The following is a 72,089-nucleotide window of genomic DNA, read 5'->3' as shown; positions in this document are numbered from 1 at the left end:
ATCATCTGTATAAAAGACACCTGTCCACAGCCTCAAACAGTCAGACTCCAAACTCCACCATGGCCAAGACCAAAGAGCTTTTGAAGGACACCAGGAAAAGTATTGTAGACCTGCACCAGACTGGGAAGAGTGAATCTACAATAGGCAAGCAGCTTGGTGTGAAAAAATCAACTGTGGGAGCAATCATCAGAAAATGGAAGACATACAAGACCACTGATAATCTCCCACGATCTGGGGCTCCACGCAAGATCTCATCCGGTGGTGTCAAAATGATCATGAGAACGGTGAGCAAAGATCCCAGAACCACACGGGGGGACCTGGTGAATGACCTGCAGAGAGCTGGGACCAAAGTAACAAAGGTCACCATCAGTAACACACTACAACGGCAGGGAATCAAATCCCGCAGTGCCAGACGTGTTCCGCTGCTGAAGCCAGTGCATGTCCAGGCCCGTCTGAAGTTTGCCAGAGAGCACATGGATGATACAGCAGAGGATTGGGAGAATGTCATGTGGTCAGACGAAACCAAAGTAGAACTTTTTGGTATAAACTCAACTCGTCGTGTTTGGAGGAAGAAGAATACTGAGTTGCATCCCAAGAACACCATACCTACTGTGAAGCATGGGGGTGGAAACATCATGCTATGGGGCTGTTTTTCTGCCAAGGGGACAGGACGACTGATCCGTGTTAAGGACAGAATGAATGGGGCCATGTATCGTGAGATTTTGAGCCAAAACCTCCTTCCATCAGTGAGAACTTTGAAGATGAAACGAGGCTGGGTCTTCCAACATGACAATGATCCAAAACACACCGCCCGGGCAACAAAGGAGTGGCTCCGTAAGAAGCATTTGAAAGTCCTGGAGTGGCCTATCCAGTCTCCAGACCTCAACCCCATAGAAAATCTGTGGTGGGAGTTGAAAGTCCGTGTTGCTCGGCGACAGCCCCAAAACATCACTGCTCTCGAGAAGATCTGCATGGAGGAATGGGCCAAAATACCAGCTACTGTGTGTGCAAACCTGGTAAAGACCTATAGTAAACGTTTGACCTCTGTTATTGCCAACAAAGGTTATGTTACAAAGTATTGAGTTGTATTTTTGTTATTGACCAAATACTTATTTTCCACCCTGATTTACGAATAAATTCTTTACAAATCCTACCATGTGGATTCATGGATTTTTTTTTCACATTCTGTCTCTCACAGTTGAAGTGTACCTCTGTTTATTCTGAGTATGTATTCTGTTATGATTTGCCATTTGTTAGGTTTTGTTCTGTGCCTCACCTGGTCCCACTTCTGTGTTCTGTCTGTCTTTGGTGTCACACTGTCTGTTTGTGAATCTGTCTGTTTAGTTCAGTGCCTTGTCTGGTTCTCTGTGTCTGAGTTTCCTGTTTTATTCTGAAGGTCCCCGTCTCATGTGAGTGTGTTCTATTTACGTTTCCCCTGTCCCGTCGGCTCTGATTTCTCCCAGGTGTGTTGCCCTCCTGTCTCTCATCCCCTGATTACTGCTGTGTGTAATTAAGCCCTGTGTGTTCTTCTGCTTGTTGCTGGTTCGTCTGTGTTCCACGGTGTCCTGTTCCTTGTCTGCGGCGCTCTGCCGCTCACCCTGTCATCTCAGGTTGGTTATTTAGTTTTCCCAGTTTAGGTTTCTTTAGTTTTGTTATCCCTCTTTGCCTGTTTTGCCACTACGCCACTGTGCAAATAAACATCACAGGCATTATCATCTACTACCTGCGTTTTGGGTCCTTTCTCCCTCCAACACCACACAGCTCGCCTCGGCAGCCGTGACAATGGCTGTATCCCAATTCAGGGTCTGCAGCCTTAAAGGCTGCATTTCAAGGCCAATTATGTCACAGTGGTGCGCCGAAGGCTGTCCCAATTCAAAGGCTGCTCGAAATGCGGCCCTCAAATGCGTCCTTCATTTCCCTGAATTTTAAGGCTGTGGCAGTGTAGACTTCGTGGTCCCATATATCCCACAATTCATAGCGCGGCAGTCGGTGTGGATAATTCTGCCGCAGACGGCAGAAGCGGAGCGGCCGAAGAGTAAACTGTGAAAAGTAAGTACTGAATATTATGTCACTTATTTATGTGCAAATGTTTAATAATGAGGAACATGAAAACATTACTGTTGGCCACATGTCGGCAAAGTTATTTGCCATTAGCGATGTTTGTACGTTCAGCTTTTACTTGCTTTTAAAGCCTTTAAAATATAATAATACAATAGTCGACCTTAATTTTACAGAGAATGTGATGATTTTGTGGATAATTAAAGTCAGTCATATATCCACAAACACAACAAGCTGAAAGTCAGTGATGCTGCTCGGTTTGCAGTCCTGAATATCACGGCACAAGCAGGATCCACTGCACTGTTAATGTTAGCTCTGTTATTGCTGCCTCTGTTCGGTGGTGTCGAGCCAAACGGACTTTAACGTGTGTTTGAACGAGCTGACGGTTCACTCGTTAAGCTGAAAGAAAGATTCTTTAATCACAGGAGTCACACATGTGTCCACTGTACCATCTGAGAACTCTTCTTGTTTAGCACTCGTAATAACACAAACACTAAATCCTCCTTCTTTTGTGCTGTTTTGTAGCAGTGTGTACACCTGAGACTGCCACCCGTCTGTCTGTCCTGCACTCTCTCTCTGTTTCTTTCTCTCTGATTGTGGAATAAAAGTATGAACATGTATTTATAAGTTGCACTTGTGTTTGAATCCTGCAGCTTATCACACATTTGATTTCCATGTGTGACAACTGCAAGTGTCCAGAGTGAGGACAGACTGAGGGACCCACTGCTGCACATCATCTGTGAGGCTTTGCACCCCTGATGATCCACCAGGACAAACTCAGCAGTGTGTGAGGAAGAGGAGGAGGAAGAGCCAGCAGCAGCTGACAGATGGAGAGAATAAACAGACTGTTCCCTGTTTGTGAAGGACTGCTAGAAAAGTTTAAAATAACTAATTGTCTGTCCTGAATCAGTCTTATTAGGTAATGTTCAAATAATTTTATCATTCCAGTGTTTTCAGTGTGGGAGAAAGTACTCAGGGCCTTCAAGTTACACACTATGAAAGGCAGCAACAAGTTTAATATTCAGAAACCTAAAGTATGTATCTGCAGCAGAATGGACCTAAAAATAAATGTTTGTTTCATTTCTGTGAAGCTTTGAGTATTTTGGATTAGTAGTACTGCTGTGTTTGTTGCATCATTTTGCTGTAATTGTTTATATGCTTTATATATTCTGAGGTAAGTTGATCTATAGTGTTACATCATATTCTATAAGGATGTTATGTGTTTGTATACTTTCTGTCCAGTTTGACCCATTTAGCAGAAGTCAGCCTGTTTAAGGCTCTGATATCTATTCTGTATGACTTAAAACAGTTATGACATGGTCTGATTTTCTCACCCAATAAAGGAATATTTAATACATCAGTCTACTCTTCATTCTCACAGTTATCACAGCTCATACATTTGCTTTTTACACATATATATGTAAGCATTGAGCCAAACGTAATAATGCCAACATACTGAAGGAACAACATTTGTCTCTTATATATAATACATCTATATATACACTGTCAAAGATACTTGAGTGTCTTTGAGTGAAGATTTAAGGTGATAGGACATATGAATAGCTGCAACTTGAATCTTTACTGAAGCTCCGTATTTGACACAGAGTTCACTCATATGTGCTGTACCAGTGTACCTGCACATGTGATGTGACAATAGAAGTGATTTGATTTGAGAGTTCAAACTCACTGCTGTAATAACTAATGATTAGTATAATAACTATAATATTGGCCATATCATATTTACACTGACTTTAGTCTCATGAACAACATTAACTAATTGTTATTTACTAGCTAATCTTTGTTCAGTACAGCTATGAAGCCCAACAATCATGTTTCACAGTCCTGTGGTCTCAGCCACAGATACTTATTAAATCACACAAAGCTCATGTAGGAACAAACAAACGAACAAAATGTGTTCTCTTTTCTGTCAACCACACGTTTCCAGCTATCATGGTTGCTAGGCAACCTGGGCAGCACGACGGAGGCTAGACCGTCCCATTTCACAAGCCTCACACTTCCGGCCTTAGCGGTCTTTGAGTACGCGGCCCTTGAGGACCGTTGAGGCTGCGTACTTTAAGGCTGCAGACCCTGAATTGGGATACAGCCAATATCTGGCTCGATTTTGGTTTGGGTTATGTGGCCCATGCTCATAGAAAACATGTCTAGCCTGGATCTGGCATCAAGCTGGCACTTCTGACTGACCAGTGTCATGGCACAGTGTATGTCAACCAGGTGTGGTCCAGGTCTGGCAATGATGGCACTATTTATGTTCCTATTTTCCTATTTTAGTTAGAAGACCCAAATCCCATGTTGCAATACTATACTGCTATGGTAGCCAACGTTTCAAATGCAGGTTTGACAGTTTTCTGAGGTCACCTACTGATTGCAAGGTCAGTGGTTCGATCCCTGGCTCCTCCAGTTTGCATGTCAAGAGTATGAATGTAATTAGGAAGCACTCAATTTAGAGAAAGTGTGCAATTGGGTGCATTATGTATAGAGTGCTTTAAGTAAGCCGGGAAATTAGAAAAGTGGTAAATATAAGTCAGTCCATTCACTGTCTGGCACATTTTGTTATTACATGGTTTGATTAAGGTACACATTAGGGCTGACATCTGGGGCCAGAGCTGAAACTGTTCTGGGCTGCACACAACTTACACATGGCCCACATACCACGAAGTATGACGGCCCTTTGGTGGCCCAGATCAGGTTTGCCAGAGGTAGTCCACACGTGGCCCAGTACAGGACCACCAGTGTGGGCCAAATCTGGGCCACCAAAGGGCCGTCATTCTTTGCGGTATGTGGGCCATGTGTAAGCACATTGTGTGGGCCAGATCCGGGACATACCAATTTTGCTATGTGAAAGGAAGAAAACATACAGACTCAAACATGTATACCTATAAGATACTTATATACCAATAATACCTGTAAGAGATTTTAAGATATGAACCTAATTACTCAGTGTGTGATAAGGATTCTGAAACAAACATGTATTTGGCAAATGGAAACTTTCCATACCTTTTTGGAAGATTTGCATTAGATGGTTTTGTTTATTAAAACATGCACATGATCATAGTTTTGGTTTCTGTTCATCATCCAGGCATTCCTGTTGCAACCTTTCTGACCTTGCTTTATGTGTGACATAATTGTGATCTTATACTTGGGGGTTTTTTTGTTCTTTGTTTTTTTCTGTTTGTTTGTTTTTCTTTCTTTTTGTAGCACATGAGTTACATTTATTCTTCACAAAGTTTATTATACCTATTTTTTTTTTTTTTTTGGACCAACCAGCAAGTCTGTCAGTGTAAACACAGCTTTTGAAGAGGGCACTCTGATTTAGCTTTACTGTCAACTTAACAAAAATAATACGCAAAAAGATCAATATATCTTAAGAGCAACTCTGTTAGTTGGAAATTGGAAATACAAAATAATAAAAAGGTTATAAAAAAACAAACAAATCAAAATCCTGAAAACATACATTAGATTTTCTGTTTAAATGTGCTTCAACTTGATCAACAGCAACTCTTTCTGCTGTTTAAAAGACAATAATGATTCACTGGCTATAGCAGGTGAAGTTGTCTCATGCTTTCCAACGTTTTCATTGAAAGCACTTGTTTTTCCACCAGTTTATTCTTAGGGAGAGCTATTATGTTCTCTTTTAAATGTTGCGGTTGCTGGTGAATAGTAGGAGAACAGGAAATACTAACAATGACAAAGTTACCTTCCCAGAATTAGCTTTACTTAAGTAGTTACAATTCAGTTATGCACAAATAATGTTACAGTTGCGCATACCTGCATTGTAATTACATGATACACCACACGAGGGCAGAAGAAACTGCCTCTGTTTTTTATCTCAAGTTTTTTTTTTCTGGTGCCACTGCAGTATGTTGAAACTGAGTGCAAAATGCTGATGGAATTTACTAATAAAAGGAAACCAAGAGCTTACAAGTGTCGACAAGAGCAACAACATGCGTCCATAAGAAATGACTAAAAGGTTAAAATACAAATGCTAAATACATACATCAGATTTACTTATTCTAACATGGCTTTAGTTTTGCATATCGTTAGCTTCATAGCATAAGTGCCTAAGTCATTGACTTAGTCAAATGACTTAGGCAATTATGCTATGAAGCTAACGATATGTTATTACTCATGTCCATACAAAGATGATTGTCTTAAAGTAAATTTAAGCCTGAGTTCAGGTAAGCTTTACTTTCAGGAAGGTTACAATGGTTACCAGTCTTTGGAACTGCTAAAACATAAAACAATATAACATATGTATTTTGAGCTTAGCTTAACATTTGAAAATTTTCATCAGCTATCAAAGCTTCCTTTCAGTTGTAAACTCTTCAGCCTTATAATTAACACAGTCTGCTGACTTGGACATATGCAGAATAGAAATTACATAGTTTCATTAGTTTCATTCATTAGAAATTCTGTTTCTATTTCTCACAAAGGCATTTTTTCTTTGTCTTTTTGCAGCCTGTGAGCCACTCCCATCCGCCCTGCAATAAAACCAGCCCTTCCTACTTTTCTCAACACTTGATTCTCAACACATACAAATCCCCTGATCGGCCGTGACAACTCCTTTGGGCTTCATCCAAAATATACATTTCCAGTTTCTTTTTTAAAAAATTCTGCTTTTGCACTCCAGCTTGAATTTGGACTTTGCCTTATTTTTGTTTTTACTACGTGTTACTGATTGGCACCTTGCTGCTGACTTCAAAGTTATCATGGTATTCACACACTAAAAACTATGTATTATTGAAAACTATAATTTTGAAAAAATAATTTACTAGAATTTATACATTTTATACAGTTATGGATTTGAAACTGTCTCCATTTTGCTAGGAAGAACAATACACAAGTCAGGAAATGGACAGTTTTGCAACTCAAGTAAGTTCAATGCAGTTTTATTCTGATTTCATATTATCTGTAACATAGATTACACATTCAAAATCTGAACATTTTACATGGTCTTGCCCTGAAGAGTTTTTTAAAGGAAACAGGACAAGGTAAGGCATGTTCAATTTAATTTGTCAGATGAGTGTGAGATTCCCTGGTATAACTCCATGGGTGGTAAAACCAAGAATAATGACTCTGTGTCATAAGAATAATGTATTGAATATTGAAAATGAATTGGAGTTAAAAAGAAATACATCCTGAGAAATTATTTTGTCTGTATTTTTAATCTCAGTGTTTAAGTGATTACATAATGAGGAAATTAGACCGTGACCGTTTGGGTGTGGTAAAAAGAGGAACTGTCAGAAAAGAACACAACAGGAAATGTATAAATTTGATGATAGAATTTGGATTCCCTGCTCATTGTTTTCTGACCTAAACTGGAGTCGAGAAGAGGAAGTCAGGGAGCCCTGTACAGGGTTGCACAATTTCTTAAAGTTGGATTCCTTCCAGCCCAGGAGGAAGATGATTTTATCCGTGGCCAGGATGGTCTTTCTTCCTTTCCAAAACCCACTGCAAACAAAGTCGTAGATATTTAGCAACAGGATAGAGAGAGTACAGTATTGTAGGATGGTTAAGTATGAAGTGATTTTAAGTGTTGTAATTGAGCTGACCCTGCTAAAATCTTGCTTAAATAAAATTCCTATCTGCAGTTAAATTTGTGGACATTCGTTGTATGGTTCTCATCCAAGATTAAAAGGTTATACTTTGATAACAGTTTAGAGTTCTTATGGGTTATTCTAGTCAATTAATAAATAACACACCCTTGGGACCGTCTGTCCGGGTCTCTAAAATATACTTAGCAAATAACAAGTGCCATAGATCTAGATGAGAGCTGCCTTCAACATGTGGCTGTCAATTGGGTCTCACTAAGGGTTGCTGGTGGGTACCCAGAGTCAGAGGATGTGCAGGGTGGGCGCCTGGATTAAAGCAGTTAGAAGTTAAGCGAGTCCTCCTCACTGCCGTCTTAAACCAGTCTCAGTTCACCTAATAAAATACCCATAGTGATATAAAGACTCTGACCCATTAGATGGAGAGTGGGTCCAGACCTCCTGTACAGGGGTAACTGAAGTCTAACAAATTTTAATACAGTTTTTACTGAAAAGCAAAAAGCTGATTTTATAAATTGAAAATCAGAATTTTGACAATTTCATCACAGATTGGATTGAAATTTTACATTTCAGAGCATGAGGTAGGGATTTATTAAACGCCTCACAATTTTTAAAGACTAATGTGTTTTTTCTATACTGTTTAAAAGTCAAATGTTTATGTTTGTCCTCAGGTTTTCCCATCCACATCTAATAAAGGTGAGATACATGTACAGTGTTAATTAGTTTTGTTGATCTAAAATTCATCCAAGTTTTCAAGGCAGTAATATTTTTGTTTGGACTAAATAAATCTGCTGACAACACGTTTCATTACTGAAAGTTTCAATGCATTCTTCTCTTTTTTTTTGTATTTTTAATATTTATTTATTATTTGTTGTCATCGTCGTCCTCGTTGTTGTTTTAAATCCACATAGGAAAGAGGAAGTCCAATCCTCAGGGCAAATCTAGCAAGCAGCCAGCAGCTAAACAACAGCGTGTGTCTACACCAGGAAAAAACTCAGGTATTTTAGTTTTTCTCTAAACCAGGGGTCTCAAACTCACGGCCCGCGGGCTCACCTCTACTTGCATATTGATATGAAGAAATTGTTTTTTTTTAAATTATTATACGAAAAATGATTTAACACGACGGCAGAGCGTTACATGCTTGGCGCTTTAAGACTGTAGCCTCATGGGCGGTGTAGTCCTTGCTGCAGGGAGAACGTGTGGGACTGCCCCTCCCGCAGTGTGAGCTTGAGGGAGGGAGAAAAAGGAAAGTCTGATGAGTCTGATGAGTCCCAAAAAGAGTGCCTGATGAGCCCAGTAAGCTATTAAGACTCGACTGTACACTGTTTTCGTGTTTTCCTCCGAAACAATAAAGTTCTGCTGGAGCAGCCTTTCAGTGCCTCTTTCTGTCTCTCGCTAGCAAAGTTGACCCAGACAGTAAAGCTAGTTCCCAGCTACGAGCCCGACATGGAACCCAAAGTATAAGCCAGAGGTCTCCTTACCAAGGTTCGGAGCCGCGGACCTGGCCGAGGTAACAAGAGAGCGCAAACATGTTGAGAGCTGTGTTAGTTCAGTGAGAGGTTTATTTGGAAAGAAAACAATTTTCACTTGCAGTCGAAAACTAATGTGTATGCTTATACCTGCATTTTTATTTTGTTAAATACAAACAAAATTGTAGCAAAAGTGCTTCCATGTGTCTGGCCAGAAAGAGCTGTTTATTTGGTAGTTCAATGAAACTACTCTACTATACTGTACTATACTGCTGAGTGACTGTCTTCTGCTCGTCAAATACATTTCATTGCAATGTTGACCCTGTGCTAACTTGCATATGACAAATGAAACTTAAACTGAAAGGCTTCAGATAGTTAAGAGTGAGAAAAAAAATTCATTCATGTTTACAATTTTGTCTTGTTACACAATATTTGGAATTAAATAAAACAAACAAAACACTACATTTTAGGAAAATATTAGAGGGTGTTTTCGTGTTTGGTTTTTTGTACTACTTGGACACTAAAGTGGCCCTCCAATGAGATGACGGTACCAGAAGTGGCCCACGGCTCATTTGAGTTTGAGACCCCTGCTCTAAACAATGGCACCTCACATCTTCCACTGGTTTCTAATCTTTTACTTTTACATTGACAGAAGCAGTGATACTGCCTAATATTAAAGGCATTATGGAAGAGGTCACGGCAAGACTACAAGATCAAAATGAACTAAGTGCTTTCCTAAAGTGAGTATAAACTTGTGTATATTCTATGTTAGATGAATCATTCCCTAAGAGGTTGTTGTTACTTTGTTCAAAAGTTTCCCTGAAATTGGCAACAAAACAAAATAATAAAAAAACAAAACAATAGAATAGCTGTAACACTTTATGTTTTAGTGGTAATCAAGTTTTATTCAATGACACCAGCATCTAGACTTTTCCCTTATAGAATAGTGATAAAATAAAAGATTTGAATTTATGTAACTTAATAAAAGCAAAGACTAGTAAGTGGAAAAACATTTCCCAAAACCCATGAGGCAAAACTAACTGAAATAGTGTAGAAATATTTAACAATATTGTGTGCAGTATTTGAAATTAAACATTTTAATATAGGGACATTAATTTGTAACGCAATAATAAATTAACAGTGAATGTTTTTACATATACTATGATACTATTTTTTTTTTTTACAATGCTGAGCTCATACTACTGTATATCTCATTATTTTTGTAGTGTAGTGAATCTAATGTTTATTTTTGTGTGTTTGTTGTAGTTTTTCCAGTTCTCATTAAATCGAAACAGTTGAACATTGCAATAGGTGACTTACCCAGTGAGTTAAAACTGGATTTCACATGATTACGTTCTGAATAATTTTATGTAAGATATTTGTACATTAACAGTGATTTTACATTAATATGTTTTTGCATTTAAACAAAGAATGTCTATAAGTTAATTCAAGTAGAATGTTATATACTTTTTCATAAATAAAAACCAGTTTATAAGCAATTCTAACCCCAGGTCTGACACCTGCATAAGAAATATACTACACATATAGATATAAGTTATAGTATATTATATATAAATGTACCTGTCCACTGTTAATTACATTTCACGTGAAGGAAAGGGATCTCAAAGCAAAAGCATTCTCCAAACCTAATATAAAATTGTGTTGTGTTGGGTTTAACTCAACCCTGCTGGTAAACAGAAGCTGTTACTGAAAGCAGCCACACAGACACTAGTGTCCATTTCACTTGCAAGGGGAGCTTCACGGAGGGCAGTGTTGCCACTCACCTGTCCAAGCAACTCACACTCCTCTCCATCCGGCTCACTGTTTTATTGACAACAGAGGTTAAACACAATTCAATTAACCATGTGACAGTTTTAAGCAGGCATGTGTGTGTGAGCAAAGCATACACCTGTGTGCGTGCATGTGTGTGTGTGTGTGTGTGTGTGTGTGATGGACCGATCAGTGAAAGAAACTTAGGCACAGGTTAAAGTCCAAAGAAATTATTTTTTATTTAACCCAAAAAACATAATTGGTTAAATCATGCAAAAAGAATCAAAATCTTGGGCCCATAAAAGAGGTCAAAATAACAGAACTCTACTCAAAGTTGACAACTCAAACAAACTGACCTAACTTAACGAGACAAAGGGGAAACTTAAATAGTGGCTGATCAGCCCACAAAAACAGGAGAAGGGGTAAAACACACAAAACCTAACTAAACCAAACATAATGAACTCCAATTCCCCCCCATGGTCCTGAGTTATGGCGTGAACCAATTTGTAGTCTTCCTTTAAAGCTCGCTCCGCCCCTTTTCCACCTCTTGGCTCCTTAATCAAGGGACTGGAACAGCTGCAACTAAGGTAACTCAGAAAACAAAAAATTAATCATACATAACAGTGTAAACTAAAATGTGCGCACTTATTTTAGAATGCAGTGTTATGTGGATATGTGAATTAACTCTAAACCAAAACCAGTTATTTATTGTCCTGTAAATTAATTCCTATATTTAAAGAAAGACATGTGAATGCAATGTTACTTATAAGCCTCTACACTAACATGGTGGGTATTACCACTGTGTGGCTGTAAGTGCAGCCATCACAGTGTGTGTGTGTGTGTGTGTGTGTGTGTGTGTGTGTGTGTGTGTGTGTGTGTGTGTGTGTGTGTGTGTGTGAGACATCCTGACACCATACAAAGCATGATATTAATCTCTCCAGTTGCCCTCTTACAGAGTGTGTCATGCAGGAACAGCAGAAGTGAGCATCTCGCTAAACTATAAAAACAGGAACTTGCAACAGGTCATATCTCAAATGAACATTTAAAGGTGTGAAATCTTGCACTTTAATAGAAGAGAACACTCTGGTTTCTAAAGCTATAATGGAAAATTATAGCATTGAGACTGATCCTCAGTCTGCACAAAGCTACATTAGTATTTTAATCAGCACACATACAAGCAATGGAACTAAAGCTGATCTAGCTCTTTTTACATAATGACAACCATATTAAGACACATAAAAGTATGGTTGTATATATCTTAGCACAAATGACAATCTTAAATTATTAATTCTGACAGTTGTATAATATATATAGTGTATTCTTTTATCTATAGATAAAAAAAACATCAAGAAAAAACATGAAGAAGTCACAAGAAAAAGTTTAAACAAGGAACGTTTGTCCATCAAAATTATTTATTAATCAAATAGACAAAACACACCTTTAAAGTGGGAGTCACAAGTTTGTTTCCCACCTGGTATCCAGTAAGGGTCCTGGCTAGACCCCCTATGCTAAAAAACCAAGCCCCGGAATGGCGCGGCTACATTCGCAGCCTGTCCGCAGTTCGGACGTGAGCATTTAACTACATGTTGTACTCTCTACAATTATGTGACAAATAAAGTTTGTTTGTGTGTGTTTAAGTCCTGTTCTAACAAAAAAGACCACAAGTTGGTGGATACATTTTATTTCAGTCTAATGCCTCTATGGTTAAACCTGAAGCTATCATCAGTAAAACTGACAATGTTTTTTTTAATTTTAAAAACTGTTACATAGAAACAGTTTCATTTCATATTTGAAGCCCTGTTTTATGGGCAAGAAACTACTACAGACAAACCACAGCACATAATATTTACATCACAGGTGTCGAACTCCAGGCCTCGAGGGCTGGTGTCCTGCAGGTTAGAGATCCTGCCCTTGGTCCAACACAAGTCTCCAGAGGCCTGAACTAATCATGTGATTCAGGTGTGTTGACCCAGGTTGAGATCTAAAACCTGCAGGACACCGGCCCTCGAGGCCTGGAGTTTGAAACCCCTGATTTACATCATTACAGTTAATTACTATTTTATTGCCATTATTACCAAATACAAATGAATTATTAATGATTATTTCAGCATTATAATGTGCTTATAGTATCCAAATAAAAAATTAAACATATAAATTTAATTACCTTATTGTTAACAGGCTACTAAGGCACTACTCCAAATTCCAAATACTGCACAGCTAATGCAATTTTACTTGTAGCAGTTTTTCATACTGTTACCAAAATATTTCTATACTATTACAAATTGTTTTTTTTCTCATGAACGTTTTTGCAATTGTTTTCACATTATAAGCATAGCTATTATTCTACTATATACATTTTAAAATTAGTTATTACATTGATATTTACATTTTTGATGTATTTATTTGATTTGATTAACCCATGTTTATTCTTGTTCTTTAGGAAAAAAATAACAGAATTGGACAAAGACAAGAGGGTACAAATCGGTGTTTTTGGTGAAACCGGGGCAGGAAAATCCTCTTTGATAAATGCAATCATTGATGAGGAAAATCTTTTGCCCTCTTCTGATGAATGTACCAGTGCATGCACCTCAGTCATCATAAAGGTGGAGGCCTCAGTGGACGACAAGTATCAGGCACTCATTGAGTTCCTTAAAACAGAGGTAAAGTCATATGTTTATTGTTACTTGGAGCTAATTAATATGCTAATCCAAGAGCCTCATTACGACTGCAAAAAGACAGTTTGTAGTTGCAATAAATTCTATTTAATAAAACCAGTGTTATTATTATTGTTGTTGTATTTTAGGAGTGGAACGATGAGTTGTGGTATTTGCTTCAGTCAGCTGGAGATAAAAACAATGAAGAAACAGCTGATGATGATGATGATGATGATGATGATGATGATGATGACAGTAATGATTACATTGAGAACAAACTGTCAGCACTGTACGGAGAAGAATGGAAAAAAAATTCATTTAAAGACCTAACGGAGAAAAAATGTTTCAGTGACATTCATGAACTTCTTAAGTCTGGGACGAAGACTTTCACATGTAAAACTGTAAGTCAAAAATTCTCTCTGTCTCTCTCTTTCTCTCTCTATCTATCTCTCTCCCTATAGTCAGATAACTGGAGGAATCACAGATAAAAATCATTTATAACATAGAACTCAGTTAGGAGGCTAATAAGCTAATAATCAGGTGAAGAACTGCCCCACGGACTACCTCTTAGGTATGCTGTCTTATTGAGGGGGATCCAATGCAACTGGGTGTATACCTCACCTCTGCCCTGAGAGCACACAGAGAAAATAAACCAGCAAACAAAAAATCCAAAAACAAACAAAAAACAACAGAGCCAGTTTCTATCTGCCCAAACCCTCAAAGTTAGTTATTAGATAATATGTATATATTTACTGTTCTTAAAGTAATTATTTTACCTTGTGCTTTAACTTGATTTTGTTTGGCTAGTACTAGCAATTTCATTTTCTGTTTTATTTTCTGTGACTTTTCATATATCTAATTTATTTTACTCCATTAATGTTCAGTGTTTTTTGACAGCTTTTTTTAAAATCACTTTTAAACATCACTTAATTTTACTTTGCTTTTGACTTCTAGAGTCTTGTGGATTAAACGGTTTAGAAATTATACTAAAAGTGTATATGCACATAAGAACCTATTTTTAAATCTCTACTGTAATCAGACTGGTCAACCTCCCACAATAATCATGATATACCACACTGGCATTTGTTGAGTCTGTGTTTCCACAGGCCCCACTAGTTTAGAGACTTATTCCTCATGAAGAACGAAAACAACACAATACATCTTCAACCAGTCCTTTACTCGCTAACGAGGGAAGCTTGGTCAGTCCTTCTTGGTCCAAGTCCTTCAAAGAGCAGCCCTCCTCGTAGCCTTTTTATTTCCATTACAATTTACACAACATAACACAACACAAGCACCTCCCACTGTAAAACCTCCCTTGGTTACAAAGATAAGGCACTATGTGTGTGTGTGTATGTGTAAGCACGTGTGTGTGTGTCCTCCTGATCACAACTGTTTTTAACAACATCCTTGGTCATAAAGAGGGTAATCTCCCCCACACCCAATTTAAGGCTCAATTCCTGTATTGGTTCACCATACACAACACAGGTGAAGCCATAAAAGGGCAGGAAGCTTACCAAACATCAAACAGAACCTTCACATGGGATGTATCTGTGATAAAACACTACAGCTTCCCCCCCCCCCCCCCCCCCCCAACCCTTAACAGGCTGGGGAGGGGGACAAAGGAATGTCGTTGATCACACAGTTTAAACTAAGACTTTACAAATTTAAGAAACACAATGACAACATTCAACAATTTGACTCTAACAGCATTAGAAAAGGAATGTTTATTAAGTGAAGATTTTTGTTTGACTGTTTTATTATTGGAAATTATCACTATGACGTTATCTTGACGATAGCATTGGCTGTGCAAAATCTGGTTTACTTCCTAGACAGGATATTTAAACAATTCAAGGTGATAAGTGTTGGGTTAAGTTACAGTGGTGCTCTGCATTTGGAAACTCATACTCAATTTCAGAAACTAAATCTTCATTACAATTAGTGCAGTACTTGATTATTGACATAGTTTCAGGACCTGTTGTTGAAAAATACTAACACTCTGACATTCTCTGGGATTTCTACAGGATTTCTAACCAGTTAGCCTGGTTATTGTGATGTTGAAGGGGCACTATACATTCATGTCTTTTTTTATTGCAGGCTATGGACTTATCTGGCAAACTTACCCCATACACAATGAATAGCCCTTTACCTTCTCAGAGCAAAAAAGGAAAGAGGTACTATTGGCCAATAGTGAAGTGTGTGACTGTCAAGGTGCCAAACAAGGATCTTCTCCAGCATGTCACACTTGTGGACCTTCCTGGAAGTGGTGACTGTAACAAGAGCAGAGATGAAATGTGGAAAAGGGTCATTTATTCACTTTTACTGCTTTGTTATCTTGAACCAGAAATGACATCTTGTCAAGAATTGATGATTAACGATTAATTGTTAATATGACTATTATTCCATTTCAGATTGTTGGTGATTGTTGCGTTGTGTGGATTGTGACTGAGATTAAAAGAGCAGCATCTCAAGAGACAGCCTGGAAAATCTTGAGCCGTGTCAGTAGGTTCATTGGAAATGGTGGCGAGTGCCAGCGTATTTGCTTTATTTGCTCCAAGTCTGATGTAACTGGAATTTCACATGGCCGGTAAGTAAATTAAGATGTCAAGAATTTAAAAAAAAAAAAAAGAAGAAGAAGAAAAGAAATTAGATAGTAAAGCATGTTGTATCTAGGTGCAGGGTAATTCCTTAAAGATGAGACAAATCTCAAAAACATGAATATTAATACTGAGCAGACTCAGAGGCAGGTACAAGTTTAGCACGTTTATTGAACCAGTGGGTGGAGAATTCCTTGGCAAGAAGAGAGTTAAGTTAGCAATGGCAGTGCAGGGAAACATTTCCTTAAAAAAATCTCAGAGAATGGATTACAAAGGGAAAGTTTGATTCAAAGAGAGTGACAGAGATATGCAACAGACTGTCTGGCTAACTGAGGGGAGCCCAGGACATAGAAAACAGAGATTTTTTGAGTTTGACTAACTGCAACAGACAGTCCACAGTACATAGATTGGAGGCAGGTGTACCAGCCAAGAGCTGACTGGGGTCATGCCACCAAAACCTCATAGTGGCCTTCCCATTACACTCAGTGAGAGAAAGAAAGACAAGGGTGAGGAACAGCTGGAGAGCAATGAGCGGTAAAAGAGAAAAAAGTGAAGAAAGAGGCATGGAGGCAGACAGTGGCATGATAGCCTTTGTACAGGGTCTATAAAGTTTTAGGAAAAATAGTATATCAATGACCAACAAGAATGTGCTGGCATTTCTCTCAGTGATTTAATGCTGGGTAACACACATGTATTCTTATAGTTTGCCAGGTGAAGTCCATAAACTCATAGTTAAAAGAAACACACAAGCCAAGGAACAAGTAAAGCAAAAAATAAAAAATAAGAAGGTGAGTTTTATAGGTAGAGTGAAAATCTAACCCAAAAACAATAGCAAGAAAGCTTTAAAATGTATTCAATTTTCTCCAGAAACCCTTCAGTGATAACTGTTTCGAAGTGTTCACAGTGAGCTCCCGTGAGTTCCTACAAAAAGAGCATCTAGATCCAGAAGAAACTGGTAGGTGAAGTTCCCTGATATGAGCATGTACTAGACATAAAGCAGATATCAAATGCTGCTGTTGTAGTCTAGTTTAATTTCAAATAATGGCTATTTTTATTACAATTAATGTTAAAATGAATTATTCAATTATTATCAACAGAAATACCCAAACTTCAAAAACTTCTGAAAGAGCTCAACAACCTTCACTCAGAGACAAAAAATTATGTGTCTGGATCTTTTACGATTCTGTCTCTGATTCAAGATGCCAAACACAAAAAAGCAGTAAGATACTCAAGTAATAAAATTCTTCTATTTGTATTACCTATCAAAAGCAAAGGTTAATAAGTGATATATATATATATATATATATATATATATATATATATATATATATATATATATATATATATATAAATTTTCACTGAAAGCTTTTGTATTTTTTATTTACTTTTTTCTAAAAGAACAAAACAAAAAAACCTTAAAATAAGTTTACTGACACTGAATCTAGAACTGCATTTTCCATCAGGTATTGGCATTTATAATTTTGTTTTTCTATTATGTTTTTATTTTCAGGGTGATAAAAACGAAAATGTGTGTGCAGAACTTAAAAACACCCTGGGATGCAAATATGAACAAATCAAGAAAGAAATAGAAGAGGTCTACAAGACCTTTGAAAAATGCCTTAGCAAGGGGGTTGAAAACTCCAAAAAAGAAGATGAAAAAAAATTGACGAAGTTATTGGACGTATGTATTTATTTTAAAGACTGCATTAAAACTACTTATTTTGCCTTTCAAATGGCCTTATGTTCAGGAATTTGTTTTCTGTTTTGTTTCAGAAAGAGGATGGCCGTGGTTTTCACAAGACATTAAAGTCTGTTGTTTTGGGAGGTGGCGTCCACAAAACAAGGAAAGAAATAAACTTCAACGTGGAATTAGCTTCATGCCTGACTAACAGCATTGATGAAAAATTCAGCAAGATCTTCCCGTAAGAATCCTGTATATTTATACCTTCTTCAATTTCTTTTTATTAATGGAAAAGATGATCATAGTGTTAACAATGGTACTATAAATGGTAGATAATAATATGGTTTATTAAACTGTTACCCCTAATCCTAATTTTGAAGGGATCAACCCTTTTGAGGAAGCTCCCTACAGGGATCGTGACAAGACTCATAAAGAAACCAAAATTAAACAAAGGAAAATATCTACAGACAATAAGAATTAAGACAACAACTCAAAATTTGGTTTAAAACTGGGCACAAAATTTATACCTACGTGATGTACATTTATTCTTGATTCAAAGAAAATTAAAAAAATATATACATATCCATATTTATATATTGTTCAAGTGCCATGACTAACCTTGCCACCCATCCAACATGTGTTCTCTCCTCACTATACTGTTGTGCGTGACAGTACTTTTCCTGCCTGATTTATTTGGAGTTGTGATGATGATGATGGAAAGAATAATGCCTGTAACAACAATATGATTATTTTGGCACTTTTTTAAAATTTTCCCCTTGTTTTCTCTCCCATCAGGTGTGCCTCCTGGTCTGACACTATACGAATCAATCCTGCAGTTACATACAAGTAAATATACACTACACGCAAACACACATTTTAAGTTAAATTATTCTTATTTATCTAGTCTTATTTGCATTTAGTTTTGTTTAACCTCAAAGTCTTTGTCCATTTCTTTGGTGTTTAGCATACAAGTACAATACAAAAAACAGAAAAAAGAAGGACCTAATATGGGCTTAAAACTTGTCCATCTTTCAAGCATGGAGAAAAAACAAAATACTTACTAGTACTATTACACAAAAATATACATATACATTTGTTTTTTTTGTTTTTTGTGTCCCGTTTGGATCTTTAGCCATCAGAATTGTTGTCTTAAGGCCAAGAAAGATGCCAAGCGGATTTATTTTACCAAGTGGATCATCATGGCCTTGGCATATTGGTCCATTTGATTGACCTTTATTATAAGTATGAATTTATTTTATTTTCAGTTGCTACAAACGGGACAGACATGACTGGGGGATAGGACAGGGAGAAAGAATGAAAGAAAGAGAGGGAGAGAAAGAAAACCAAAGGGGAGAAGAGACGGTGAGAAGGGGGGGAAGAGAGAAAAAAAACAAAAAACAAACAAAACACCTGGATCACCTGTATGGAGAAAAAAAACAGAAGAGAAAGCAAACAACAAAGAGCAACATAATAAAAAAAACAGCACCATCACAATAAACTAGCTAGCAGTAGATAACAGTAGATACTAAATAATAAACGATATTGTGCAGCAACCAAGATAGACAGCGCACAATGTGCTTTGAGGCAGCAGCCAAGAAAGGTGTAGTCCGCGTCTGTGAACACCCGTGTGTACACCTGTGTGCACACCTGTGTGGATCAGCATGCTTGTATTCCGAAGGTTTCTCCATGTAACGATCTGCTAGGCAGTGTGGGGAGCCATAGCCCCGTCCACCAGGGTATGAAGCGGGTATGGAGGAGATCCAGGCCCCAGATATCCAGAGGCCCCAGCGTACAAGGACCCGAGGAGGACCACCAAAGGGGGGGGAACCGTGCCACCCTCCTGGGAAGAGCTGAGTAGAGCCCCAAAGGAGAGGTCACCCAGCAGCTACGAAGCAGAGGCCAGAGGGGGTTGTAGTGGCGTGCCCGCGGGCTCTGCCGGCAGCCAGCTGTGCCAGAGAGGACCGAGCTTCAGGCCCAGAGGCCTGAGGGCATCCCACCCCCCGGAAGGAGCCCAGACGGGCCACAGGCGCCAGGCCCCGCCAATTGGCCACCAGGAGTGAGCCGGTACATACATGAGCGCCCAGCCCCAGACGACAAGGACCACCAACACACCAACGTCTGAGGGCATCAGCCACCGGCAGGGAGTGTGGTGAGGGGAGATAGGCCTCCGTACTTTAGAGGGCCTGAGATGTACCCAGAGAGGTTGAGTCTAAGACACAACCTGACATATAGACACAGACGAACAGGCACACGCGGACACAGACGTGCATTCCCACCCCATATGCACAACCAAATACTCGGCACTCACCCAACGTGTAGACAGACACAAATAGACACTGCACAGACAGTCGCACTCCCCAAACATACTCTATATCCCAGGTCCAGGTACCCCCGCCCTCAGAGGGGCAAGCCGCACCTAGACCCAGGAGATGTAACCCTTCTCTCTGGGGTGGAGGCAAGCGGACCACCTCCTTATCTGCAGTAGTAGGGAGGCCCCGCATCCCAGACCCCAGTCTGACAGCCAGCACCTCCTCCCAGCCCCCCAGCCCTGACGGCTAACAGAACCGGGGTGAGTGAAGACCTCAAACCTCCCTACGCCCGCTCATATGTAGTGTTGCTGTGTGCTTTTCTAAAGTGCATTTAAAACTCAGGAGAGCATGGTACTAGCTTCCTCTCAGAGAGCAGCACGGCTCTTCCCGAAAACCTTTAGTGTCTAAATGCATTTAAAATTGAGGGTAGGGCACCAGCGCCAGAGGTGGGTTGGAGTACACCGACCATCCTCTGGATGCTGTAAAACGTGCCCACCCCCAAGGCCCTATATGTATGTGTTATGTGAGAGTGTGAGTAATGTGGATGTCTAGGTTGCAGGATAAAATTGAGGCACAGGCGGTCAGAAGGGGACAGAGGGGGAGTGCCTCCCCTGCACCCTGGTGAGATACCTGCACCCCAAGCCCTGCGTGTGTGGGTGGGTGTGGTAGAGCGGGAATAGGGAGGCAGCTGAGGATGGGGAGGGAAGAAAGGGAGGGGCAAGTGGCCCCTCCCTGGGGCCAGCTCCCCCGCTGACCCCAGTAGGCACCCCCACACTCTGGAACCCACCAGGGCAAGGGGGCCCAGGCCCATCCGGACCAGGGCCCGCAGCTGCAGCACCGCCCAGCCCCACAGAGTCCGGGGCAGCCCACCCGACTCCACCCCAGAGAAAACTGCACCCACCCCGTCATCCAATCAACTCCCAAACTACACAAGACAATAGACACCCAGGTTGAGTTCATTCTCCACCTCTCCTATATCTCTCCCCCCACCTGCAGAGTGAGCTCCTGTAGTGAGGAGACCACCTGCAAGATATAACAACCTCCCCACCAGTTAGAGAGCCCCCTAGTAGGGCCGATGCACCAGAGGTTCCCTGCACTGGGGCTGAGCCCCTCTGCACCCACCCGCCCACTGCTCCGGCGACACAACAGCCAGGACCCAAGCTCCCAAGGCCCGGCCAGCACCCCAGACCGGGGGGTATACATTTGTATAAGTTACATCTTTTTTTTAATAAACATCTCAATACTGTCATTCTGAAGTGATTTAACATATTTCAGACCATTCAATGGATCCATTAGTGCATTTTCGCTTGGAACCGATTTACTGACTACTGAGTGCAAAGATCTAAAACTACAACTGGATTTTCTCAAGATGGAGGTAAAAGTCTAAACTCTCCTTTTAAACAGAATAGTCAACAGATGAACCTAAATACTCCCAAAATAGCCTTGATTTGTTTTTTGTTTGTTTTTTTTATTTTAATGATTTTTTAAACTCATTTTAATCCATTTTTATGTTTTTAAGGAAGAAAAAATTAAGGAGAAACTCAACGAAACCATCCGGATAGAAAAGAAAATGATCTACAACAGTCTGTTGGAGACAATTGAGACAAAGATGAAAGAATGCTATGAAGGTAAGAAAGGAGGTCAATGTATCACTACTTAAACATTTCATAATATACTCTCGGAAGTAATTATTTGACTTTTTACTTGTAAGTTTTTTTTTAATTACAATAAAATGAACTACCTATATTTTATATCAGTTTCATTATAATGTAGAGAGACAGAATATCAACCACAAATCCATGAAAAAATAAAATAACATAAAATTTGTAAATTGATTTGCATGTCATTCAATGAAATATGTGTTTAATCCCCAAGCCAAACATCACTTATTAAGGAACCTTTGTTGGCAAGCACAGCGGTAAGACATCTTCTCAACTCACCTTTAATGAAACTCCTTAAATCCTCTACATTTCTTGACTGCAGCTTGGGAACTCCAAGCTTCAGGTTTTAGTCCAAGAGTTTTCTGTACATTATCCCATCTGTTCATTGCCTTCTTAGTGTAGTGAAGCTGTACTGTACCCTTAGCAGAAAAACAGCCCCAAAGTACAATGTTTCTACTGCCATGCCTGACTGTGGGTCATACTCAACGCTTCTCTTCCTCCAAACATGATAGGTTGAATTTAATGCCAACGAGCTCTATTTTGGTTTTATCTGACCACAGCATATTCTCCCAAGTATTCTCTGATTCATTTAGATGTTCACTGGCAAATTTGAGATGGGCCTGTGCATATGTCTTCTAGAGCTGGAGGGCCTTGTGAGCACTGCAAGACTTCAGTCCATTACACCTTAGTGTGTTACTAATGCTGTTCTTGGTGACTATGGTTCCAAAGCTTCCATCAACATGTGCCTCTGCAGTTTTGGGCTGGTGCACCAGGCAAGATTTTGCATGGAGCTTCAGAGTGAGCGTGGTTAATGGCCGTTTTATATTTCTTTCATTTCTGAAAAACTTCAGCAGGGCAGCCAGGATCCAAGTGGTCCCAAATGCAGATACAGACAGAGGCACTGAGTTAGACTTAATGACAAAGCTTTAATAACAATCAGAACATTTTTACTTAGAGTTCTGGACATGAACCACGAACTATGGTGGGAGTCAGGTGCTTGATGTTGTGAACATGAAGTGGGAGCTATAGAGGGCTCGTTTGGTACCGGGCCGCAAGACTTGAGGCTCAGGTGTGAAATGTATGGTTTTCAGGGTTTTTATCGGTTTTCAGCGTTATTTTGTTATCGTTTTGATCGGTTACTCGGTTTTCCTGGGTCTTTTCACGTGTGTTATGAATAAATCTTCTTTTTTTCGGTACCGGTACTAGTTTTATTTTGTTGTATTTATCCGCGACACCTTAAAGGCCGGTCCGTGAAAATATTGTCGGGCATAAACCGGTCCGTGGCGCTAAAAAGGTTGGGGACCGCTGATCTAAATCACTGCAACAGAGGGACAATGAGTTTTCCAGAAACATTACCAGCCCAACACTAATGCAGGTTGGCAGCCGATCTGGCAAAGACTTGTTGAGTGCGCTGGTCTTAAGTAAAGGCAACTAATTCACCATCAGGTGTGGACAATAGGCAGGATGATGAGGTGGAGACTAGAGATGGCACGATACCAGTATCATAAATTTGGATATCTACCGATATGAATCCGATGTAGTGTATTTTATAATCAATAAAACTGTACTTTTAAATATCTTGCTGCAAGTTCATACTTAAGTTTTAAAAAACAAAACACTTAAGCTATTCTGTTATACCTGTATGCGAAAAATACACGCAAAATATTTCATAGTCCAGCGATACTGATCAATCTAATAAACTTAAACCTACACCATCCTCCCTATTGTGGTATTCTAAAGAGTACTTAGCAGAAATATTAACCAACCCAACTAACAGGGTTGCCAACTCCCATAGGGGAAAACATAAGGAACCACCCCCCACCTCATGATGTTTAATCAACGTAATCAATTTTAATTTAATGCATGTGCATTATTTTTCTACAATAATTAAATAGATTCAACATCTTTCTTCAACAGAATTGCAGACTGCACAGATGGTACCTTCCCAAGGGAAAAAGTATTATAGCTTACTAGGGTGTACATTAGATTTAATAGTTATTACGTTACTATATACTATAATGGACTTATATACATTTTACATCAGATTAAAACTTTGGTTGTAAGATTCATGTAATTATTTATGAAAAGCTAGACATATTAAAGAGAATAAGAAAGAAAAGTATGTCTTTGTGCCCCCCTTTCCCTGTTAATACCCTACCTGGCCCCCTGGCAAAACTTTGCTATATCCGCCCCTGCACAGTTACCAGCCATAAGCTACGTAGAAAATTATCCTGGTGTAGAAAGTAGTATTAAATAAATTCTAACAACAGTTTATCAAGCTTAAACATGCTGCTGTTGTTTATCCGCTGGTTTCCTCTTTCTGGGGCAAAGTGGGCGATATACAAACAAGAAAGACAGGACTTGCGACAGAATTGCCAATCAGCTGATCATTGATCAGTTTCATGATTGAAGTAGCAGCAGGAGAGGGGAGGGGGAGAGAAAAAAAAGACAGTCGCTCTTGATATTGGCTGTTAAGCTTAACATGGCTTTACAAACATTCAGAGATAAACTTACACACTTGCTTTACTTCTCCAGGATAGTTTTCTCTGAGATGAAATGCCATGATTTGGAATCGCATAGCGAGGCTCCAAATGCTCCACCAGACCGCCGACAGGTCTCGCACGCCACAGGTGCTCTGTAATGTGATGCATACTGCTCCGACGTGCTAAGGTCATGAGCTGGGTTACGCCATGTCGCAAGTTTTGTGAGATGTTTCTGTGATTGTTAATGGATCGGATTAAATTTTTTATCTCTGTCCGATATTCAATCCAGTAATTTAAGTTCGTATCGGGCCAATACTGATACGTAATATCGGATCGGTCCATCCATAGTGGAGACCACAGCTTAGTGAAAAAACACATCCTCTCACCCGAACCATGATAGTCACCTTCCCACCGAGCTTCTCGCTGACCTCCTTGTAGCTCGTTCCAGCTGTGTGCAGGCCTACAATCTTGTCCCAGATGTCCTTTGACCGCTCTTTGGTCTTGTCCATAGTAACGGAGAAAGTGGAATAGAAAAAATTGATTCTGTGGACAGGTGTGCTTAACAGAGGTGGAAAGAGTACTAAAATATTTTACTCAAGTAAAAGTACTATTACTTTGCTGAAATTTTACTCAAGTACAAGTAAAATTATCTGTCTAAAAATTTACTCAAGTAGAAGTAAAAAGTAGCTCATTTAAAATGTACTCAGAGTAAAAGTTACATAGTTACTTTTTTGTCAGCAGGAGGACAGCCTCTTCTGAGTAGGGATGGGTATTGATAAGATTTTCACGATTGATTCTGTTTAACGATTCGATTCTTTATCGATTCTCTTATCGATTCTTTTTAAAAAAGGAGAACACTAAGGTCGATTAGCTTAGAACTTTGTTTTATATCTTCTCTTTGAACAAGATAGAAATGTAGGCGTAACATGGCCTTACAAACCCAGCAGTGAGATCTTAAGAGATCCAGCCTATGGCTCTTCAATGTGGTGTCACAGGGACCCCGGGGAAAAAAATTGTAAATGTAAAATAATAAAATAAATATTCTTCTGTAGCAATAACAAAGTATAACATAAATTATTCTGTAGCAATTACACAAGAATATCCAGTAATGTCCCTGCCTACAATTAAACACATTCACTTACCGAAAATCGGGGGCATCTGCTGTGGCAAACGGGTGCAAGCCTTTGACCACAAACTTAGTCACTGCTTGGTAACATTAGTCTATCCTGGCTTGAAAGGAGATGCTACCGGTAGACTGCAGCGAGAACTGCCAGCGAGCGCCAGCCAGACTCTGTCTCTCTCATCATGGTCACCTAAACGCGCAGTAATGGCAGATAAGGCAGATCGCGCTAACATAATATGCACTGTTAGTTGATTATTTACCTGCCGCATTAACGGGAGAGGACGTGCAAACGTTACCGCTGCTGCTGGGTTGAGATTCACGAGTCCGGAGCGGAATTAAAAACACGACATTCATTTAAGGTTATCACGTGTTTTGTGAGCAAATTCTTTTGCATATTTGTAGTGTTTCCTCCCTTAAATGAAGTATCTACTTTGCAAGTATTGCAAGTTGCCCTGTTGTCATCCATTCTTGTAAAGTATAACCAAACTTTTTAGCGTTTGAGCCGCCATGTTTCCTGCCAGGTAAATGACGCTCCGCAACGTGGTGACATCATTCAGGGCGACTGGAATCGATAAGGGAATCGTTTGCAAAAATGGCAAACAATTCCAAGGAATTGAAACAGTGGGAACCGGTTCTCAACAAGAACCGGTTTTCGATACCCATCCCTACTTCTGAGTAGTGCAAAAAAGACAATGGGATAAATCTCAAAGTAGTTGTTTTTTAATTAAAAGAAAAACTTTACAAATTAAAGTGCACTGGCAGTTAAACTGCAAGTCTATACATCAAAATGGATAATGGTCACCAAACCAACCAACCTGTCAAAACCATATAATTCTTTTACATGAGAATGTGTTCTAAACTGTCAAATAAGAGAACAAGTACTGAATTGAGCTGTACGGCCGCTGCTATAAAAATGTGTTTTAATTTTTTAAACTTGGCCCTGCTCTGTTAATTTTGAGGAGCAATTCAATTCAATTCAATAAAACTTTATTGATCCTGAAGGTTGACCCCGAAGGAAATTGGGTTAAGGCTGCTGACCTTTGCCAGCGCAATCTTACTCTTCTGACCATACATACATTACACAAACATCACATGGGGAAGACAGATCAGAGAGGTATAACAATGGAAAATGCACAACATGAGGAAAGATAAGGAGAAAAAAATAAGTCCCCCCAGACTGAGCTCCAACAGGGAGATCAGTTTGAGAACAGAAAAAAACACCTCTGCACATAGCACGTTATTCTTTTGCCTGCAGTGTGAACATGTGTGGGTTGAGTAAGAAAGTAGCCGCTTCTGTCTTCTGTCTAATTTAACTATTTTTTAAAAATAAATTATTATTATTAACAAACAGGAAAAATGTAAGTAAACACATTTTCTTTTGGCAATTTACCAATCCAGTAAAAAAAATTTAAGTTGCGTGGACAACAACGTGCCCAATAACAGCTTATGTCTTAACTTAATGTGATTAACTTGAGGACAGCCTTTTTGCTAAAATAAATGTACAAGTTTCATTTAACTTACCTCTACATGCTTGCGCAGGTTTGATGTGGAATTTTTAAAAGCTGCTAACTCAGTCTCTCTGGGCAAACACAGCTTACACTGCATAATAAAGCTGTTGCCTTTCTTGCACTTGAAGCTGAAATGGTCCCTTAAATACGGCCAGGGGTTCACATCGGTTTCTTCGAGTTCAGGGTCAGCAGAATTCGACAGGGTTTCTTTTTTCGCTGGATCCGTACCACCGATGTCAGACTCCATCTTTATCGTGACCCAACGCCAGTTTGTTCTATTACCCATCATTCCCTGCAGTATTTCCGAAGCGCAATGTTGGGGGGTTTTTTTTGTTCTTTTAATTTACTCAGTAACAGGTGTGATTGAAAATGTAGCGAAGTACAATACTTTTTAAAAAAATATACTTAAGTAAAAGTAAAATTACCGACTTGAAAAATGACTTTAAAAAGTATAAATACACAAAAAAACTACTCAATTACAGTAACGCAAGTAAATGTAATTCGTTACTCTCCACCTTTGGTGCTTAATATACATAATGAGTTAAGATCAAAAGTATTTGCAATTGATTAATTATAATCTGTATGCAACATGCACCAGATCTGGCTGGGTTTTAGGGAATCAAATACCCATTTCACTCGATGGCATCCAAATCAATTTAGATGTTTTATATAATGTGGGTTTTTTTTCTAGATTTGTGATTGATATTCTGTCTTTCCACTAAAATTAGACAATTAGAGACTGTTAATTTCTTTTATTCATTCAGCAGAGAATGAAATAATTATTTCTTCTTAATGTATTCACCTTGATTGTGTATAGACATTTTACTTGATTTTTTCTCTCATTGTAGAAGCATCGAGATTTAGCAAAAAAGACAATGAATATTTACAATAAACAAATAAATAAATAAACAATCATGATGATTCCTATAGTTATTCTGGCCCAATTTTATATCGTTGTAGAGGCAGCAAAATGTGGTGGAAATGGCCAATTACACAATATGAAGACCATTATCAAGAGCCATGTACGCTCAAATAAGGAAATGTATGAGGAAGCAAAAAATGCCATGTTGGAGAAGGTGGATGCTTTAAAGGTTTGTCACATTTTAAAATGTATGTTATGTAGTCGTTGCTATTTTTTCCTGTTCTATTTTTGTCTTGTTTTATTTTCTTTCTGGCTGTTTTTGACCTGTTAGTCTCTGCTGAAAGCAATAAATTTTTGATGTTCAATTAGAGCACCATCCTGGAGGAGCTGGAGAAAGCCATGACAGAATCCATTGAATTTTCTCTCAGGACTGACAACAACTCACTCCCAGGTAAACAGAATATGTTAAAGTAAATAATTATTACTGAGCATTAAGTATCTCCACATCGTTAACGATAAATATATATACAGAATGATAATGCTTTATTTTGTTTTAACCTTTATCTATTTATTTTTTTAGATGTTTCAGAAGAGCTAGAGAAAGTGACAAAACATCATGATGAACTTTTAAGCAGTCAACATTAAAAAATGTAACTGGGTAAATACTGATAAAATGTTTTTGTGCTAAATAATGTGAACTGATCCACCCAGCAGTTGCTCTAAATCCATGGTGTATATACGGCTCCATTTTAGTGAAGCTGACTTTTTGTGAAGAACACAAAAACAACACTAGTGTGAACATTTTTTATGAACACTTCTTAGGCAAATTTTAGGGGGATTTTACTGTTTGTCCTCAATGGCTGAGCATTTATCTCTCTGATTATTTCAAAAAATTATTTCTGATATTTCAGGTCACCCGTGATATCTTCAGTCACATTTTTCAAGTTGTTTTGTGTTCTCTCTTTGAATGTTATGCTGATGCTTACTTTTGACTTTCAATCAAGTCTTTACATCTGAAGTCATTAGCCGTTTCCTGATACAAACTGTGCTTCAGGTCCAATTCATTAAGGCACTTGTGTTTTAACATGTTTTCATGCTTTGTATCTTGTTCTATTTAATCTGAACAAACCCCTGAAAAAAGTCGATGGTCATTGTTGCCGTCTCTGGGTTTTATTAGCCCTATTCATCGGCAGCACTTTTTAAAACCTTATGATATAACTACAGCCCAACCCATGCAGCAGTGCATTAATGACTAACCTCGTATTGTGGATGGATTATCTCAGCTGTTCTCCTGACTGAAGTTTGGTCGGTTTACAACATCCTGCCATGCAATTGCATTTGTCCCGAACCATCGGGAACCCTCGCGTTAATTTTTAGCGAGTGGAAGAAGGTTAGTGTTCATCCTCCAGCTTCACTGTGCTAATGTTTTTATAGTATGCTAACCATAGCTGTGTAGCTAGCCACCACGTAGCACAGGGGTGTCAAACTCAAATACACAGTGGGCCAAAATTCAAAACTGGAACAAGGTCGCGGGCTAACATTAATATTTATTGTAAAAAAAAATCTTCCTCCAGATTTAAGAATGAATCTCTTCTTATGGACTCAAACAAGTTTTGCTGAAAAACTTAATATGGAACAAGCAAAGCTTAATACTAAACAATATATATATTAGCTGTATAATACCAGTAGGCCAGCTTTAATAATAATTTGGTATGGCTTCACGGGCCAAATGTAACTAGGCTGCGGGCCAAATTTGGCCCGCGGGCCAGAGTTTGACACCTATGACGTAGCACATCATCATATACCAGCTATCCCAACTTCAGTAACGCTATAAAGGTCACTAATGTTTAGTTTTCTGTCTTGATTTATGTCGGAAGTGGTAGCAGAGCTCTACGTTTTAATTTTTCAGAAATCCCTCAGTCAGAATATGGTATAACTTCTTTAGGTTGAAACTAGTGAGCTAACTTCGAACTTCCTGTTATCTTCAAACTCTGTTAAACTTCATAAATGCTGTTTTCATGGATGTCTGGATGTTAAACTGCTTTGTCATACTTAGTAGAGCAGCCACACTGATAATTTTAGTAAAGATGAAAGAATATAGACAGTTTTAACTCTCAGTATTGCCGCAGTGTTTGTTTGGACCCAGAAACAGGGTTCATATGCCATCGCTTAACAACACAGTTTCATATAAAGACATATTTAGATAGTAATTCAAACCAGCAGTGGCAAGGTTTTAATCATAAAGAACTAAAACAAAATGGAAATACTGTATCTAAAATCTGATTGCTTTTTTGCTTTTGTAGTGGTAGTAGCTTTTTAATTAGTTGTGGACTTGAGGTAGATAGAAAATTAAAGAGAAATGAAAAGGTAAAAGGATTACGATGCAAACATTCTTGGTTCATGTCAACCAGGGATATTTGCATTGTATTTCTGTTGTGGTTTTAATTTTAAGGGTCTAAACCAAAAGAAGATCCAGAGCTTCATGATTTTAATTATTTCATTTACTTCCTATACTGTGTTTAAATATGTTATGTTTAGTTTTGCTTCATTAGGTGGGTACTTTTTTTTTTTTAGGTATTTGGATTTAACCTTGTGAACAAGAATGACAATTTCAATTTGTAATACAAATATATCTTTTCTGCAATACAGACTTTGAGTATCATATGATTAATAAAACGGTAGCAAATAACTACTATCAACTTTTACTTAAGCTACAATATCATTTTGAATTTTGTTGTTACTAATCTATACTAATTCTAAATGTATGCATGTGCTTCGTTTTTGTATTGCTGTTATAATAAAATATAACTTGAGTTTAAAAGCATGTGTAGTCACAAGAACCGTTTTTTCTAATCCCATGAACATGAAAAAGGCATGTTTTATATTCATGCAAAAACATCCTTGTTGTAATGTAGTGGAAAGTGGCATGGTGGAATAATAGAGAGAATCTCCCAACAAACATTGGATGCATTATTTTCTATTTTAATTATTGCAAGCTTTTGTTTTTTGTGTGAGATATAGGCTACACCCATGTGGGAGTGGACATTTCACTCTAGTCTAGCTGCCAGCTATTTGAAGATGAATACAGGGAGTAGTTGATTGGTGATGATTTCAGCTCTTCTATTTAAAGGGGAGAGAAAAGAAGATTCAAGAGAGAGAAAATGGGAAGAAAGGAGGATGCGGGACACAGTTGCAGTAGGTTGAAGCCGGTTAAAATTCGAGAAAATGGCCTTTAAAATGTCCTGGACTGGTTTTACATTTAAAATAATCAGATAATACCACAAGGACAATTTGTTTTAATTAGGATTTATGTGGATTTGTTTTGATAAAAGACTGGATTACAAACTGATGGGTATGCTGGAACTTATTCATTTCTTGTCCTGGGGCCTTCTTGTTGGTCACTTATCAGTAGCTGGGGTTTGAGATTCCATGGAAACATCTTTGGGATTCTCCTTGATAAAGGAAAGGATAAGCCAAACCTTAACCTGATCACCTTCTTAACCTAAGGAGATCCTATTGGTTTTTATTGTGCCACTGAAGCATACAACTTAATCTTATTTGTTTAATTCAAGAGCACAGATGAACCTGTCTTGATGCTGACTTATCAGACTAAAGCTAGCTAACTCATTATAATTCGGAGAAAGGCTGAGCTTTAGGAACAAGCTAAAGAAAGCCTAAACTTTTAAACATCCCAGAGATATTTTCTCACCTTAACAGTTTAATATGAGAGATTGTGTGTTTGTACTGTGAAATATTCCCTATTGATTTGTGATAACCTTATTCATATTTATTTTAAATGAAAAAGCTTAGAGATAGGATGAGGAATTCAGCCATCAGGGAGGGGCTATAGTAGAGCCACTTAGTGGGAAGTTCAGCTCTTTTCAGAGAGCTGGCTCTTTTGTCACGGCTCCCAAAAAAGAGCTGGCTCTTTTGGCTCCCAAATGGCTCCTAATTTATTATCATCCACAGCCTCATATTTTAGCTTTACTTGGCAAATGTGAAAGCTTTGTGTTTTACATTTAGTGTTTTTATGAGAAGCCTTATTATTGCCTAATTTTGTGTATTTGTTTTGTTACAAAAGCAGGCATTCTTACTTTTGTTTAATATTTTAATCAAACTTTTCATTTTAATTTAACACAAAAACAAAACACTGCAAACAAATTCAGAGAACTGAAACAGAATCAAGCTCATTAGCCAAACAGCACGTCCTCAGTGCAGGTTGATATTCAGAAAAATCAAATGCCTCAGCTTGGATGGGCTTATCCGTTTTTTCCTCTTAGCTAGTATCTGCTTCTTTTTTAAAACTGCAGCCAGACGCTGCTTCGTGTACGGGTAACATATGTTTTTGCAATGCACTCACACTCTCCTCCTCACGGCTATCTATCGTCTCACTCACAGACTGAGGGGTAGTGATGTGCAGTAGCGGTGACAAATCTTAAATAAAAAGTGCATGCAAACCAGTAAACAAATTAAAACAAGTACTGTTGAGAAACAATAATACAAAAATTACAATTAAAATTCTCAGCAACAAAAATAATTGCTTTAAAATATACACCGTCCATTAGTTGACCTTAATCCTACAGAGAATGTGATGATTTTGTGGATAATTAAAGTCAGTCATATATCCACAAACACAACAAGCTGAAAGTCAGTGATGCTGCTCGGTTTGCAGTCCTGAATATCACGGCACAAGCAGGATTCACTGCACTGTTAATGTTAGCTATGTTATATTGCTGCCTCTGTTCGGTGGTGTCGAGTAGTGGTGCAACGGATCAAAAATCTCACGGTTCGGATCGGATCACGGTTTTAAGTCACGGATTGGATCAGCAAAAATAGAAAAAAAAGACAAAACTTCGACTCGCCATTTACTTATTTAAGTATTTTTTGCCTATTAAAAAACATTCAACTGAAGACTCATTTCACGCACTTATATAAAAACAAATTAAGGTGCAATATGGACATTATGGACCATGCTGGACATCCTCTGCACATGGCCATAAACAACCAGAGGAGTCTGTTCGGTGACAGGTTGCTTCTCCCAAAGACAAGAACCAACAGACTTAAAAAGTCCTTTGTCCCACACGCCATCAAACTGTTAAACTCCTCGCTGGAGGGGAGAGGGAGGGGAAATGGGGACAACGGAGGGGGGAACAAGTAAGCTGTAGTGCCTCTTCACTGTGCAATAGTTTTTGTTAATAACCAACGGTGTAATAGACTCACGATACTTGAAATGTGCCGTTCCCTTGTATATTCTTATTCCTGTTTATTCTATTTATCCCTTTTGTATTTTCTGTATTTATATATGTGTATATATGGTATATTTCTGCTCACATTCTGTCGGTGCTGTGCAACTGGAAGCTGAATTTCCCGGAGGAACCCACCCGAGGGATAAATAAAGTTTCATCTAAGCTAATGTAATCTATGAATCTATAAATAGCAGCTGGATAGCGTAGTGGTTACACTACACGCCTTTGGAGCAGAGGATCGCAAGTTCGATTCCTGCCTGGGGCATCTGTATCCAGTAAGGGTCCTAAGGCTAGACCCCCTATGCTAAGCGAGCCTACCGCAGACATGAGCGAGACAGATAAATATGAAGGCATGCCAGCTCGGACGTCGCCCGGACCAACAAGGTCCGCGTCAGGTGTTGAGGAACCAGGGCACCCTGATGACAAGTGGGCTACTGGAACAAGGAGGCATCGGTGGGCAAGAGACGAAAACAGGGCGTTGTTGAAATGCTACTACGCAAGTAACCCTAGCGGAAGGGGCTACACGAATAGGATGAGGGACCTATGGATTCTTTGATACCCAACATCCACAATGACGGCGAAACAACTAGTAGCTCAGTGTTCCAACATTCGAAAGAAGGGACAGCTAGAGATTGACGAGGTACAACATAAATGCTACGGCAAGGAGGAGTCAGGACGCCAGGTCAGGGGGGAGATATCATCACCCCTACCCGAGATTGGGTACATAGCCCCAAGTGCGATAGGAGAAGAATCGTTGAGTGCGAGAGGAATTGACCTGAAAAATAGGATCATGGCCAAGCTTGAAACCTGGATCCCCCGTAGCCGGTTACCAAGATTACGTGAAGTACCCTCAGAAGGTCTGCTAGATGATGTTAATGCAGCACTATGGACGATACCTACAACCACGATTACCGACACTAACAAGCTGATCTACAATACGGCAACAGTGATCAGTGAGATGCTTGGCTACAAGTTGAACAGCCACAAGGGGCAGTACCCTCCATGGAGAAGGAGGCTAGAGGGCAAGATCAAAGTAGCACGGAGGGAGGTTAGCCAACTAACGGAGTTGCAGAAAGGTGCGGCAAAGAAGGTGCATAAGAAATACAGCAAACTGTCCATACCTGAGACCTTGGAAACTGCCAAGCAAAGACACAGCCTTGGCCAGCCGCTTGAGGAGGTACACCAGAGAGATAGAAGGGAGAATAAACCAGCTGTTCTCCACAGAACCAGCAAAGGTGTACTCTCAGTGGCAAGGGAACAATAAGAGAACAGCACCAGACGGAGACGGAGCAATACTGGAAGAGCATATGGGAGAAGGACGCAACCCATAACGGCAATGCTCAGTGGCTAGTGGATCTGAGGGCAGACCATAGCGACCTCCCTGAACAGGGTCCAGTAACCATCACAGTGGCAGATATCCAAGAAAGGGTCTCCAGTATGAAGAGTTGGACAGCACCAGGGCCCGACATGGTTCACGCCTACTGGCTGAAGAAGCTGACTGCACTCCACGAGCTTCTGGCAGCAAGATCCGGGCCATCAACACCTACGCCCTGCCCGTGATCAGGTACCCTGCTGGGGTAATAGGCTGGCCAAAGGAGGAGATAGAAGCCACTGACATAAAGACAAGAAAGCTCCTTACCATGCATGTAGGGTTTCACCCCAAGTCCAGCACCCTGAGGCTGTACGCTTAGCGGAAGGAAGGGGGCCGGGGACTGGTGAGTGTCAGCACCACAGTCCAGGATGAGACAACGAACATCCAAGAATGCATTGGGAAGATGGCCCCAACTGACCGAGTGCTCAGTGAATACCTCAGGCAGCAGAAACCCAAGAAAGAGGAGGGAGGCGAGGAACCATCATGGAAGGACAGGGCCCTGCACGGTATGTACCACCGGCAGATAGAGGAGGTGGCTGATATCCAGAAATCCTACCAGTGGCTGGACAAAGCTGGACTGAAAGACAGCACAGAGGCACTAATCATGGCAGCACAAGAACAAGCTCTGAGCACAAGATCCATAGAGGCTGGGGTCTATCACACCAGGCAAGACCCCAGGTGCAGGCTGTGTAAAGATGCCCCAGAGACAATTCAGCACATAACAGCAGGGTGCAAGATGCTAGCAGGCAAGGCATACATGGAACGCCATAACCAAGTGGGCAGCATAGTGTACAGGAACATCTGTGCCGAGTATAACCTGGAAGTCCCAAGGTCAAAATGGGAGATGCCCCCAAGGGTGGTGGAGAATGACCGAGCTAAGATCCTGTGGGACTTCCAGATACAGACGGACAAAATGGTGGTGGCTAACCAACCGGACATAGTGGTGGTAGACAAACAGAAGAAGACGGCCGTAGTGATCGATGTAGCGGTTCCGAATGACAGCAACATCAGGAAGAAGGAACACGAGAAGCTGGAGAAATACCAAGGGCTCAGAGAAGAGCTCGAGAGGATGTGGAGGGTGAAGGTAACGGTGGTCCCCGTGGTAATCGGAGCACTAGGTGCGGTGACTCCCAAGCTAGGCGAGTGGCTCCAGCAGATCCCGGGAACAACATCGGAGATCTCTGTCCAGAAGAGCGCAGTCCTGGAACAGCTAAGATACTGCACAGGACCCTCAAGCTCCCAGGCCTCTGGTAGAGGACCCGAGCTTGAAGGATAAACCGCCCGCAGGGGCATGCTGGGTGTTAAGTTATATATATATATATATATATATATATATATATATATTGTGTAGCAGTATTTCAGTAAGTGTCATTGTAATCCAGAAGTTAATAAATGTGCAAATCATAGGGTATTAAAATAAGTTTTTTGCTTGTAACTGCATATGGTAAAGTTGGTACAGGATGTGCTCAGGATGTGAAACTCAAGATCATAACGAGAAAAACAGGAAACAGCTCAGGGTGTAAGTGAGATGTATAGGTACATATATACATACACACACACACACACAACCGGTAAAGAAATATACTTGTTTCAATGGCAATAACCCACCAACAGACTAATGAGGTACCACCGATTGTAATTTAACAAACAAGAGATACAAATCTTGTCAAAAATTATCTTGTCATAAATACACTAGTATTTATAAATATATATATATATATATATAAATACACTACATAAATACAAGTAGAACAAGACAAAAAAAACCAAGATCCAACACTGACAACCAACCACCATTCAAAAAAGTAAAAAAACAAAACATATATCAAGTAAAATATAATTAATCTGATGGCCTTGGTAATCTTCAAATCACAGGTTGCAGTTTGTAGTTTGCTTATTCAAACTGATCCAAAACTAGCCAGTAAGTGACTCCTTTTCTGCAACAAACATCAAATAACGGTTAATATGTTGACCTTTCAACATGACAAGTAAAAGCTTTTCTTGTACTGACCTTTCACATGCACTTGAGTCTAAAGACCTTGAAATGGCTTCTTGGAGCTCGGGGTCATCTGACTGGTATTCTTCCTCAAACAGGCAAAGATATTTACTGCAAAGCCAGAATGTTTTGTAAATTATTTAGTTAAATTACATATAAATGATGATGACATAATTACATTATCACAATGCATAGATTGGCCTCAGCATTATTAAAGTTGTGTGGGATCATCTTGACAGAGAACAGAACAAAAAGCCTGGCGAACTATTCCTGAACCATGCTTAAAGAAATTCAATAAAAAGAAGACATCACCATCCAGAAAGCTTGGTTAAGAGAGTTCAATCTGTGTTGAAGACTAAAGTAGCTCATATGACATTTTTAATTTTAAGCTCATTAAAATTCTGTTATATCTTTGCAGGAGGTCTCCTCTCTACAGGGGCTCACTCTGCAGGTGGAGGAGAGATATAGGAGAGGTAGAGAATGAACTCAACCTGGGTGTCTATTGTCTTGTGTAGTTTGGGAGATGATTGGATGATGGGGTGGGTGCAGTTTTCTCTGCGATGGAGTCGGGTGGGCTGCCCCAGACTCTGTGGGGCTGGGTGGTGCTACTGCTGTGGGCCCCGGTCCGGATGGGCCTGGGCCCCCTTGCCCTGGTGGGTTCCAGACTGTGGGGGTGCCTACTGGGGTCAGCGGGGGAGCTGGCCCCAGGGAGGGGCCGCTTGCCCCTCCCTTTCTCCCCTCCCCCTCTTCAGCTGCCTCCCTCTTCCTTTTTCGGAAGGAGCCGTGCTGCTCTCTGGCAGGAAGCACCATGCCCTCCTGTGTTTTAAATGCACTTTAGAACAGCACACAGCAACACTACATATCAGCGGGCGGAGGGGGATTTGGGGTCTTCACTCACCCCGGTTCTGTTGACCGTCAGGGCTGGGGGGTTGGGAGGAGGTGCTGGCCATCAGATTGGGGTCTGGGATGTGGGGCCTTCCTGCTACTGCAGATAAGGAGGCGGTCCGCTTGCCTCCACCCCAGAGAGAAGGGTTACATCTCCTGGGTCTAGGTGCGGCTTGCCCCTCTGGGGGCGGGGGTACCTGGACCTGGGATATAGAGTATGTTTAGGGAGTGTGGCTGTCTGTGCAGTGTCTATTTGTGTCTGTCTACACGTTGGGTGAGTGCCGAGTATTTGGTTGTGTATATGGGGGTGGGAATGCACGTTTGTGTCTGTGTGCGCCTGTTCGTCTGTGTCTATATGTCAGGTTGTGTCTTAGACTCGACCTCTCTGGGAACATCTCAGGCCCTCCAAAGTACGGAGGCCTATCTCCCCTCACCACACTCCCTGCCGGTGGCTGATGCCCTCAGACGTTGGTGTGTTGGTGGTTCTTGTCGACTGGGGCTGGGCGCTCATGTATGTACCGGCTCACTCCTGGTGGCCGATTGGCGGGGCCTGGCGCCTGTGGCCTGGCAGAGCCTGCGGGCACGCCACTGCAACCCCCTCTGGCCTCTGCAACGTGGCTGCTGGGTGACCTCTCATTTGGGTCTCCACTCAGGTCTTCCCAGGAGGGTGGCACGGTTGCCCCCTTTGGTGGTCCTCCTTGGGTCCTCGTACTCTGGGGCCTCTGGATGTCTGGGGCCTGGATCTCCTCCATACTTGCTTCATGCCCTGGTGGACGGGGCTATGGCTCCCCACACTCCCTAGCAGATTGTTACATGGAGAAACCTTTGGAATACAAGCGTGCTGATTAGGGCTGGGTATCGTCATTGATTTCTAGAATCGATTCAATTCTGATTCACAAGGTCCCGAATCGATTCGATCCACGATTCGATTTAATTCGATTCGATTCGATTTAAATCTGGGAAATTTTGACAGTCAGAAATATAATTCAGATCAGTACATTTACATATTTTTGTATCAATAAAAAGGAAGCTGACACACGCAAGACTTTATCACAGGTGTAAGCGTCACAGCAGATGCCTTTGTGTCAAAGTAGCTGAGGATAAAACACAGAAAAACATGAAGGTGATTTTCCTGGCCTGGGATTTTATAAAAATATTCTGCAGTACATCAAAAACGAAAGAAAACCATTAATCAACATATGAACATTACCTCTGACATTACAGCGGTTTTATTAGAGACACGGTTAAGCGTTTTGCATTTTGAATAATTTTAAAAAGTTTAAATTTGTTCAGTATTGAACAGCAGAAATGAGGTTTTCTTTTCGGAAGAATGTAAAAGGGAAAAAAACAGCGGCCGACAGCGCTGTAAGCAACAGTAGACTTGTGCGTAACAAGCAAGCGAATAATGAAGAAAGGGAAACTGTTCTTGAAGTACAGAGAGAGAGAGAGAGAGAGAGAGAGAGAGAGAGAGCGAGCTGCACATCGTGATGGAAGCAAAACAGTAAAAGTAAGAGTGAATTCATGACGATGTTTATGTGAAGTGTTTGGATCTTCTTTTGCTGCTGGTTCGGTCAATATTGTTTGGAGAGACATCAAACTAACAGCTTTAGAATCAGCGCATAAAGGGCGTGAACACAAAGCGCGGACCCGCCGACAGATCAGAATCAGCGAGCTGTCGGCTTTCAGCCCCGACTGTGAGAAAGGCGACATCTAACTGATTCTGATCCGCGGGTCGCGCTGTGTGTTTAAGTCTATGTGCAGAATCCCTGTACCTGCTCTCATTTACTGTCTTAACTGTTTGGTGGTTCTTGAAATTTTGTGAGATGTCACCTGAGATTCTGGCATTTCGGGCAAAATAAATTTATATTAAAAAATCGATTCAGGATTTTAATGAATCGATTTTACGTTATCCAAGCCAGAATCGATTTTAATCGATGAATCGATTATAAAAACCCACCCCTAGTGCTGATCCACACAGGTATGCACTGTTGAGATCTCCCAATTCTTTGAATCTTTGGGCTGAAGGAAGGACAGTACTCAGTGTATAAATGCTCAGTCAACAATCATTTATTTTCATACAATTCATCACTTAAGAGCATTAAAACGTCTAGACGGGAGAGCTGCTTGCTGAGGGTTCGCAACAGGTCTCAAAATGGTGATGGATTTCACAGCCTCTTATAGCTCCTAGTGGCCCCCACCTAGTCGTAAAAGCCTAAACATTCACATTCTTTCTCTCTTACGGCGCCTAAGTTATGGCCTCGACTCCTTACTCCTCTGCTCTCTGTAAGGTGGGGGGCATGGAATGTGGTCTATCTCTTCTGCCCTAGACACAAAGTCTCCGCTTACAACCTTCTTTTTATGATTCAACAGTAAAGCATGTCAAGAAAACAGTGTAACACATTCACCGCAGATCAAGGATACAGAGTGATGCATACTTATCTAATGAACTACAAAAATGATTATATTCTTTTAACCCAAAAGTATAATGAGGACTAAACTACATACACAGCACACCATCTAAACTAAAGGATAATATATGTCCTACAGCTGTTATCATAATTCAACTACTTTGATTACATATATAAGGTACCATATGATAACAGAATAATATCACAGCACACAGGTGTACACACGGGTGTTCACAGACACAAACTACACCTTTCTTGGCTGCTGCCTCAAAGCACATTGTGCGCTGTCTATCTTGTGTGCTGCACAATAACATTTATATTTAGTATCTACTGCTAGCTAGTTTATTGTGATGGTGGTGTATTTATTATGTTGCTCTTTTTTGTTTGTTTTCTCTTCTGTTTTTTTTTTCCATACAGGTGATCCAGGTGTTTTGTTTGTTTTTCTTTCTTTCTTCTCCCCTTTCTCACCATCTCTTCTCCCCTCTATTTTTCTTTCTCTCCCTCTCTTTCTTTCATTCTTTCTCCCTGTCCTATCCCCCAGTCATGTCTGTCCTGTCTGTAACAACTGAAAATAAAATAAAATAAATGCATAATTATAATGAAGGTCAATCAAATGGACCAATATGGCAAGGCCATGATGATCCACTTGGTAAAGTAAATCCGCTTGGCATCTTTCTTGGCAATTCTGATGGCTAAAGATCCAAACGGGACAAAAAAAAAAAGCTCATTAAAATTCTGCAAGTTTTGTTCTACGCTAATATACTGCGCTTCCATGTCTGTTTGTAGACATCATTTTATAGACTTCAGTAAATCACTGCGCTTATTTCCTATTTTTCCAGCAAAAAGCAATGAAAGGAGGAGTGGCTCATGACTTTTGCACAATACAGCTCAAAAGATTAAAGGATACAAACATGTACAAAACATAATTTTAGGATGTGCTGGATAAACTTGGCTGGGGAGGTCCATTGGACACACTGGAGGTGTTACTAGGGAAGAGACATGTGTCACCAGTAATACTGGCAGAAGAACCCACTGATAAGCCAGGTGTGTTGTCACTGACAGTGGCAGATGTTCCACTGGAGTAAGGCTCATACTCATCAGTAGCAATGACAGAAGGATTGGTGGACATTGTGAGGGTGTCAGCAGAGATGGAAGATTCAACAGTACAAAGGCACCAGATGAACTCATCATCAACAGACATGGACTGTGTGTTAACAATGGGAATGGCTGAGGTAACTTTTTAGAAATTTCAGCTGTAAGAATACAAAGAACAGGAGTTTAACTTTTGAATAACATCTAACCACATATATAGCTTTTACTTTTCATGTATTTAGGGGTACATTTCTTTCCGCTCAAAATGTTAAACTAAATTTAAATATAATTTTCACAAAGACTTGACACTTAACCAAAGACACAATGCCTAAGATGACAAAGTAACAGACACTGAACCAACTTCTTTTCCATTTCATTTGGAGTGACTTTTAGATAGGAATATTTACCACATTTGTCAGAATTTAAAGTTTCTGTGAAATCTTGCCTGCTTGTATGACTACTTTCTCCATCAGAATATGTCTGTAAATTAAAACATTTGTATTATGTTTATGTATTATGTATTAAAACATAATACAAGTGACAATGTTTAAGGGAATTTAAAATCCATCTTTGCCTTTTTCACTCTCATTTTATGAACATTCATACATTTTTTCTGAAATGCTCAGGATTACTTACTGATTCATTGTCCTCACATAAGATGACCTTGTCAGGTCTGACATAAATTGACTTCTGATGAAACAGTTTTTTCACAAGGTCTCCATTCGAAGTCTGTTTAGAAGTGAGTGATGGCTCAACAAGTTTGGTGTGGCATGCCAGCAAATCTGTAGCCTAGGGGAGGAAGAAAACATAGTGTATTTAAAATTTTTGTTAAGGCTAACAGACTACAATACAATACAGTACATTAAAAGGTTTCTAAAAGATATCAATCCAGTCATCCGACCAGTGCTCCCAGATCCTTTTTGGAAATACCCAAAGTTGACCTTTAATAGTATAATAATCTAAGTAACAAAAAAATATATTTTTATGAAAAAGGATCTAAAGCTTGCCTGCATCCTACAACAACTGGCTGAAAGGCAGTCCTTATTGCCTGCATTAATTTTTCTGAGTCACAGTCACAGCTAAACTCCAGTGCAGATTTTAAATTTCCATTTTCAAAAAGCCAAGTTTTTTTGTTACGCCTTGGCACATGTGCAGTTAGATGGTCCTGCAAGAGAATCACTTCTTTGGTGAAAGAATGTGACCTGTTTAGCTGTGCTGGAAACCTAATAGAGGATAAAGGCAAAGTAAACATTTCTGCATGTAATATACTCACACTCCTCCGATCAATGAAGTATATTTGATTTAAAAAAAAATACACCATGCTGTACACATGTCCAATTTGCATTAATAAACACCCTCTAGCCCCATGGTAGCTAGGATAGGCTCTTGGAATCCTGAATTGGATAAGTGCAAGAGAATGGATGGATGAATGGATGGATAGATGATGGAAGATAGTGGGATGGGTGGGTGGAGAAATTTAACAATCACATAAAAAAAAGTTCTTGAATTCACGGAGTCCTTTTGTTGCTTTAAAAAAGTTTCATTAAACTAAATACTGCCAAAAACTGTGTATTGTAACAACTGAATGATGTGCTTTGCTTTTACACAATGTTTGCAGATTAAGCTTACGGGATGTGAAATATTATAGAAATTGCTTGTTTCTACAATTAAACAACTGTTGTGCACCAATGACTTGGATATACCAAATATAACGCCTCAGAACACTCCAGCTCACATGTTAGTCTGCTCCAAGCATTCCCACAAAGGTCAGAGTTTTGTAGTAGTTAATACGTCATTTTTCTTAACATAATTGGTGATATAGGTTACAAGCAAGTCTGGCGCTGAACAGAAATTGTCGCGCTATGCTCCTTTGTTTATTATGTCATGGTCCTGGGTCATGTGACCCAGTGTGTTATGTTTAGTCTATTTTGATGTTTATTGATTGTTTAGGTTCAATTAGTTATTCCAGCTCATTTGTAATTATGTTACCCTTGCATTACGTCTCCCTTGCCCTTCGTGTGTTTATGTCTGTGTGTCTTGTACTGTCAAGTTCATGCTGTCAGTTATGTCACCTCCCCCTGTACTACGTCTCCCCGGTTCATGTCTCATGTTTCCTGTTTTACTTTGAAGGCCTGCATTCACTGTCTGTGTATTCAGTTTCACTCCTCCTGTCCTGTCGTTAAGTTCATGTGTGTCAGCTGCGTTCCCATGTGTGGCCACTTCCCCTGATCATCCCTCATGTGTATTTAGTCTCTGTGTTTCTTACAGTCTGTGTCGCGTCGTCTGTGTTCCCACCCTCCGTATCTCCATGCCCGGTCTGTTGTCCACGCCATGTTTCCCATGCCATGCTTCCAAGTTTCTTGTCTAGGTTTTTCTTATTATTTGTTTAGATTCCCCAGTTTAGGTTTGTGTTAATGTTTGCTTCAGTTTGCCTTGCCCTTTGTTTGTACCTTTTCTACCAGCCATATTAAACGGCTCGCTTTCTGTTACGCTCACTCCCGTCTGCTCACTTGTATACGCACCTGGGTCCATTACACACACCACCGCACGGCCTGTCTCTGCAGACCGTGACATATTGTGCATAAATAGTGAATTGTCCTGACACAATATTGTGTTTCGCTTCTGTTATTACCATGGTACATTGACAAAAACATATACTTTTATTCACAGGATAAAACAGTTGTTTTGTATCACTAATTGTCCAGTGCGATTACAACATACAATATTATTGTCACTGCTACATTTCTGTAATGCTACCAGAGATTATTTCCACTACTAATTAATTACCGTTGAGCTCAAAGGTTATATTAATAAACGGTTAACGAATGTGTATTTATGACGACGATTTGTGAGACTGGTAAACTTACCTTTGTTCGTACGATGGTCTTTCGTTCTACACGGTGCATTTCAAGGTCCTGTACCCATCCGTCGGTAAACTATACCTGGGCTTGTTGCAGTGACCTTAAGTTACTAAACTTCATGAGTGTATGCACTCACTCCAAGAACCGTATAATTATAAATATGAGCGTGGTGAAAGTTGGGCAGCACGCTAACGTATTTTGTCCACTCGGTGTGCTCGTAAGGGTCTGACCCTGTCACTCCTTTGATTTTTTCCTCGTATCTTTTCTTTGTCTTTTCGTCGAGTCTGTCTTTGTACGGACCGGCATTGTTCTCCTTTTGTTTTGTACATTCCTTTTTTGTGCGGCAAAGAAAAAACAAGAAGGTATTCGAACCGGAGAATGAACGTTTTGCGGTGCTGCAAATGCTTGCATTTGATGCGGTACTTGGTTTGTTTCGCCACGATTTCCCGGCATGCAATGCCCGTTATGCCCGATGGCCAGTCCAGCTATGTTCCACGATGAAAAAGTGAATAAATTTCTTCATAAGTAGTACGGTGCAGCATACTAGTACAAATATTAGGTTGTCCAGAACATGCATTTGCCAGGTTGTTAATTAGCTCCTCATTACTTAGAATTTGAGCCACAAGATTCCGTGCGGACTGGCTCATAGTGCCATTCCTCACAGGTACAAACAAGGAAAACACTAGATGGCGCAAGCGCCTCCTTGACATCAAGTTTCATTCCATACATTCAGAAGATCATTCTACATGTATATATTCAGAATTTGATATATATATATATATATATATATATATATATATATATATATATATATATATATATATATATATATATATATATGTCCAGAAGAGCGCAGTCCTGGGAACAGCTAAGATACTGCGCAGGACCCTCAAGCTCCCAGGCCTCTGGTAGAGGACCTGAGCTTAAAGGATAAACCGCCCGCAGGGGTGTGCTGGGTGTTTTTATATATATATATATATATATATAGATAGATAGATAGATATATATAGCTATATAGTACATAGTAATATAATACATACATAGTAATCCAGAAGTTAATAAATGTGCAAATCATAGGGTATTAAAAGAAGTTTTCTGCTTGTAACTGCATATGGTAAATTTGGTACAGGATGTGCTCAGGATGTGAAACTCATGATCATGGGCCTTATAACGAAAACAACAGGAAACAGCTCAGGGTGTAAGTGAGATGTATACATACACCCTGAGCTGTTTCCTGTTGTTTTCATTATGAGGCCCATGATCATGAGTTTCACATCCTGAGCACATCCTGTACCAAATTTACCATATGCAGTTACAAGCAGAAAACTTCTTTTAATACCCTATGATTTGCACATTTATTAACTTCTGGATTACTATGTATGTATTATATTACTATGTACTATATAGCTATATATATCTATCTATCTATCTATATATATATATATATATATATATATATATATATAAAAACACCCAGCACACCCCTGCGGGCGGTTTATCCTTTAAGCTCAGGTCCTCTACCAGAGGCCTGGGAGCTTGAGGGTCCTGCGCAGTATCTTAGCTGTTCCCAGGACTGCGCTCTTCTGGACATATATATATATATATATATATATATATATATATATATATATATATATATATATATATATATACATACATACATAGTGGTAGTATTATTTTTACAAAGTACTAACTTGCAAATACATCTATCTGAATAGTGGGTGGACGTCCATCCCCTTAAAGCAACTGGGGTGCACCTGCCTTGACATAATAGTTCCACCTGAGGTGTTGCTCCATTTTTCTGTCCTTCAGTACAGTCCATGTGACAAAATAATATACTGCATAAATTGGTCATGTTTCCAAAGTCATTGTGAATATTCATAGTCACAGAAAATCACAAATAAACAAATTAAATAAATTACATTAAATGATTAACACAAAACTGGCCATGTATTTTGGGTGTGCCACATTTATCATTATTCACCAAGAGAAATCTGATTGGAGCTTTATGTGTTAATGTAGATGTTGCTGTATTTAGTGGAGAAGGTGTGCTGGACAACATGAGGGAGACTATTGAATTCCATGTGCACTCAAAGAAGGACATGTTTGAAGAGGCAAAAAAACACCATGTTGGCAGAGTTGCCTGATTTGATGGTTTGTCATGTTTTATAAAGAAATATTATCATTATTTTGTTACACATGTTCTTTTTAGTCACAATTTCATTTAAACCCATTTTACTCTGTGTTAGTGGAATAGGTCTATACAAAACTGTACGTTACCCCTGTGTATTAGTGGCATTGACCTGTGAGTATATTTGATACTTTGCTAAAGCCTTATAATACTCGTGTTACTTCTCTGTCTCTTATGTTAAGCACTTTGGTATACCGCTGGTTTTTAAATGTGCTCTATAAATAAAGTTTGTTGTTGTTGTTATCATCATGCTTTGTTCCTATCATTGCTTTGTATTTTTTAGATTTTACATGCGTTACTGGGGTTATAAAAGCAAATACATGTAACAAATTGTAAGGAAGAATTTATGATCGATCAACAGGAAGAAAAAGTGCTGACTGTTAGTAACCAATGTGGTGGCAGATTTCTTTTCTCATATATTAATCACATATTTAATCATAGTACATCAGTTATAGTAATATCACTTTCTCACTTTACTATAGTAAGAGCACTCCTGTCACTAGTTTACATGCATGTGGAAAGTTAACACAGTGAGGCCGTTGTAATGGGAGACATTAAACAGATAGTGAGACTCCTTCTGCTTATCAGGGATGTAAATCTTTAGGTGATGGCCAAGCAGAAAACAAGGTCATAATTCTCTCTGTGAGGGAGAAGGTATAGCCCCCCGTGAGAGGGGGGGCTATACCAACGTGTACGAGTTTGTGGAATGTTCTTTGTCTGTGTGTCTGTATATAAGATGTAAGGGCGGTGGCCACAATTCAGAGATGGTCCTGGTGTTTCACTGGGATGCTCTCTCCACATTGCAATGTGTTTATTAAACCCACTTCAAATCAAGCTCACTGGGTGTGTTGCAGGTTATTGTTAAATTTTGCACGATACCAACTAGTGGAAAGAGGGTGGGATTAAAAAAGCTTATGCTTATGCTATGCTTTTTGTTAGGTATTTTAGTACCATGGGAGCATTTACTGGATATTGTTTTATAGTGACATTATACAGGAAAACTCTGTCATTCAATAAGGCCCCTTTGTTTTAGTTATTTTTCTCTTTGACCCAAGAATTGATGTGTGAGAATCACAGGCTGGTACAAGGTTGAAATACCACAGAGATCACTCCCTCAGCTACATTAGTTTCTAAATCTCTTAGGAGACGCCTGTTGAAGGCCAGATGGTTTGTTTCAGAATTCACTAATGAAAGAACTCTTTATTTCGTCCCTTGAAAATATGTCGCTGAGATAATCATAATTGTAGCTGAACTGATAAACTATACAAAGGGTGCTTCTTCACCCAAGGGCAGGAAGACGCTCCCTTATCTTGGTCTGTACTGGTTTAAACTGAGAATCTGCTGACTCATGAATTTTTCCCTCTATATAAACTGTTGTACTTGAGAATAAAGTTGAGTCGATTTGGGAAGACAACCTGAAGCAGTCTCTGTTTTCTTGTTCTCCCAAGCTGCTCCCGAGCTCGTACTAACACGCTGAATGGCATGCTTGAATGTTACTTGAGAATATATTTGACTGTGTTACAGATTAAGGGACAATCTCTGCTGATAGGTGAAGGTACAATCTCTGCTGATAGACGCCCACGCCTCGGAGGAAGCCGATCCACGGATTAGGCCCTGGAAGCCGTTTCCTTCACTTTTTTCCCCTTTTTTTTAATAATCATTATTGTTTGGTTTTCCTTTTGTTTTGGAAAACCAAAATAAACCGACAATACAACACATTACAAATACCAGGAATGTCGAGCAGTTTCATTCATATGGACTTCGCTATCTTCTTATTATTTCCATCGCTCTCTCTCTCTCTCTCACTCTTATGAAACACCGGATCCGTTAGTGCTCTGGCGCACTGGACCGAACCAAATCATGAAATAAGGAGGGGGGGCATTAGACGCTGACTCGATTTCATTATTTGCTGCCAGAACAAAACGAAATTGACTCCTGTAACGCCCCCAACACGTACCTTATGAAACAAACATGCCTTTATTCTAATAGGTTAATAATATTTTTTAAAACTAAAAGTAATTGACGGTTTACTATTTTTCTAGCGCTCATGTTATCACTTTTCTCATCCTTATGACGCCTCTGTTTGTTAGTACGGAATGAAGCTTAGAAAACGGGACATAATTGTGCGATTTTATCACTATTTTTGCTATATACGTATATAAGACAGTGTTCTTATTTCTTGTCTTTTGTTTTTAATCTGTAATAATCTGTAAACTTTAATCCATTCGATTTGTTTGTCACCAAACAAAACCGCTTTCTACATGCATCAACACCACTTCTTCATCTCCCCCACCCCCTTTTTTGTTTTCTCAGCTCTGCTTTTCCCTGCACACACACTTTACTCTGTCTAGGTTTAGCGTTGTGAGTAGTTTCAACTTTTAATCTGAATTGAATAAAAGTTTATCTGAATATAGAATCAGAGTCACTGCATTTAAGGAGCAGTTGATTACAAAGACCTCATTTTCAAGCAGTACTTTTAAAATTAAATATTACAGTTTATCTTTTAGTTTTAGTTTCTTGCATATGGATAATTTTGTGTGAAAAAATTGGGCCTAAGTAAGTGGCTGGAGAGATTTGAAGGTAAACTATTGAAATGCGTCCCTGATGGGTACAGATATTGATACTGATGTGATATGTTAACTGTGAAACATAAAGTGCTGCAACATTGTTCTGCAGTCCAATGTAAACATTTTGTACATTCTCCAGAGCCGTGGGTTGTGCCAGGAAGTTGGGGGTGGGGAGGTTTAGGGTGTAAGAGATAAAATGTACATTGCATTCCTCTTGTCATGATCTAATACGCTCTATAAAGTCTGTGAACTAGCAAACCCAGCTGCACACAGAGCACAAGAATAAACAGTATAAACTGAAACTGATTGGTCCGCACAGCCAAGAAATCATATCAGATCAAAAATAACTTTTTCATCCACAAAATGGGTGGAGGTCTTAGAACGGAAGAAAAAAGGATTGAACCAAAAGTGTCATATTAGCTGAACTGTTTATATTTGGTTTTTAAACTGTAAGTATTTTTCTATCAAACTCAGCTTAAGTCTGAGAAAAAGTACTCTCCTCTCCCTCCGTTCTTAAAGTGCAAAAGTCTTTAAGTATTTTGTCAGAAAATTTTTTATTCTTTTTCCAGTGACATTATGTTCAGTTGAGGTGTTGCTGCCCATCTTAAATTGGGGTTTAGACAACTTGCCTCATTCACCCATTTACGCCCATTCATACAACCACTTTTTCTGTGCTCTTTACTTTAGACTTTCTGAATGCAGGATATTTTATTAAAGCTATTTAGCAGGAGCAAAGCAAAGGATGACTTAAATAATAATAATTAATGTGTCCTGTTTGTGTCATGGTCTGGCTGGCAGACCGTGCGGATATGGGGGAATGAGGACCCAAAACGCATAGTTCTGCGATGCAAACAGTGCACTTTATTTACAGTGAAGGTAACAGATGCACAATAAATCCCCTTTGCTCCCTAGACTCCCATGTGTGTGTTCCCCTCCGACGTCCGTGCTCGTGCTCCCGGCAGTTGTGTTTCTGCACACCCTGTGCATGCTGCCCTTCTAGTCCCTCGTTCCACTTGGAGTCTTAGCTTAATGATCCCGTGCCGGTGGGAGCTCCAACACTCTCCTAAGTAGCTCCCCCGACGAGCCCTGATCACCAACAGGTGTGTGGCAGGAACTTCAGGTGTGGCCAGTCCTCCTGCAGGGCCACACCCATCAGGCCTGCATGTGGCTGTTCTCCATCCTCCAGCCACATATGTACACACCCTGCCTCTACATATGAGTGGAACACCGAACACAGCATAGTGCAGAAAAACACACATCCCCAAATAACAACAACAACACTAATAATAATAATAATAATAATAATAATAATAATAATAATAATCCATCCTGCTCACGGACCCCCAAGTTCTCCAGAGCCGGGTCCGTGACAGTTTGTGTCCCACTGCTTATTTCACATCTCCCTCAGCAGCCTTTTCCAGCATTACTTTCAACAAAAGGTGAGCAGTTTGAATTTTTAATCTGAATTTAATATCAGTGTCTCTGATTTTATATGCATTAAAGTTGGTCACAAATGTCAAATCTGTAAAGCAGCACTGTCTGGTTAAATATTTCAATTTATCCTAACAAACTTGAAGCATTTTATTATAGTTTTTTTTAGTAGACAGACAAAGTAATTTTAAGCCTCAGTTTTGTACTATATAATGGCCGTTAAGCAAACGACAGGAGCTAGAAAGGTGGCTATCATCATCCATTTTGTGAGGGAACGTGCTCAGATATATATATATAGTTAGCGCTTTATTATTTTTGGTTTATTATTTATCTTTTCCTTCCACTCTGTGACATTGAGCAGTACAGAATGTGAAATATTTATGTTGACTTTCATTGCAATAAACGACTGTTTTCAGAGGTATAACATTTAAAAGACGTAACGCCGGTACATGTATTCCGTTACTCCCCAACACTGGTAATAAAGAAAACCAGAAACAATTTGGTGAATGCATTTAGGTTTTGGGAAGTTTTGCATTAGAGAGATTTGTGTATGAAAACCTGTAAATGGAAAGATGGCAGGATTTAATCTTTAGTTCAGTTTCATTTCCTTTTTATCAGAAACTGAAAGTGAGTCTTATTGTCGTACTCTTTCATTAAGAACATGACACTTTTTGCCTCCAGCAGGCTTCCTGACCTTGCTTTACGTGTGACTTTCCATAGCAGTTATTTTTCTGTTATCTGGACAAGGCTATTTTATTACATATTTTATGTGTTTAATCTTCACAGAGTTAAATATAAGCATCTTTTGACTATGCCTATCTATCTAAACAGCTCTGGAAGAAGGATAGTCATGCATCAACACCACTTCTTCATCTCCCCCACCCCCTTTTTTGTTTTCTGAGTTCTGCTTTTCCCTTCACACCCACTTTACTCTGTCTAGGTTTAGCGTTGTGTTATATGTAGAGATCCACTTTCACTTGCCTTTTGCCAAACAGTCAACTACACCTTTTGCAAAACCGAGTCCCAGTTTGTTTTTGGACTTTTACTTTTTGCTAGATTTTTCTTTTCACCCTGTTCCAGTGTGTGCCTCCCTGCATTTTTTTTATTTACTTCTCTTATTGTCAACTGTCTTTTTCTGCATTACTTTAAACCAAAGGTAAGTAGTTTAAACTTTTAATCTGAATTGAATAAAAGTTTATCTGAATATAGAATCAGAGTCACTGCATTTAAGGAGCAGTTGATTACAAAGGCCTCATTTTCAAGCAGTACTTTTAAAATTAAATATTACAGTTTATCTTTTAGTTTTAGTTTCTTGCATATGGATAATTTTGTGCGAAAAAATTGGGCCTAAGTAAGTGGCTGGAGAGATTTGAAGGTGAAGTATTGAAATGTGTCCCTGATGGGTACAGATATTGATACTGATGTGATATGTTAACTGTGAAACATAAAATCTTTTACTAAAAGTGCTGCAACATTGTTCTGCAGTCCAATGTAAACATTTTGTACATTCTCCAGAGCCGTGGGTTGCGCCAGGAAGTTGGGGGTGGGGAGGTTTAGGGTGTAAGAGATAAAGTGTACATTGCATTCCTCTTGTCACGATCTAATACGCTCTATAAAGTCTCTGAACTAGCAAACCCAGCTGCACACAGAGCACAAGAATAAACAGTATAAACTGAAACTGATTGGTCCGCACAGCCAAGAAAATCATATCAGATGTTCTGTGGCTAAAATAACTTTTTCATCCACAAAATGGGTGGAGGTCTTAGAACGGAGAACTTAAGACCGTTAGAACTTTTCTATCAAACTCAGCTTAAGTCTGAGAAAAAGTACTCTCCTCTCCTTCCGTTCTTAAAGTGCAAAAGTCTTTAAGTATTTTGTCAGAAATATTTTTTATTCTGTTTCCAGTGACATTATGTTCAGTTGAGGTACTGTTGCTGCCCATCTTAAATTGGGGTTTAGACAACTTGCCTCATTCACCCATTCACGCCCATTCATACAACCACTTTTTCTGTGCTCTTTACTTTAGACTTTCTGAATGCAGGATATTTTATTAAAGCTATTTAGCAGGAGCAAAGCAAAGGATGACTTAAATAATAATAATTAATGTGTCCTGTTTGTGTCCCACTGCTTACTTCACATCTCCCTCAGCAGCCTTTTCCAGCATTACTTTCAACAAAAGGTGAGCAGTTTGAATTTTTAATCTGAATTTAATATCAGTGTCTCTGATTTTATATGCATTAAAGTTGGTCACAAATGTCAAATCTGTAAAGCAGCACTGTCTGGTTAAATATTTCAATTTATCCTAACAAACTTGAAGCATTTTATTATAGTTTTTTTTAGTAGACAGACAAAGTAATTTTAAGCCTCAGTTTTGTACTATATAATGGCCGTTAAGCAAACGACAGGAGCTAGAAAGGTGGCTATCATCATCCATTTTGTGAGGAAACGTGCTCAGATATATATATATAGTTAGCGCTTTATTATTTTGGTTTATTATTTATCTTTTCCTTCCACTCTGTGACATTGAGCAGTACAGAATGTGAAATATTTATGTTCACTTTCATTGCAATAAACGACTGTTTTCAGAGGTATAACATTTAAAAGACGTAACGCCGGTACATGTATTCCGTTACTCCCCAACACTGGTAATAAAGAAAACCAGAAACAATTTGGTGAATGCATTTAGGTTTTGGGAAGTTTTGCATTAGAGAGATTTGTGTATGAAAACCTGTAAATGGAAAGATGGCAGGATTTAATCTTTAGTTCAGTTTCATTTCCTTTTTATCAGAAACTGAAAGTGAGTCTTATTGTCGTACTCTTTCATTAAGAACATGACACTTTTTGCCTCCCGCAGGCTTCCTGACCTTGCTTTACGTGTGACTTTCCATAGCAGTTATTTTTCTGTTATCTGGACAAGGCTATTTTATTACATATTTTATGTGTTTAATCGTCACAGAGTTAAATATAAGCATCTTTTGACTATGCCTATCTATCTAAACAGCTCTGGAAGAAGGATAGTCATGCATCAACACCACTTCTTCATCTCCCCCACCCCTTTTTTGTTTTCTGAGTTCTGCTTTTCCCTGCACACCCACTTTACTCTGTCTAGGTTTAGCGTTGTGTTATATGTAGAGATCCACTTTCACTTGCCTTTTGCCAAACAGTCAACTACACCTTTTGCAAAACCGAGTCTCAGTTTTGTTTTTGGTCTTTTGCTTTTAGCTAGATTTTTCTTTTCACCCTGTTCCAGTGTGTGCCTCCCTGCATTTTGTTGTTGTTGTTTTTTTACTTCTCTTATTGTCAGAAGAAGAAGGAAGAAGGATAGTCAGATCCTGTTGTTCTGCTTTGTCAACAATGTGTGTTTCTGATGAAATAGTACATGAGAATAATCTGAATAAGTTGAAACAGCACCTCTGTTTGTCACCAAACTCATTGTTGCTGTTGTAAGTGATGTAACTTTTTCTTCTTTGTTATTTTTATTTAATTTATTATTATTCATTTTTGCAAAGTTTTTTTTGTTTTTCTTTCTTTTTCTACTTGACCCCTTTAACTCATTTGAACTTTGACATACAGACAACAATGAACCAAGACAGTTTCTACATTTGACAAACATCCAGCCACTCTCGTCAGCCCTTCCTGCTTTTCTCATTCCCTGATCGGCAGATCAGGTTTTACTTTGTTTCTGACCATAGCTGGACTGGCCATTGGGCATACCGGGCATTTGCCCAGTAGGCGGTGATTTTTCGTTTTTTGATGGGCAGATGGTTTTTTTGTTTGTTTGTTTTGTTTTGTTCTGTAACGGTATAAACAATGAAAGTTCATGGATTGGCCAAAGTGTCATGATAAACTCTGGGCTGGACCAATTACAGCCGAGGAGGTTGGATGCACCCTCGATCAATGATCAGCTGATCGTCTTTTCTGTCCCGTCTCTCTCGCTTGCCCACTTTGCGCCAGAAAGAGGAAACCAGCGGATGTCGAGCTAAACAATAGCAGCACGTTTAAGCTTGATCAGCTGTTGTTAGAATTGATTTAATATTACTTTCTAGTATCAGCTGATGTTTGCTGGAGCCACAGCTGTAAAAGCTGCTGGTCATGATATCAGTTTGGATATGTGGTCAGAGGGAAACATGAAGATGAAACCAGGAAATGTCCTTACTGAATCATCAGAGCTGAACAGGTGATGGAGAAACAGGTTTACCTTTTAGGTGACATGAATGAGTTGAAGGGAAGTTATGAACTGTTTCTGAGAGATAAATAACACCAGGATGCTTTGTAGCTGACAGCTGGTAACTGTGCAGGGGCGGATCTAGCTAAGTTTTGCCAGGGGGCCAGGTAGGGCATTAACAGGGAAATTCTCATTTAAAATGTCTGGTTTTTAATAAATAATTATCAGAATCTTACAAACAAAGTTTTCATCTGATGTAAAATGTATAAAAATCCATTATTGTATCTAGTAAATATTAAGTCTAATATATACTCTAAGCTATGGTAGTTTTTCCTTTCTGAAGGTATCATCTGTGCAGTCTACAATTATGTTGAAGAAATTATTATTTAATTATTGTAGTGTGTTAATAATTGATTTCTGTGCATTTGTTTTTACATGTGCATTAAATTAAAGACGATTATGTCAATTAAGCATCACGAGGCGGAGGGTGGGGGGTGGTTCCCTATTTTTGTTTGTTTTTTTTTTGGGGGGGGGGGGGGGGGGGGTAGGATTTGTCAACCCTATTAGTTAGGTTGTTTAATATTTCCGTTAAGTACTGTTTCGAATACCAGAATAGGGAGGATGGTGTAGGTTTAAGTTTATTAGATTGATACATATATACCAACAAGACAGTGTACATCACTGTGACAACAGTGTTTGTTTTCATTCAAAGGCTTTGTGGTTTTTCCTATATAACCTGGTGGGCCGGTCTCTAGTCAAAATGCCCGGGCGGATTTTTTGTCCCAGTCCATGCCTGGCTGGACCCAGAGTGAAATTAATTTGTTATTTCTTATCTTTCATCTGAAAAGTGTCACTTACGTTAATACATACAGGTGAGTTTGTTTTAGAACTTTTATGGTGCGCTAATTACATTAAATTTCAACATATCATTTTGTGGCAGGTTGTGGTTTAGCATCAGGTGAGGGGTAGAGCGAGTTCAGGTGACAGCGGCAGGGGAGGCTGGGAGAAAGAGCTGATGCCTGCCACGGTGTGAAACGAGTGGCTTCGAGTTGTGAACTAAATAAAAACTATTAGTGAAACGTGACGCAGAACTGTCTCCTTGTGTGTGTCATAACAGAGATCAGTAACAGAGTGATACAGTGGTGCCCAGCTTGCCGCTACGACATGTCAAACCCACAGAATCTACAGCCAGCTCAGGCACTGGCTCACATGTTGGCCGACATGGCAGACTTGCAGCAGCAGCAGGCAGTACTGCACCAGCGGCAGACGCAGATGCTACTAAACCTTTTGCCTCAGTCTGGGGCCGCTGCGAATCCGCTCCACCTGGAACTCTCTCCAGAAGACCATCGTCGCCGCTTCCGTGGTTGCCGCATGGGACCACAAGAAGGGCCTTCGGCTTTTGCCCAGCAGCTCCTGTACGACGCGGGGAGGTGGCTGCATCCTGGCCCGACACAAGGGGAGGTGCAGCTGCTGGAGGCTGTCGTTCTGGAGCAGTTTGTGGAGGGGCTCCCAAGGGAAATGGCGGACTGGGTCAAGTGTCGCAAGCCACCCAATCTGGAGGCGGCAGTGAGGCTGGCTGAAGAACACCTGGCGGCGCGGACGGAAAACCCCAGAAGATCGCAGCCAGGGGAGGTGAGCATCTGCAAAAGAGTGATTTTTGATGTTTTGGTTTTTTAAGTCTAATATCTTTACTTATGTTAGTAAATACACTTTAGTCAACAGGGTTTATGAAGGGGTTGTATATAAAATAAAGAAATGATCTGTCTTCCAAGTATCTTTATGACTTTATGCATATTTGTACCCATATTGTCATCAATCCAGTTCTTTTTGATTATAGAACTGTGATGTTATATTTGTTATTTCTGATGCCCTCTTGGCTAGCTCTCTCTTGAAAAAAACATTGTTATTGTCAGTTACGTTTTACCCTGATTTGATAGAAATGTTCTCTAAGTTACTTGATATTCGTCATGAGCGATATTTTTTGACAGATTTTAAGTCAACAAGTAATTTATAACAGCTTAAATTCCTGCAGTAAATTTTTTGGCAAATGCTGGAAACCCCTTTTTGGCAGATGATCACTTTTTGGTACCCTACTGGCCCCAAGGAGCAAACTTTCCGTGCCTGTGCCAGTGACACTGACCATCGAGGACCACTGGCTACGCTCCAACAACCATTTCCTCTCTGCTTTCTATCCCCAGGTCCTGGCAGCGACAGGCGCTGTACCTGGCTCATTGGTGGCTGCACAGACACAGGGACAGGTGCGTGAGCAGTGTGGGGACCTGGGACATTTTCAACAGGAATGCCAGGAGGACGCCATGGAGGTGCAGCAGGTGTACAGTGTTACTGGGATGTCTACACCCAACTTTGGTCGAGGAGGGCTGTACAGCGTTCTGGTAAGGTGCCAAGGGATTGTACGCAGTGGCGTGTCTAGAAAATCTTTGTTGGGGGGGCCAGGTAGGGGCACAGATTTGGAGAAGGGTGGCAGATGTAATTGGCAGATAATGTTTAAAAAAATTCTACCAACCATTAACCATAATTCAATAACCCTATAAACCTAATAACCGAATGTGCTTTTAACTCTTATTACAATGAGATTTTAACCACTACGGTGCAAAGTTTTTAGATACTGCGTTGATAAAGTACAAGAGATACAATCAGTGCTTTGTCAGTGTTTACTCAGCATTCAAGGACAGCAATATTTGCATAGTATTTTTACTGACATATACTGCACATATGTTTTGGGCAAAAACATTTTTGAATATTAAAATACGAACATTTGTAACAAACAATTGACAAATTAGCCAATTCCAATGTAAAACTTTATCTGCCTGTTAAAAAAAGAAGATAATCTTCTCACAAACTGGTGTTTGATTTTGAAACAGGAAAAAAGTGGAGAAACAACTGAAAAGATTAACATTTGAATAAAACCTGAAAGCAAGTAAATACTTTGTATGCTGCCTTATGGTAAACTTTGGTAATATTGATAAAGAGCAACACTGGCTGATGATAAAATACAATCAGCTGGCATGGTGACACTGCCAGTATTAACCTGCAGGGCTGGACTGGGACAGAAAATTGGGCATTTTGACTAGAGACCGGCCCACCAGGTATTAAAGCCATAAAGACTTTGAATGAAAACAAATGCTGTTGTGACAGTCCCATATGGAAAAGAAATAGTAAAAACTTACATGATTTACTCATGAAAGTGGCCACTTTCTCATTACTTTCATATATTGTTTTAGTATCCAAAACATACAAGATTCATTATATAATCTTTCAAGGGATCTTATATCTGTTTTTACTCTTGTATGCTTTTCATACAAGTTTCACACAAGACAGATACAAACTTTATAAGATTTATATATATCTTTTCCATATGTACACTGTCTTGTTGATATATGTATGATTTCTATACATTTTACGTCAGATTAAAACTTTGGTTGTAAAATTTAGATAATTATTTAATAAAAGCTAGATATTTTAAATGAGAATAAGAAAGAAAAGTATTTCTTTGTGCCCCCCTTTCCCTGTTAATGCCCTACATGCCCCCCTGGCAACACTTTGCTAGATCCGCCCCTGCACAGTTACCAGCTGTCAGCTACCTAAAAAAGGATCCTGGGGTTATTTGTCTCTCAGAAACAGTTCATAACTTCCCTTCAACTCATTCATGTCACCTAAAAGGTAAACCTGTTTCTCCATCACAGCTCTGATGATTCAGTAAGGACATCTCCTGGTTTCATCTTCATGTTTCCCTCTCACCACATATCCAAACCGACATCATGACCAGCAGCTTTGCAGCTGTTGCTCCAGCCAACATCAGCTGATACTAGAAATTAATATTAAATAAATTCTAACAACAGCTGATCAAGCTTAAACGTGCTGCTGTTGTTTAGCGCGACATCTGCTGGTTTCCTCTTTCTGGCGCAAAGTGGGCAATAAACAAACAAGAGAGAAAAGCTGATCATTGATCAGTTTCATGATTGAAGTAGCAACAGGAGAGGCAGGGGAGAGAACGAGAGAAGAAGAGGCAGCTGTGCAGCATAAAGACAGAATAAATCCAGCTTTGTGTCTTTTTCCATTCTAGCTAAAGGAAGCTTTAAAGCTTTAAGGAGCCATTGGCAACTCTACTAACTAATCTTATGAATAAAATAAAGTTCACTATCAGTAACATCATAGCACCCACCCAGCTGTATAAAAACTCCGTCAAGCTGGCTAGAACGCAGTACAAGTTATTGCAACTGAGGGTAAAAAGTCAGCACAACGAAAATAAACTCCACCTAAACTTGGTTTATATCTGACCCAGATAGACTGCAGGTCATAACTTCTTACCTGAAGTTCAGTTCACCTGACACTCAGACCAGCGGCTGCCTCGGGGCTCTCCTCCTGCCTCCCCTTCCCTCATCCACCTGCTGGCCTCTGTGGAAGCTCCGCCATAGCCACCACCAAACAACTGAGTTATTTTTACACATCGACCTGCATCTGGCCAATCCACCACCTCTCATTGTTCATGCCATTACAAAAATAAAAAATAAAAAATAAGTCACCGGGCATATGCCCGGTATGCCCGATGGCCAGTCCAGCTATGTTAACCTGCAACCAAATCTGCAGCTCCATACAGCAATGTTACGACTTAGATTATATCTTATAACTCATAACTCTTATGTTAGCTGCCCTCAGTAGCCTACTGTCTGAAATATTCCACGGCTGCAATAATTCTTTAAGTGTTATTTTTTCCTTGGTATTCTAATTTCACCGAAGTTTACTAAACCCAACAAACTTAATATTACTTACCGGGACATTTATTCTGTCCTCATTTTCTTTCACCGAAAAATTGTTTCCTGCAGTGCCGTCTTTCGTGCTTGGCTCTCCTACCTTTGCTAACAGGCATAGCACAGAAGCCGATGCTGCATTCACTTACACTCGGATATCTGAGCTTCACCGTGAAAACATAATCGGACATTTGATATTTGATTGAATTTTATTGTTTTGCCTTTGGGGTGGCACCTGGGGTGGCCAGTCTGGTTGGGGGGGGGGCTGTGCCCCCCCAGGCCACCCCGCTGGACACGCCACTGATTGTACGATAGGGAATTGGGGTTGCACGCAGACTACTCATTGTTGGAGGAGTTGGTGAAGGTTAGATGTGTGTATTAGTGGTGGGCAGGCACGTGCGAGGGGGGGGGGCTTGAGCACCTGCCCCTTTCCTGATGGATTCCCCAAGTGCCCTTTTCTTGAGTATAATTTTTATTTATTTTTTATTTTTATTACTGTTTTTTGTTTATTTTTGTGTGCGTGTGGAGTCCTGTCTGTTCCCCTCAACAATAATATTTAACTATTAATCATAGTTTTGCTAAGTAACAGGATGTGGTTTCCATCAGTCACATGACTACCATTAACCAATGATCGCCCTTGATGGCAGAGCGCGCTGGTTACGAACCGGGAACGAACTCGCAAAGAGCACGAGCATTTTTTGCCGTCTGAGCGGTGCAGAGCTGTAGGAGACTGATGCAACAAAAGCCAGTAAGTAGGTGTACAGCGTACTCTTTAGTCTACAGTACACAGCAGTATTAGCTTATTTTATACACGTTGGTAAACTGTCTTGTGACAACTGACGAATTGAAACAAATGAGCGTGCTGTGTGTGTAACAGCGGGACAAACATTACCTGTCCTTTTATTAACTGCACAAGCAGTGCTGGTTTTAGCCACCAGCTAACTGGGTAACGCTGTCATGGGTCTGTAGCTCTGTCCACCGTTTTAGGGAACGTGTTTTGTATTAAAGTAAGTTACAGGGCGTTTTCCTGCCTTTCTGGAGGGCTTATATTTCACTAAAAACTATCTAATATACATGTCCACATAATTATGGTTCATTATAATTACAGTATTATGGAAAAACACTGTTTTAAAGAAAAGATATTAAACGGAATATATTAGATTTATATTTCAAATATGACAAAATGCTGATTTTACAGCAGCAACATTATTGTATCTCTACAGTTTAAGCATTTAATAGGCTTTCTGCCTGCACAGAGTAGATAGTCAAACAAACTGAATCATCATAAATACTTTATTATATATTTATTACTTTTTTTATTTTATTTTAATTACTTTATTATTAGAGCGCTAGGAATAAACAATAAGGATTCTTGATCAGGACCATGATGCAAACATGTGGCCATAGTAGGATATATGCAGTATTCTGGAGACGGTATAAAATATCACTGTATGTGCCTGTGTACCTGTATGTATGTGTGCATATTTTATGTATATAGATTTTTTTTTATCATTTTTACTCATGATATGACATTGTCCAGACATGCCCTGTAAGGAAACAGTGACAAAGGGAGCTTTTTGAGGCTAAATGCAGTGGATCCCTCTCTGGCTGGAATAAAAAAAAAACAGCACAGGTCACAAGAACACATGTACCAGTTGTTGCATTGCAGAGGTATTCCAGCATAAAACAATGATAAACACACCTGCAATGTTTTGGTTCTATAACATTTTTCTCTTATTGTTTTATTATAGAATAGATGGATGAGTTTTTAAGTGTGGATAATTAAATAATAGTTTATTGCAATAGTAAATTGTGCCTCAGATGGACAGCAAGTGGAGAGTGATAAATGAGATGAGGAGATGGGAGGAAGAAGAGAGGCAAAGAGTGATTCATAGGCAGAGCCTAGTTTGTTTCTCACAGTTTTGTTGCCTTATGGTTGCTGACATGGCACTTTCACCAATCTTTTTATTATTATCTCATAGCATTTGTTTAATCAGCTACCATCTCTCCTATGGACTTTTTACAGTCTCCAGTCGCAGCTCAACACAGCCCGTTCCTCCTGCACTATCAGGAGCAGGATCAGCAGAAACTCCTCAACAGCAACATTGTACCCCATCAGGTAAAACAGTGATATAGTATGATGCGATTCTGTATTAGATTCTTAAAGAATGTGTGTTGTTGTTCAGCCTGGTTCTATGTGCCTGTTTTTAACTTTGAGCACCCGCCCCTTTAAACAGATCTGCATGGCCCTGGTGGTGGGCGGATCAAACCAAAATATAGATGCCAAAGTTTGTTTTGATATTGATAAATAGGAGCATAATGAGACTGATATTAGTTTCTGTCTTGATACATGCTCAATCATCCAGGTAAGTAAATCCCAAGTTTTCCCAACTATATAAAGTGCAAATGTTTATAAGGTTGGGGAAACCTGCAGTTAGCTGAGACTGAAGAAGTCACTTGGATGAGCGATGAAACGTTTCTCCCACTGAAAACAGTCCAGATGAACAGAATTAACTTTTTGGGATACTGGTTTCTGTTTCTTTGTTACTCCTAGAATCATCAAAGAGGCAACCTAAGGGCAACCTCTATCTAAGTGCTGCTGCTTTCAAGTGTCATAATAACATTTATTGTGATTGAAACAAATATCCCGAATATATCATAACCCCTTTGTGTTAACTGTAAAAGGGATACTGTGCAGTTACTATATTTAAACTACAAGTAGATGTGATACAGACTTCTCATTATATGTTTTCTGTCCTTGGTTTTAATTAATAATCCAAAGAAAAGAAAATCCCCCAAACACTTACAGGTCATGAAAATTCATTCTGATTTAGCAGTTTGATCCACCATCCACCATAATTATTAAAAACCACTAAACAACTGATGTAGTTGCCTGATGTTGGAATACACATTTTACCCTAACAGCTGGTGGTTGCCAGGGATGGGGTGGTCACCAACTGGTCTCTAGGTCTGTGTCACTGGTGCTGAATTAGGCAGAAACATTGACTCATGGGATCATGTTTACTGAGAGGCAAGAATGCAAAAGTTTTCCTTTTTTTTTTAATCACTGTGCTAGCTGAGAATATATATACATATAAGTGTGTACATTTTAAAAAGTGCATGTGAAAGTTTTTGACAGTTTGTTAAAGAACAAATTGTTTCTGTACAGGAGCAATGATTTCTTCTATAAATTCAATTATGCATACATGTACAATTTATAATAATTTAACTTCATGTGAAAGTTGAATATTTATATGCTTCCACAGGATTTGCCATCCATAAGTGAAAAAGGTGAGAAAAATGTATCTCACTCTCATTTTAATACATCTAATTTATTTATTTATTTTCACAGTATTATTTTTGCAACATCTAAAATACACCATAATCAGAAGTTTCAATATTCAGATTTTCTTTTTAAATTGTATTATTTTGTTTAAATCCAAAAAGGAAAAAGAAAGTCAGAACTTGAGTTCGACGAATGTCAACCATCTCCTAAACGACAAGACAACTGTGCAGCAGGATCACAGTCAGGTACACACATATATGAAATCCTCACACTTATTCCTGCTTTGTGTCACCATTTTTAACTGAGTAGTCAAAATCAGTCAAATCCACAGTAATCTGTCATCCAAGGTCAAGGAAAAAACAATATTTCAGAATCTCCTCTTGTTGGGTTCAGTTAGGATCGTAAGGAGACTGGCAGTGGTAACTCAACTTAAAGAGGGAAAAACCTTCCACTCAGAATGAGACACTGACAACAACTTAAGGAAAAAAGTGACTTGAGTGTATTCAACATTTAAATGGTCCAAAACATAGACATGAACAAACCTTTAAATAATTTCAAACATGTAATCTTCAACAATGTACAACATATCACTTCAAGTGTCCATAAATGTGTCAGGCATGCTGTCCATTTCAGTTCAGTGCACTTTGTATTCAGTATGTGGTAAGCGTTCAAGTTATTTGAATTGTCTTTAGTCACTGTTTTGCTTTTTGGTGCATCAGGTTTTGTGTTAAGTGGAATCAGATCTGACCCAAAAAGGAAAAAAGTAGCAACATAAGGTGTCCTGAGAGCTCATTAAAAAACGTTAATTCTTAAACAAAATTACAAATCGTTGTATCCTACCACCCTCCAAGGAAACAGGTGGCCTTCAGATTGAGAACGTCCTTTCTAGGCACCTCTAGTGGCATCCAGTCCTTAGATGGCACCGCTCGGTCCTTGCAGCAGATTTCTACTACTTAAAAAAAACAGCCAGGATATTCTTCAAAGAAAACATTAATTCTGTAGCGCAACACGTTGCAGGACTGAATCTCCACACAGCTTTGCGCATCTAGCTCCATGCAGGCGGATGCAGTGAAAGAAAGTCACCACGCACAGCGCTATGGTGCATTCATGGGAAAATGGGAAAACTCAACACTTAACAAAACAGTAACACTTAAAATTAGAATAAAAATAGAATACAATTGGCAATAAAATAACCATGGGTTACATTTGCACATCAGTGGACCATATTTGCATTACACTGGTTCCAGGTTCCTACTTATTAGGGTTTTTTTCTGTTTCTCTGACAGAAACAAAAATACTGTCTGATGTCAAAGACATAATGAGACGTGTCAGTGAAAGACTACATGGCCGTGACAAGCTCAGCGCTTTCCTAAAGTGAGTAATAAAGATTTTCTATTTTTGTTGGATGTTCTTCCAACCATTTCCCAGGAAGTTGGGACAGTCTGTAACATTTTGCTGGTATTTGGTATAATAAACATACTAAAGATTTAAACTCGGTCAGAGCTCAACATGGAGCTGTGTAGTTTGTTCCAGTAGTAAGTTGAATTTTTTCAACACATTTTAAAAAACAATTTTTTTCTGATTTTACTGCATTTTCAGTTTGATATTTCTGAGAATGGGTCAGTTAATCCATATTTAAACTCGTTCAACAGGGATCAAATCAAAGATTTGGAGACAGAAAGGAGACACCTGGTTGGTGTCTTTGGTAAAACTGGGGCTGGAAAGAGCGCTTTAATCAATGCCATCATAAATAAGGAGGGCCTGTTGCCTTCTGCAAGTGTCAGTGCATGTACCTCAGTAATGATAAAGGTGGAGGCTACCAATGGATCAAAGTATGAGGCACACATCGAGTTCATTACAAAAAAGGTAGAATGAAATATGAATATGGTGATTTTTGAAGTAATGTGTTACAATGTAGATACAAAAACTGCTTTACTAAAATTAAGATATAATCTTTTGTAGGATTGGGAAAATGAGGTGCAGTCCCTAAAACTGGCTCTTGAAGAAGATGATGATGATGATGATGATGATGATGGTGGTAATGGTGATTGTCTTGACCCTGATGGAAAGTTATCAGCGCTGTATGGAGAAGAGTGGAAAGAAAAATCAACTCACAGCCTCATGGACAACAAATATTTCAGAGATATTCCAGAGTTTCAAATGTCCAAGATAAAAATTTTGGAAAGTGACTCAGTAAGTGTGCAGTAATACAGACCAAAATAAAATCTGGTTCTTCTTCTAGAACAAAGGAATACTTGCAGTTTAAAGCATATATTAGACCAGAGTTTGGGTGAGATACATAGCAGTGTGTGGCTTATGAACATCACATAATGAGCAGTCAATAGTTACCCAAGCAGCGTTAAGCTACCCTGATGCTGCACCTTTGCAGCAGGGAGAAGTCCATGCTATGTAATGCCACCCTAATGGAGAGTGCAGACAGAGACAAAGCACTGGTGAAGCAGATGTTGCTGCAGTTTATTGCTGAGCAGATATATGTCGGCGATATGTCGATGTGCCTCATTTCCAAAATGTTTGACATCCATCAAACAAGAAACAAAAAAACAAGTGAAATTGTGGTGGTTAAAATTTTATGGTTTACTATCCTGTTGCTGTCTGATTATCCTGTTACCATGGAGCTTGCAGTTTTCTTTGTGGAGGTGTTGAAGAGTTTCACATTTGTAAAGCTGATCTTCGATGCATCCATCAGAGAATGAATGTGTGTAAATGTTAGCTAGAAATAACATACCCAGAAAAAGTGCTTGGGGTAATGAGGCAAGTTTTATAAAGTGCTTCAAATGTTTACATGCAGTAGAAGAAATCACTATATAAGAACCAGGCCACTTACTGTGATCCACAGTAAAATATAAAAAAGGTTTATTTTCTTTCTTTCTTTCTTTCTTTCTTTCTTTCTTTCTTTCTTTCTTTCTTTTTTAAATAAAAAAATCGAATTACTTTGGATTTATTTTCCTGGTTTTCATTTCAGATTTTTGAGATAGGATGTCTTATTTTAATTTCCCATCTTCTTTTTCATGCAATCATTAAAATCTTTGTTATGGGCACATACATTCAATTGGCTTATATTTATCTTGTTGTTGTTGTTTTTTGCAGGCTGAAGGGTTGTCTGAAGAATTTGTGAGATATACAAGAAGTGAGTCAAATGAGACAGAAGAAGTAAAGAGGTGGTACTGGCCACTTGTGAAGTGTGTGACTGTCAAAGTGCCAGACAATGATTTTCTTGATCATGTCACACTCATGGACCTTCCTGGAAACGGTGACTCTAACAGAAGCAGAGATCAAATGTGGAAAGAGGTAATTCACAGAAGTCATGTCATGTTTCTTCAAAGCATTAGTTATTTATAATTTACATGCATTCATTTCCTTTTCAGTTTATTGCCAGTTGTTCTACAGTGTGGATTGTGACTGAAATGACTCGAGCAGCATCAGAAAGCGAAGCCTGGGACATCCTGGAAGGTGCCAGCAGCCTGCTGGGAAATGGTGGCGAGTGTCAGCAAATTCAATTTATCTGCACCAAGTCAGATAATGAAAAACCAGATGATATGTAAGTCAAATATACAAAAAAATCAAATTACAAAGAAAGTTTGGCACAGATACACATGGTGACCATACACTTCACTTTTTTGTTGCTTTGTTGTTTAAAAGTCATTATTAAAAGTTATACATTTAAAAAAAATCTATGTATATGTGTTTTAATAAGTTTCTAAATAGATAAATGCTGTTGTAGAAATTTAATTAACAAAGTCCACAGACACATTCGGCTGTAATGAACATTTGTTATTATCATGCGCATGAGAGAGAGCACACGCAGTCAGGCGCCGTCATGCAGTCTCTCAAACAGAAGTGCAGCTCTCACCTTTATTTATTCCCCAAAAAAGTGAGGAAGTCCGAAAGTGATCATACAGCACATGACGCAGCTCGCTCTGAAACCTAACTGAACAATGCGTATCCTGTTTCATGCTCTTGGCATTATGACCACCTGCAAAAGGAGTTATTTTTTCAACTACTGAGGCTGAAATAAGTTCATCTAGTTTTAGACTGCTCAGTGGAAGTTTTCATTACAGTGCCACAACTAAGTATGCACACAAATGCTTGAACCTTAAATAAGAATAATTGAAATTTTCCATTACAATACTAACAATAAATTACTTTTACATCCAATTTTTATTTCCTTTCTAAAAGAAACAAAGTCAAGAAAGCAGTGATGAATGCATTCAAAAAGCGGAAAACGATTACGGTAAATTTACAATCTGACAGCAAAATCTAAAACAATTATTTTCTTAAACGGTCCAAAAATAAAAACTGACTAACAAAAATGTTCTCAGAATCACTTCAGTGAGGATAGTTTCCAAGTCTTCACAGTGAGCTCCAAAGAGTTCCTCAAAGGGGAGAATGTAAATCCAGATGTCAATGGTAGGTGAAGTCACTACCAGTGATGGTATGTTTTTGTGTAACAGAAAATGTATTGCTCAGATTTATATTTCTTTTTCAATTTCTAACAGAAATACTGAAACTCAAGGAAATTTTGAAAAATCTAAATGACGCTTGTTCAGAGACTTCAAACTATGTGTCTGGAGCTCATGGGATTCTGTCTTTGATTCAAGGAGCCAAAAGCAGAGAAGTGGTAAGATCAGGCAATAAAGCCTCATTCATAATCTTCTTAAAGGTCATAAGAAAATGCATAAAATAAAAATGTTCATAAAATGTTCACTAAAGTTTACTAACATATTGTAAGGCATGCTGACCTTCACTGAAAATGTGGGATACTGGACATCATAAATCTATATGTGGTAATTTATTATTAGTGATTGAAAGAGGAGAGATTATTTGGAAGAACTGAATATTATTTATTGAGATACAGAATTTAATTAAATAGTTATTTACCAATGAGACTCCAGTGAACCAATGAGAGCACAGAAATGATGGGAGTTAGGACAGGACCCCGAGAGTCTAGATTGTTGGGGTAGTGAAGATGGTAGTTTGGATGGGGCTCTGAGTAGGGGTGGGTTTTGATTATCGATTTATCGATTAAAATTGATTCTCGCTTGGATAACGTGATATCGATTCATTAAAATCCTGAATCGATTTTTTAATATAAATTTATTTTGCCCGAAATGCCAGAATCTCAGGTTAAACCTCACAAAATTTCAACAACCACCAAACAGCTAAAACAGTAAATGAGAGCAGGAACACGGATTCTACACAAAGACGTAAACACAAAGCGCGGAGCCTCCGACGGATCAGAATCAGTGAGATGTCGCCTTTCTCACCCGACGGCCCGGACACAGTCGGGGCTGAAAGCCGACAGCTCGCTGATTCTGATCCGTCGGCGGGTCCGCGCTTTGTGTTTACGCCCTTTTTGTCCTGATTCTGAAGCTGCAGCTTTTATCTCTCTCCAAACAATATTGACCGAACCAGCAGCAAAAGAAGCAGCAAACTACACTTCACATAAACATCGTCATGAATTCCCTCTTATTGTTTTGCTGCCACCTCGATAAAATCACACTACATGCACAGCTCTCTCTCTCTCTCTCTCTCTCTCTCTCTGTCTGTACTTCAAGATCAGTTTCCCATCTAAAAATCTTTTTTCTGCATTATTCGCTTGCTTGTTACACACAAATCTACCGTTGTTTACAGCGCTGTCGGCTGCTGTTTTTTCCTTTTACTAACTTCTGGAAAGAAAGCCTCATTTCTGCCGTTCAATACTGAACAAATTTAAACTTTTTAAAATTATGCAAAATTGCAAAATGCTCAGCTGTGTCTCTAATAAAGCTCTGCTTTATGTCAGCAGCATCACGTAATGTTCATATGGTTATTAATGGTTTTGTTTCGTTTTTGATCTACTGCAGAATATTTTTATAAGATCCAGGGCCAGGAAAATCACCTTCATGTTTTTCTGTGTTTTATCCTCAACTACTTTGACACAAAGGCATCTGCTGTGACGCTCACACCTTTGATTATGTCTCACAAGTGTCACATTTCTTTTTATAGATACAAAAATATAGAAATGTACTGATGCATGATCTGAATTATGTCTGAGGCAAAATTTCCCGATTCAAATTGAATCAAATCGAATTGAATCGAATTGTGGATTGAATCGATTCGGGACCTTGTGAATCGGAATCGAATCGATTCTAGAAATGAGTGACGATACCCAGCCCTAGCTCTGAGTGAAGAGTGAGGTGAAGATGAGGAGGAGGCGAGTTGCATGGATGAGAGTCTGTAAGGCAGAATGACAGAGAGCATATAAAAGCACAGAAAACAGAGACTGATTGGCCTGCAGAAGGCAAAAAAATGATTGGACTAGAGTAATGAGGTCAATAGTGTGGGAAAATGGAAGTGACATAACGAATACACAGAGGCAGACAAATGATGACAGACCTATCTGACTGAACTTATGCATGAGATTCATGTTAAAAACTTGGGTTTGTCAAGACCGCCTCAAAAGTGAGTCGAGAGCCATTATGTGATGTTTTACTGCTTTAAATAATGATCTTTCTTGTATTTCAGGTTGAACAAAAAAACGATGTGTGTGCAGTCCTTGAGGGAAACTTGAGCATCCAACTTAATCGAGTCAAAAAAGCAATTGAAGACATTACAAAAGCTTTTGAACAACACCTACGGGACGGAGTTGAAAAATCCCAAAATTTGTGTGAAAGAAAACTGAGGTCCTTCTTATACCCCAGTGTATGTGTTTTAATTACAACTGGAACAAGACCTAAGGATACTTTGTGACCATGTGTTTAAAAAAAAAATTAAAAATTCTGTTTTGTTTCAGAAAAAAAACAACAAGGGTTTTCACGGGACACTAAAGTCTGCAGTTAAGAATGTTGGCATCCAGAAACCAAAAAAAGGGAAGCGAAAAGACCTCAACATGATATTAGCGTCTTGTTTGACTGAAAGCATTGATGAAAAATTCAGAAAGACCTTCCCGTGAGAATAATCTAATTCTGAACAGCACCAATATGTACAACAATACATGTATCCAAATTGCACTATATCATAAACTTGCTAATACTGCTATTATAAACCACATCTTTGCCCCATTCAGAAACGACCTAAAATGTGGAAATTTCAATGGGGCCATTGATGCGTTTTCACTCAGCACTGATTCACTGATTGAAAAGTACAAAAATGTCGAACTGCAACTGACATTTCTCCAGACCGAGGTAAAAGAACTTCCCTATCCATGAACCTGTTAGCTTAGCTATTATTAGAAAGTCATTCAAACACTGAACTTGTGTTATTTTACCTTAATGCTGTTTTAAATAATGTTAATCTGTATTTCATGTTTCTAAGGAAAACAAAATGAAGACAAAGCTCAACAAAATCATCCTCACACAAAAGAAATTGATCTACAACAGTCTGACAGAGACAATCAGGAGTAACATGAAAGGATGCTACAAAGGTAAGAAAGAGGTGAATTACCTTATTTTTTGCACTATAAGGCACACTTAAAATCCTTTAATTTCTCAAAAATCCGGTGCGCCTTATGTATGAATTCTGGTTGTGCTTACTGGCCTCCAACCGTTTCATGTGGTACACGGCATTCAAAAATCTGTCAAAAAATGTTTTAGTACGACTTTGGTAAGCTACGAACCCGCACCGCTTGATGGATTGTCTGAACATTGCGGCTACCGCAGTCAGGAGCCTCACAGAGTAATCTGGGCCCAAACGCCGCTTCAGGTTCCAAAGTCAAACAGTGCAGCATCACTGAGAATTAAAAGCTGTCTGAATTCTTTCATCTTTAATAAAATGGTCACTGTCGCTGCTTTTCCAGATGTAACAATTAAGTTTAACATCCAGACATCCATGAAAACAAAATTTATTAAATTTAACTGGGTTAGAAGCTAGCAGGACGTTAGCTCACTAGTTTCCACCTAAATATGATATACCATGTTCTGACTGAGAGATTTCTCAAAAAATCAAAACGTATAGCTCTGCTATCACTTCAGACATAAATGAAGAGAGAAAACTAAACAGCAGTGACTTTTGTAGGGTTACTGAATGTTGAGAAGTGTTAGGTGAGGGCTAGTTCTTTTAGGTTTAGCAGCTAACAAGATGGTGTATCGGTCAGGATACAGGAAGGAGGACAAGATGCTTCCACTTTGCTGGATTGTCACCGCCGGCCGTTTTATTGCCACCTAGATGCTCAGTGTTGCCAGCAGTCTGTAGTAACAAATAAATTGCCATGAGACTGAATATATTACAGCAGCAGCTAAACTAATATAAACTCAAAAATATCCAATGAAATAAACCAACACATCCACATCTAATGGAAGACAACACACTGTTTAGTAGACCATTTTACACTTTTATTACTTCCAGAAGGGAGATGCGTCCTACATGACACTGCAGTGAATCTCCAAATGGCAGTGTGTGCTTAACAGTTTTATTACAGTCTGTCTCACTCTAGTCTAAACCACAGTATTCTAGTACATTTCCACTGAGAGATGATTCCCTGTTATCTACTTCTACAGACAAATGTGGGCGAGAGTCTCCAACATTCTACCACTAAAGGACACGTAGTCTAATGCCTTTATTATCAGGGCCGTGTCCACTTAATACTACACTATACAGTTATATGACATTTTGGTTAATATAAAGCATAGCATTGAGGCGCTTCAGGTAATTTTCATTTTCACATTTCACATACGGAAGTGGAGGAAGCAAGAAGAATGAGTTGAGTAAAGTTTGACTTATCTTACTGTTTTGTTTTGCTTAATGCGCCTTATGATCCGATGCGTCTTATGGTTAGAAAAATTCGGTATTTCTATTCAACTGTGCATGAAAATGATTGTCTCCTTGTAGAAGCAGCAGCATTTGAAGGACCAGGCACCCAGAAGAGGATGAGGGACACTATTGAGAGACATGTGGAGTCAAAGATGGACATGTTTGAAAAGGCAAAAAATGCCATGTTGGAGCAGTTGAACGATTTGAAGGTTTTTTTTTTCCAAGCAGTCTTGAAACATATCAAACCAATAATTTATCTCTTGTCCAGTTATTCTTGGATTCAATAGTTGCCTATTTAAAAAGTAACAAATGTTTTGATGATAAATTAGGAAACTGTCCTGAGGACACTGGAGGAAACCATGGAGGAGTCCATTGAACACTCACTCAAGACTGAGGCCTGCTCACTGCCAGGTAAACAGAATATATAAAGTGTTAGGAATCCTCACAATACAAACACTAACAATAAATATTTAATAAAAACAAATACTTTGTTTTTAGATGTTTTGGAAGATCTTGAGATGGTGAAGAAACACTGTGATGAACTTAATCGTGATCAAGATGAAAAAAAGTAACCACACTGGGTAAATCTTAAAATGTCACAAATTGTTTAAAAGGCTGTGATCATGAACTATTTTTCTGATTATTTTGAACAATGTTTTTAGTGCTGTTAGCATTAATCATGTTAATACACGTCATCAAAGTTAACACGATAAACATTTTTAATGCACTCAACCCATCTGTAGTGCAGAATAGACAAACTTCGGACAAACTGCCTGAAATGCGTTGACAGAAACATTCAGAGGATTTTGAGTCAGAGTGTTCTCCAGATGAGTTAATTATTAATCGTGTTAGTCGTGATGACGGCATTAGCGTGAACTTCTAACCCCTCACAGGGACTAATCTTCGTTAACTCGTTAACGGGGATTTGCCAGTTTTGACGTGTTAACATGGATCGGTTCACGTTAACGAGATTAACGGTGACAGCACTGGTTTTTATTTAAATTTAACTGATCCATCCAGCACCCATTTTTAATTTGCTCCACAGAAACAGCTGAGGCCTGATAACCCACAGGACATCCCTGAGGAAACACTGATTAGAGACACGAGGTCTTTACATATTATCACAGTAATATTTGTTTTGCTCTCTTTTAATGTTGTGTTGATGTGTACTTTTGACCTTTTAATGAATTTTATACAAAAAGCATCTTGAATATTATAGATATCAATTAAAACTGCTAATATTAAGGTGTTAATCACGAGGGTCTAAATCATGTTTTGATTTCTTTCTTTTTAAAAATTTGTTGTAGTTTTTAATCCCTTATAGCAGAGCGTG

At 39.2% G+C, this 72,089-nt stretch overlaps 2 protein-coding genes across 2 annotated transcripts; both read left to right on the top strand.

The window, feature by feature from the left end:
- Positions 1–6,707: 6,707 nt before the first annotated feature.
- Positions 6,708–30,189, top strand: LOC146633686 (nuclear GTPase SLIP-GC-like). Its single transcript, XM_085351609.1, has 20 exons — positions 6,708–6,788; positions 6,904–6,948; positions 8,297–8,321; positions 8,537–8,623; positions 9,747–9,834; positions 13,305–13,524; positions 13,668–13,919; positions 15,613–15,819; positions 15,927–16,102; positions 16,816–16,900; positions 16,980–17,067; positions 17,210–17,331; positions 17,623–17,793; positions 17,886–18,034; positions 18,589–18,639; positions 21,378–21,477; positions 21,622–21,730; positions 27,838–27,968; positions 28,109–28,190; positions 28,320–30,189. Exons 1-20 carry the CDS (start codon positions 6,786–6,788, stop codon positions 28,382–28,384), a joined length of 2,256 nt encoding a protein of 751 aa, XP_085207735.1. The 5' UTR covers positions 6,708–6,785; the 3' UTR covers positions 28,385–30,189.
- A 21,753-nt stretch (positions 30,190–51,942) lies between these two features.
- LOC146633685 (nuclear GTPase SLIP-GC-like) lies at positions 51,943–71,863 on the top strand. Its single transcript, XM_085351608.1, has 22 exons — positions 51,943–51,967; positions 55,071–55,585; positions 56,152–56,346; positions 60,749–60,841; positions 61,989–62,013; positions 62,170–62,253; positions 63,295–63,382; positions 63,661–63,874; positions 63,971–64,201; positions 65,117–65,317; positions 65,395–65,567; positions 66,206–66,260; positions 66,349–66,436; positions 66,526–66,647; positions 68,534–68,710; positions 68,802–68,956; positions 69,075–69,192; positions 69,323–69,431; positions 70,835–70,965; positions 71,086–71,167; positions 71,255–71,337; positions 71,802–71,863. Exons 2-21 carry the CDS (start codon positions 55,118–55,120, stop codon positions 71,326–71,328), a joined length of 2,883 nt encoding a protein of 960 aa, XP_085207734.1. The 5' UTR covers positions 51,943–51,967; positions 55,071–55,117; the 3' UTR covers positions 71,329–71,337; positions 71,802–71,863.
- Positions 71,864–72,089: the final 226 nt, after the last annotated feature.

This window comes from Diplotaxodon limnothrissa, linkage group LG4 (assembly GCF_057381915.1).
Source record: "Diplotaxodon limnothrissa isolate DT_005_m linkage group LG4, D_limnothrissa_male_GT1.1, whole genome shotgun sequence".
NCBI classification, from domain to species: domain Eukaryota; kingdom Metazoa; phylum Chordata; class Actinopteri; order Cichliformes; family Cichlidae; genus Diplotaxodon; species Diplotaxodon limnothrissa.
Note: the sequence above shows the minus strand (reverse complement) of the source record. Positions and strands in the feature narration are given on the sequence as shown.

Bases quoted from the DNA above. Each gene is read 5' to 3' on its own strand.
- LOC146633686 (XM_085351609.1), top strand. The intron at 6,949-8,296 runs GTAAGTTCAATG...GTTTGTCCTCAG, and splicing joins TGGACAGTTTTGCAACTCAA to GTTTTCCCATCCACATCTAA. The intron at 28,191-28,319 runs GTAAACAGAATA...TTATTTTTTTAG, and splicing joins TGACAACAACTCACTCCCAG to ATGTTTCAGAAGAGCTAGAG.
- LOC146633685 (XM_085351608.1), top strand. From the start codon at position 55,118: ATGTCAAACCCACAGAATCTACAGCCAGCTCAGGCACTGGCTCACATG. The intron at 65,318-65,394 runs GTAATTCACAGA...TTTCCTTTTCAG, and splicing joins GAGATCAAATGTGGAAAGAG to TTTATTGCCAGTTGTTCTAC. The intron at 66,437-66,525 runs GTAGGTGAAGTC...AATTTCTAACAG, and splicing joins TGTAAATCCAGATGTCAATG to AAATACTGAAACTCAAGGAA.